General features: G+C 53.5%; 4 protein-coding genes and 1 pseudogene across 11 annotated transcripts in view; 4 read left to right on the forward strand and 1 right to left on the reverse strand.

The window, feature by feature from the left end:
* Positions 1 to 3785, forward strand: part of Mrgbp (MRG domain binding protein) — a 3825-nt gene extending 40 nt beyond the window's left edge. Inside the window, exons 1-5 of the mRNA XM_020173725.2 lie at positions 1 to 155; positions 895 to 1016; positions 1924 to 2005; positions 2333 to 2407; positions 2790 to 3785. The exon at positions 1 to 155 is cut by the window's left edge and continues 40 nt beyond it. Coding sequence (XP_020029314.1) covers positions 8 to 155; positions 895 to 1016; positions 1924 to 2005; positions 2333 to 2407; positions 2790 to 2977 — 615 coding nt within the window. The 5' untranslated portion in view covers positions 1 to 7 and the 3' untranslated portion in view covers positions 2978 to 3785. The remainder of the gene's footprint in view (positions 156 to 894; positions 1017 to 1923; positions 2006 to 2332; positions 2408 to 2789) is intronic.
* A 3041-nt stretch (positions 3786 to 6826) lies between these two features.
* Ogfr (opioid growth factor receptor) lies at positions 6827 to 14983 on the forward strand. 4 transcript variants are annotated; one of them, XM_020173762.2, is made up of 7 exons: positions 6827 to 7031; positions 9450 to 9518; positions 10071 to 10149; positions 11314 to 11392; positions 12235 to 12301; positions 12821 to 12969; positions 13463 to 14983. In XM_020173762.2, the coding sequence occupies exons 1-7, from the start codon at positions 6879 to 6881 to the stop codon at positions 14673 to 14675; spliced, it is 1809 nt and encodes a 602-aa protein (XP_020029351.2). In that variant the 5' UTR covers positions 6827 to 6878; the 3' UTR covers positions 14676 to 14983. The 4 variants fall into 4 exon arrangements, with proteins under 4 accessions (XP_020029351.2, XP_073931189.1, XP_073931190.1 ...); XM_074075088.1 differs by having other exon boundaries at positions 9455 to 9518; XM_074075089.1 differs by lacking the exon at positions 6827 to 7031 and adding an exon at positions 7115 to 8541 and having other exon boundaries at positions 9455 to 9518.
* Positions 14984 to 17886: 2903 nt separating this feature from the next.
* Positions 17887 to 38237, forward strand: Col9a3 (collagen type IX alpha 3 chain). Of its 2 annotated transcripts, none has more exons than XM_074075091.1 (32): positions 17887 to 17996; positions 18547 to 18615; positions 19886 to 19921; positions 20481 to 20552; positions 21162 to 21215; positions 22261 to 22296; positions 22560 to 22583; positions 22819 to 22872; positions 23161 to 23214; positions 23520 to 23597; positions 24719 to 24775; positions 25264 to 25317; positions 25983 to 26036; positions 26292 to 26345; positions 26541 to 26594; positions 27053 to 27106; positions 27797 to 27850; positions 28531 to 28584; positions 28694 to 28747; positions 29071 to 29115; positions 29220 to 29273; positions 29373 to 29426; positions 29998 to 30051; positions 30182 to 30253; positions 31718 to 31753; positions 32435 to 32479; positions 33656 to 33688; positions 33882 to 34028; positions 34175 to 34229; positions 34643 to 34825; positions 36282 to 36359; positions 37346 to 38237. In XM_074075091.1, the coding sequence occupies exons 1-32, from the start codon at positions 17928 to 17930 to the stop codon at positions 37534 to 37536; spliced, it is 2082 nt and encodes a 693-aa protein (XP_073931192.1). In that variant the 5' UTR covers positions 17887 to 17927; the 3' UTR covers positions 37537 to 38237. The 2 variants fall into 2 exon arrangements, with proteins under 2 accessions (XP_073931192.1, XP_073931194.1); XM_074075093.1 differs by having other exon boundaries at positions 23520 to 23561.
* Positions 38168 to 57962, reverse strand: Tcfl5 (transcription factor like 5). 4 transcript variants are annotated; one of them, XM_074075096.1, is made up of 6 exons: positions 57868 to 57962; positions 56053 to 56236; positions 55496 to 55658; positions 53941 to 54187; positions 51558 to 51699; positions 38168 to 38928 (listed from the first exon to the last, which is right to left on the reverse strand). In XM_074075096.1, exons 2-6 carry the CDS (start codon positions 56200 to 56202, stop codon positions 38806 to 38808), a joined length of 825 nt encoding a protein of 274 aa, XP_073931197.1. In that variant the 5' UTR covers positions 56203 to 56236; positions 57868 to 57962; the 3' UTR covers positions 38168 to 38805. The 4 variants fall into 4 exon arrangements, with proteins under 4 accessions (XP_073931197.1, XP_073931195.1, XP_020029318.2 ...); XM_074075094.1 differs by lacking the exon at positions 57868 to 57962 and adding an exon at positions 56868 to 57484 and having other exon boundaries at positions 53941 to 54184; XM_020173729.2 differs by lacking the exon at positions 57868 to 57962 and adding an exon at positions 56868 to 57484.
* A 495-nt stretch (positions 57963 to 58457) lies between these two features.
* On the forward strand, positions 58458 to 58886 carry LOC109692836 (RNA guanine-N7 methyltransferase-activating subunit-like protein; annotated as a pseudogene).
* The last annotated feature ends 2062 nt before the right edge of the window (positions 58887 to 60948 follow it).

Below are 60948 nucleotides of genomic sequence, written 5' to 3' on the forward strand. Positions count from 1 at the left end.
GGCGGCCATGGGGGAGGCCGAGGTGGGCGGCGGGGGCGCCCCGGGCGACAAGGGTCCGGGAGAGGCGGCCACGAGCCCGGCGGAGGAGACGGTGGTGTGGAGCCCCGAGGTGGAGGTGTGCCTCTTCCACGCCATGCTGGGCCACAAGCCCGTCGGTGAGCGCCGGCGGCCGCGGACCCGCGTGGGGGCGGGGCGCACCAACCGTTGGGCGGGGCAGGGCGGGGCCTCCGGGGACACCCCTGTCCTCCCGCCCCGCGACCCCCATCCCTTCCCGGGACACCCCTGTCCTCCCGCCCCGCGACCCCCATCCCTTCCCGGGACACCCCTGTCCTCCCCGCCCCGCGACCCCCACCCCTTCCCGGGACACCCCTGTCCTCCCCGCCCCGCGACCCCCATCCCTTCCCGGGACACCCCTGTCCTCCCCGCCCCGCGACCCCCACCCCTTCCCGGGACACCCCTGTCCTCCCCGCCCCGCGACCCCCACCCCTTCCCGGGACACCCCTGTCCTCCCCGCCCCGCGACCCCCATCCCTTCCCGGGACACCCCTGTCCTCCCCGCCCCGCGACCCCCACCCCTTCCCGGGACACCCCTGTCCTCCCCGCCCCGCGACCCCCACCCCTTCCCGGGACACCCCTGTCCTCCCCGCCCCGCGACCCCCACCCCTTCCGGGACACCCCTGTCCTCGCCACCCCGCGACCCCCACCCCTTCCGGTACACTCCTGTCCTCCCTGCCCTGAGACCCACTCCCAGGACACCCCTGCCCTGCCTGCCCTTTTGGCTCCCTACCCACACACCCTTGCCCCATGCCAATGAGGCACCCCAGCTTCCTTTGACATTCTGCTCCCTGTCACACTCCCAGCCCTAGTTTGAACACACCTGCCCCCCTCCTCACAGGAGTGAATCGACACTTCCATATGATTTGCATCCGGGACAAGTTCAGCCAGAATATTGGACGACAGGTCCCATCCAAGGTCATCTGGGACCATCTGAGCACTATGTATGACATGCAGGCACTGGTGAGCTGGACCCCTGCCCACCCAGTGTTGGGGAGCAGCAGGCAAACAAGCCCCACTCTGTTTTCCCAAGGTCAGACCCAACTGCAGGAGAGGGTTCCTCTCACCACCAGGGTCTGCTGGGCAGAGCAGCAGGTGGGCCTCCTCATCAGGACAAGTCTTTAAACCAGAGAGCTTAAGTAGTATTGCAGAAAGCACAAACTACTGATAGTAGCCGGCCACTTTTTTCAAGGACACTACTTTAGACTGGGCAGTCAGCAGAAGTCTCCAGGGAGACAAGTAGAAGCTGAGGTCCCTAGGAGGAGCATCTGCCACAGGGACAAGTGGAGGGTGCAGAGGCCCAGGCCCCTGGCCATTGTCAGTCTGTCAGGAGCCCCAGAAGTGCTCTAGGTGGAAAGACCTTATCCAAGGCACCCTAAGTGGCGGCCTCTGAGGGAGCCAGGCAGATGGAGTCCCCATCTGCATGGAGCTGAAAGTTCTTGCTGTCTGAGGGTGGGCAGGTAACTAAGTAACCAGGGTGGGTGGGATTTGGAGGTACTTGGAGCCTTGCCTGGGGCTGTCACTGGTGATGCCCCTTGGGGAAGCACCATCTGGGGGAAAACACGGTAATAAGTGGAGCAGGCGGGTGCCAGCAGGGGCCATGTGTCCTCAGGGCCTCTCAGTTGTGCCAGCCTGGCTCTTCCCTCTGGATCCTTGCGGGTCTGGCACTAGCATGGCTCCCCTGGCCTATCTCGAGAACCCAGCCATGACGTTCTCCTGCAAGCAGGAGAAAGGAGGGTCTTCACACCAAGCCCACCCAGTCACAGCTCCAACAGTCTCTGCTGGCTGGCTGCTCCTTTACATCTTTAGTGACTTGCTGACATCACATTTTCTTTGTTTCTTAAAAATACAAAATACTGTTTGCTGTCAGCATGAGTCTGAGATTCTTCCATTCCCAAATCCGGAGAGGAACTTCGTCCTTCCAGAAGAGATCATTCAGGAGGTCCGAGAAGGTGAGACTCGGCTGAGGTCAGCCTTGGGAATAGAAAAGGCCAGACCTGGGCCAGGGTGGGGAGGTCAGGGGCCTCCAGGGAGGTATAAGGGTCCTGCGTAGGCCCTGCTCCACCTGCATGTGGGAAGTCTTGGGAACCTGCAGGATGGGGGAGGATTTTGCTGAAGAGCAGTTTCATGATGGATGCCGTCTTGTGACGGATGCCATCTCGTGATGGACGCCGAGGCCTGTGTGGGCAGCGAGAGTCAGAAGCAGTCCTGGCCCGACCGTCCCCCAGCGCTGGCCACCACCGTGGGTTTCCAGTGAACGTCAGCTGTCTCCTCCACAGGAAAAGTGGTCATTGAAGAGGAAATGAAAGAGGAGATGAAGGAAGATGTGGACCCCCACAACGGGGCTGATGATGGTAAGTGTGGAGCACAGCAATCCATGTCCCCACCCCAGAAGCCTCCCTCACACAGGCAGTGGTCACGGGTCGTAGTGTCGCAGGACCAAGAATTTAGTTAAAAGCACACCTCAGGCAGGTGGAGTCCTGATAGATAGTGTCCCTGTGCAGGAATTCAGTGCTCAGCCTTCCCTCACTTGACATTGGCCAAGCCTGGAGCCTGGGACCCTGAGGCTCTCTCAGTTGGGAGGCCCTCACCAGAACCAGGCCCATGATTAAGGGCTCCTTGTAGAGGAGGAAGCCTATTGGGTTCAGAGGATCATGTTTAGACTCTCATTTTCTGACTGAACAGGGAGATGCAGTGATTGTGTTCTGTTTTCAGCCAAATTATTTTGTTTCTCAGTTTTTTCATCTTCAGGGAGCTTGGGGAAGGCAATAGAAAAATCCAGCAAAGACAAAGAGAAGAACTCCTCAGACTTGGGGTGCAAAGAAGGGGCGGACAAGCGGAAGCGCAGCCGGGTCACAGACAAAGTCCTGACCGCAAACAGCAACCCTTCCAGCCCCAGTGCTGCCAAGCGGCGCCGAACATAGACCTCAGCCCCAGGTGGCAGCATGTTCTGATGCTGCAAGCCCCTGCTGCCTATCCTCAGTCCCAAGTGAATGTGGTTGTCCAGCAGGGATGGCTGGGGGGGCTTCCGCCATGTTGTCAGACATCAGGGGGCCTAATGGGATGGACCCGTGCAGATGGTGAGGCCCTGAGTCCACCTTCTGTCTTCTTCTGGCTGGCTCACCTGTGCCCATGCTGCATGGAGGGGAGCCAGAGGCATGGAGCCAGAACACCAAGAGTCAGCAAGCAATAAAACACCGTCCTCACTGTCAGAAGGAGCCAGTCTCCTAGGCACCCGCTCTTTGCATCTGCTTGTCCCTCTCCAAGGCGGCCTTTTGTGCTGACATCAGGAGAGCGCGGCTTTGGACCTCATGCCACACCCCACAGCTCTGGTGGCCTCCCTCCCGACCTGGGAAGCAGAACTGGATATTTGCCTCATTCACTTGTACTGTAATGATGTATATATTATGGTTGGTATTTCATTATTTAATTTTTAAGAAACATATTTTACTAGTGTTTTATATGAGAAAAAGTACTGCAGAAGTTAACCCTGTGTTGTATTTTTTCTGAGCTGTTTTGTTTTAAGATATCAACCACCGAGATATTTTTTGCTCAGTTTTTATATGCCAGATACAGAGAATTTGTAGTGGTTATTTTTGTAATTCTAGTAACTTGCAAAAAAGACCAAATGAGAAGGTGGAGGGACAGCCCAGCCATCAGGCTGACGAGGCGGTGGCCCAGAGCTGGTTGAAGTTTGCTTTCATTTGCAGAACATTAAAGCACAGAAATCAACCTGGAGTTGTGTGGTTCTCATACCAAGTAAGGAAGCTTTTTTCTGCAGAAGAAAGTTTTGTTTTCCAAGATTCAAAACTGAAGAGCTCACTTAGATGATGTGTTAACATCACTTGATACAGTGTACAAACAAACAGTAACAGGTCCAGATTGGTTACTTTGTTAAAGGTGACAAGCACTTCCCTGCTGCCTGCTGAGCTGCATTCAACCAAGGCGGCTGTCTGTGTCCTTCAGGATGATGAGCAGACATGCTTTGCTCTGTCCTGGCAGACTTCACACCCTCATCTTGACTTCTTGACCCTACCTTGGGACTGAACACCATCCCCCTACCCGCCCGAACCCCGCCCTCTGCAGGGTTCCCCAGCTGTGAGATGGCACCGCGTCAGGGCCCAGGGTGATCTTTGCCAGCCATCATTCCCTGGCAGGGCACAGACCAGATCCAAATTCCCAGCACAGGAAGAGCATCTTGTGTGGACACCAGTGAGCTCACCTGGAAGGCACTTGGTCTCCTGGCCTGCCCAGCCCCAGGGGAGACCAGCTGCATGCGGGACCCTTTGGGCCCTTCTGTAGAGTTGGCAGATCCACACCTTGTCAGTAACACCCTGCCTGGTGGAGTGGGGTAGAAAACAGTCCTGCTCTCTCTGAGATGAGGTCCCACACAACCTTGCTCACGCCACATACTCAGACCGGGAGCAGTGCCGTGAGGAAGAGGCAGAGAGGAAGTGAGTTTGGCATTGCATTGAGTTTGCGGAACCAGCTTGGGTGCCCTCCCCTCACCCTGGCTGAGGGAAGGGTGTGGTCTCTCCACTGCTTTGTGGTCTCTTAAGGCCAGCCCTCGCTTGATGCACTCTGGGCTAGTCCCACTGCTGGAGTCATGATCTGTGACAGAAGCCTGGCCTCGAGTCCAGAGCTAGGAGGGAAAATGGAGAGCAGATGGTGACCCTGAAGGGGCCCACCCTCTTCAGTCAGCCCCACTTCTAAAATCCCATCTGAAACAGCATCTTCAGGGACTCAGCATGCAGGGAAAGCTTGGTCAGTGAGTTGGCACAGCTCCTGTGTTTTCACATTTTACTGCACTTCTAGGAGCCAGTCTACCCCCACAGCCCCAGCGTCCTGCGGTTCTGGCAGCCCTCCCCCACAAGAGGCCCACAGAGCTAAACAGATGAGCAGCCCTCTGGGTTCTTCAGCCCTTACGGCTAACATGAGCTTCTCACTGTCCCTGTGGGAGCTCCAGGTCATACTCTGCTGGCATGTAAGCAAGACCCCAGGGCGACATGACCTGGACTCCTGTGGGGCACATGCCCTTTCCAGGCCTAGGGCAGAACCTGGAACTCTGGGTGAATATGCACCCTACCAGTAATGTCCTGGTGAAGCGACCAAAGTGCCCGGCACAAGGACAAGAATCCCTGCTGACTGCAGAGCAAAGGAACCAGGTTTTGCAACAACACACACTTGAAGTTTTAAAAGTGGCTGTTGATGCTGAGACTGGAGACGCTTTGTGCCAAGGACTCCCAGTTCCATAAGGACACCTGCTCAGCAGATCACAGACAGTTTCTCCACGGGGTGGGAGTCCAGTTAAGGCTCATTCAGGAAGGTGTGGTTGCACCACTCCCAGTCTGGTCTCAGGGCTTCCAAGGAGGGAGAATGGGCTGTGCTGCTCCCCAAGCAGAGAGTAAATGCTGAATGGTAGCAAGTTGCAGAACAAGGGAGGGCACCCTTGGGCCAAATAACATGACTGCAACTGGTTTTGCCTGAAGGAAGTGCTCAGACATTTCTAACCTGAGCCCATTTCAAGCTTCTGCAAGACTCAACCATGAGCAACACCCACCTGCGTGTGCAGGTGACTCCTTTCCTGCATGACTGCAACAAGGGCAGCAAAGCCGCCAGGAACACAGAGCCAGTTGGGTCCACTGAACCCAGAGGACGCTCAGGGAAGGGGCGCCCATCACAAAGCTCCCTAGAAAGGGCTCTGCACATCTGTGCATAAAGCAACTGAAGGGACACAGTATGGCTGCATTTGCAAAACACAGCTTGTGCCATGCCTTGAAGCAACTCTGGCAATGTGGTTCTGTAGCCCTTGTGCTGGCAGCACTAGCAGTGGACGCTGTCCCCTGTGAGCAGTATCATCAGCACACTGCATGCTTGTCCTTCTGTTTTCTGCGGCAGTGGAGAGGAAGCCTGCCCACCCAAGTGCTCCCAGGTCAGCCAAACCCTGAGAGCTGTCCCCAGGACCAAGTTCAGAATGGGTCTCCTCACCTATCCTGGAATTATAACCAGGTCCCAGCTGTAAATCACGTGACAAGGTCAGGACGGTGGTCACAGTCTGCAGTGGTCCACCCCTCCTGAGGCCTGGGACTGTTCCTTCGCATGCTCCTGGAAACCTGCCCCAGCCATGGTGAGAGGACAACTTGCAGAACTGTCTGGAGCTCCATAATAGCTTCAGGGATTCACTACCGTCCTTTAAAAAGTGAGGTGATGTAGACATAGATTCCCGCCAGGAGAGATTGTCCCTGTGAGTTACTAAAGGTTGACAGGCCAACAAGGATTAGAGACCAGCACTCAGAAAGGCCTTAGGGCTAGCAGTGGGGAAGGAGATCCCCCACTACCACGGATGGCATCCTCGGGGGGGGGGGGGAAGGCATATTTTCAGGAGGGGGTTTCTCTGCGGTCAGGTGTACTGCAAGGAAGTGAAACCTGCCGGGGTAGGGCCTGGAGGGTGGTCTCTGGGGGGAATGGACAGACATCCCCCGTGGATAACCTCCACAGGTTGTCCTTTAGGGAGACACCCTCCCTGAGGTCATCCGCGTCGGGGGTGGGGATATTCCGAGGGGCACCGTCCTAGACGGATCCCCTCCTTCTCGGGGGGCGTCCTCGGGGCGTGTGGAAGGCGTCCGAGGTCAGGCGGCAGGGCCGGCCGGGCATCCCGGGCGGCGCGGGGCGGGGCGGGGCGGTCCGTTGTCCCGCGAGGACCCTCGGGCGCGCGGCCGCGGGCGGGGCGCACGGGCGGGGCCTGGAGCCGCCCCCGCCCCGCCCCCGCGCTTCCTCCTCTTTCACTTTCGCTTCCGCCACGAGCGGGTCCCGCCGCCGCCGAGCATGGACGATCCGGACTGCGACTCCACCTGGGAGGACGATGAGGACGCGGAGGACGGCGAGGACGGCCTGGCGGGGGACGCGGGCGACGCGGAGGACGAGGACGGGGGCGCGGACGCGGAGGGGACGCGGGCGGCGCGGCCCGGCGCGCTCCAGGTGCGGCCCGGGCGGAGCGGGAAGGGCCGCGTCGGAAGGGAAGACCCCCGGCCTCGAGCGCCCGGACCCCCGGGACCCCCCGGACCCCCGAGGCCCGGCCTGAGGCCGCCCCCAGCGCCGAGGCCCGGCCGGGGTCCGAGTGGGTGACGTCAGAGCCGCCGCCCGGAACAGGGTCCTGTGTGGGTGACGTCAGAGCCGCGTCCCTGAGGGCGGCGACCGTGCGTGGCTGGCAGTTTCCTCGGGGATGCCTTGGGCACATCCTGACTAACCTCGGTCCCATCCCACCTCCACCCCTTCCGCCTCTGGGCCCCGCCACCTCCGTCAGCCCCTCACCTCTTGGTGGCTCCCCCGCCCCGGGCGCGAGGCTGGACGGAGCCTCTTCACCGGTACCTAGCCCTCCCCCTGGCTCGGGCGCCGGGGCCCCACGGGGTCCCCGTGTTGAGTGCCACACCCGCCGAGCGAGGCAGGGGCTGAGCCTTGCTGGGTGACCTGCTTGAAGCCGGCACCAGCTGTCAGTCAGCGCCCTCGTTGCATTTGCTGACACCTGCTCCTGTCTTTCCAGGGGCTACTTTTGTTGGCAGTGATTGGTTGCCGGCAGTCACGGGCATCCAGTCTGTACAGCGCTGTGATGTCCTGGTTCCACCTATGGTTCCAAGTGTGGTAGAGCGACTGGAACTGGGGACTAAGGTCCCTGGGATGGCTTCTCCCCATTACTAAGAACATTGGTTTCTGGTTGATCGTGGTGATCTGGAGTTGTCAGGGAGCGTGGCTGGAGAATCTGGAGGAACACTTGGACCTGCCTGGAAGTTCAGTGCTGCCCTCTGCCTCTCAGCACACCTGCAGGACTTTGAAATGGGGGAGTCAGTTTGGGCAGGGGCAGGGTCACAGGGAGGGCGCAGGCTCTGCCCTGGTTCCTTGTGCCCACCAGGTGAGCTCTGATGTGAGATGATCCTTGCTCACTGAAGTTCTTGGGCCACACTCCTTAACATGTGCCTGTGACCTTTGATCTTTTCTGCCTCCTGCCTGGAAAGTTTCTGTCCTTCCACAGAACCCCAAGCCCCTCCTCCCCTGCAGATCCCCTGGACTCTCCAAAGCTGCTCTGCATGTGATCCTGAAGAGACTGTTTTGCTTTGTCTGGGTTTGCCTCACAAGGCTGGCCCTGCCCTGAGCTGTGTGTCTAGTCCCTACTGGCCAGGAAAAGTGGAAGCTCAGGGGATAGGGCTGGCCTCGTCTGAGTTTCAGTTTCTGTCCACTAGTCAGGCAGAGGAAAGGCTAGACCCAAGCTGTAGTCAGAGCGCCTTAGGCATAAGGGAAGGAGAGGCTCAGAGTTGGGGGTGTGGGGCTGACCTCCTGCCTCATTTAGTGCTCCTGCAGTCCCAAGACTCAGTTGCTTTCTGGGCAGAACAAGCTATTTCTGTATGCGCTGTTTACCCAGGACTCCATCTTCCAGCAGCCATCCTGCCCAACTGGTCCCAACCGTGCACCCTTCTCTGCTCGTAAATAGAATAAGGTTAGGACTGAGTTCCCTGGCACCCTTGTCAGGGTTTCCTCTGATCCTGCCCTGGAGCCCATGGTACTTGGCCTGCAGAGAAGGAGGATGAAGGGGAAGAGGGCATCAAGGAGCCCCTGGTCTTGCTGAAAAGACAGCCTCAGGCAGGGCTGGAGGGGCAGCCCCCATCACATCTGGCCAATGAGGAGCGCAGGGAAAGGGCCTCATTCATTCATTCATCAGATCTGGCCAGAAGTATCTGGGTCCCCTCCTGGGACTGTAGGTTGCAAAGTGGCTGCCCTTAGGAAAGTGGCCTGGTTACACATTAGTGCACAGTGTAAGAGGAAGTACTGTGGGATTTAGAGACCTGGGGGGAAGTAATGGTCTGAGATCAGAGTGAGAGTAACCAGCTAATCTGGGGCTTGGAACTAAGAGGGTGTCCAAACCTCCTCTTAATGGGAGGACACAGATGGCCTGGCTAGGCTACCCTGAAGTGGAAGCCTGGATTCCTGAGAAGGGCAGGAATATGGTAGGCCTCAACTCTGGCTGCTGGGAATCCCCTCAAAAAACTGAGGGTTTGGAAGCAAGAACCATGAAAAATGTGTGTGTGGGTGTGTGTGTGTGTATACAAGTGTTTGGTACTAGGGTTTGAACTCAGGGCCTACACCTTGAGCAATTCCACCAGCCCTTTTTTGGTGATGGATATTTTCAAGATAGGGTCTGACAAACTATTTCCCTAGGCTGGTTTCAAACCACAATCCTCCTGATCTCTGCCTTCTGAGTATCTAGGATTGCAGGAATGAGCCACCAGCACCCAGCACACTTACCCTTCTTAAAGACAGCTCATTGACCACTGTGGGGTCCTCACCAGAGTGGAGGTTCACCCGAGAGGCTCCACAGGAGTCTTATCCTGTTTCTTCTTTTCCTAGTCCAGGATGACAGGGTCCCGCAACTGGCGAGCCATGCAGGACATGTGCAGGTACCGGCACCACTACCCGGTAAGTACCTGCAGCCCACCTGGAGACCCAGAACCCTCCTGTCAGCCCTCTTCTGAAACAGAATGTCCTTGTTCTACTGGAAACCCATCTTGGACCACAGTGCTGGGGTGTGCCCCTTGTCCTGATGTGGCTCCCGATGTCTGCTCTTCCCCAGTCATGGTGTGATGCAGTTAGTTGTCCTGCTTCTCTGAGCCTCAGTGCCCACCTTCTGACACAGATGTGCAGTTCAGTGCACGCTCCATACCAGGGCTCCCCCGCCTGGTGCTACCGGCCTCCTTGGGGTGGGATCGTCCTCAGCCCTTGTCGTCTACACCCATGAAACTCAGACAGTGCCAGGCTCCCTTGAGGATACAGAGCAAGGCTGAGCCCTGAGCCTGCTCTTGCCAGCAGAGGAGCCACACTAGGCTTCCAGGTCTTGGACCAGCCTCAGTAGGTGCAGAGGCTTGCAGATGCATCCCACCCCCATCCCTCAGAATGTGTGAGTCTGAGGGGCCCTAAGAGGCGGCCTGTTTCCAACGAGACCCTGACTACTCCCTTTCTCTGGCTCTCCAGGATTTGGTAGATGGAGACTGCAATGGTGACATGGCCAACCTAAGTTTCTACAAAAATGAGATCTGCTTCCAGCCAAATGGTACCTACCCTCAAGCTACCAGCAGCTCTGTTCTTGGATAGGCCACCTGTCTGGGGTTTGATCTGTGCCCCACATTCTGACCTTGACTTTCAGATGGCCCCACAGTGCCCCCTAGTGGCGGCCAAGATAATTGGGCCAGAGTAAGCCTTTGAGACCTTTCTAACCACAGGGTCTCTGTCCCAACTGCACAGTTCTGCAGCATTGCAAACTAACGAGCAAAGGATGGTTTGGGTTTTTGTTTGTTTGCTTTGTTTTGTTTTGTTTTTGCAGTACTGGGGCTTGAACTCAGGGCCTTCACCTTGAGCCACTCCACCAGCCCAATTTTTTGTCATAGGGTTTTTCGAGATAGGGTCTCGCAAACTATTTACCTAGGCTGGCTTCAAACTGCAAGTCTCCTGATCTCTGCCTCCTGAGTAGCTAGGGTTACAGGCGTGAGCCACCGGCACTGGCTAAAGGATGGCTTTTATGTTTCTAAGTGGTTGAATAAAAAGTAATGTTTTGTAACCTAAAACTTATATGAAATTAAGTAATATATTATTGGCATTCACTCACACTCATACATTTGCCAGGTTGCTTTCTCACTTGCCACCCCATGTGGGGTTTTTTTTGTTTCGGTTTTTGGTTTTGGGGTTTTTTTGGTAGTACTGGGGTTTTAACTCAGAACCTCACACTTGCTAGGCAGGTACTCTACCACTTGAGCCATGCCCCAGGCCCAGCCTAAGGTATTTGCTGCCTGCCTTTCACAGACACAGGCCTGACCTGCTCTAGACTTTGTACCAGGGTTGGGTTCTGCTGCAGGTTCTATTTGAAAACAGAGTTCCATGATTAAAAGGCTGTTTTCAGGGATACAAGGAGACCCCTCTTTCTGCAGAGGCAGGGCTGAGTCTAGGACTACGAATTCTTTCCTGGGAGGCTTCCTGGGCTCCCCCTTTAGTTTGCCCTTAGTCAGCAGTGAGGGTCTGTTTTCCACACTGTAGACAAGAATCTGGGACACAAAGTGTGGCTTTATATCAGAGGAAGTATGGACAGCTTTGTTGAATCCTAAGAACGCTAGAGGTCCTAAAGGAATTGAAGAGGGGCACTGGGGACACTTTGACAAAAGTCTGTCCCCTGAGCCCTGTCAAGGTGGCCTCCACAGCTGACTTGTCCCCACGGTGCTCCCAGGGTGTTTCATTGAAGACATTCTTCAGCACTGGAAGGATAACTATGACATTCTTGAGGACAATCACTCCTACATCCAGTGGTGAGTGGCTGGAGTAGGGGGGGTCCCGGGGAGGAGAGGAGGAGCAGGGCACCCAGGCAGCAGTCTCGGGCCATATGCTGCCTTCCCCTGCTTCAGGGTGCGCACTGAGCACTCTGTCTCTCTTGGAAGCCAGTGTGCACCCCCATGGGCTCTGCAGAGGCGGTGACCACTGAGGGAAGCCTTGGGCCCATCCCACAGTGTTAGCTCTTTAGCAGCCTCTGCAGTTGGGAGCTGAAACAACCCGGGAAGACAGGAAATATCACCCACCTGCTTGGTGGGGGAGGATGTGTGGGCCTGCCAGCTGGGAGGTACAACTGGGGCTGGGCTATGCCTGACTTGGGCCATGGTGGGGTTCCAAGTCAGGCCTGGGTAAGATGCCACATGGCAACCTCGGATGCAGTGACATTGCCCAGTAAGTGCAGTGTGCCTTGCTAAAGAACAGCCCCCTGGACAGCTCATGTGAGCCTCCTGGCATGGGTGCAGCACAGAAATGATGCTGAGTGCTAATGATGAGAGAGAAGGAAGTTTGAAAGTATGGGAGGGAAAACCCTGCCCTTCTTCTCCCCCCCCCACCCCCAAAGGGTGGCAGGCAAAGGTGAGTGACTTTCTGCCACTTGACCCACTGAGTGTGCAGACTGGGCTCCAGTTAGCCACACTCACCTGTCCTGGGCCTTCCTCTGCCACCCTTGCCCCTTTCCTTTGTGTATTATGGAAGACCAACCAGCTTCTCTTAGAGTTAAGACATAAGCCCCAGAGGCCACCCAGCCAGCATGAGTCTGAGGGCTGGGAGCCAGCCCCTGATCACTACAGGTCTTCCTCCCTCTCCCTCTCCCTCCTCACAGGCTCTTTCCTCTGCGGGAGCCAGGAGTAAACTGGCATGCCAAGCCCCTCACACTCAGGGAGGTGGAGGTGAGCTCCCATTGGGCCAGATTGGGGAAATGGAAAGGCCTAAAGAGAAAGTTGTACCTGACAGCAGGTGTCTGTATGCCTCGGAAGGCACAGGGGCCAAAAGAGCCTCCTCATTAATGCTCTTCCCTGCAAAGTGGTTCTCACCCAGCCATGGTGTACTGCGGCATCTGGAAATTTGACTCTCCAGGGCTGTTGTCACCTGTCCAGGAGTCAGAGGGAGGCCCTGGGAGATGGAGTGGTGGCAATAAGGAACAGGAGGGGCTTGGGCAGCAAGGAATGTGTAAAGCAGGCACACAAAGGGGGCAGCCTTCCCACCACTCTGTGACTTTGGCTCTGGTAAAGCAGAGGCTCAGAGGATAGCAGGAGATGTGTTTGCGTGTCTCTTGTCATTTTACTCTGAGAAGTTGAGTTAGGACCTGAAGGAGGTATCAGTAACCCCATGTCCTGTGGCCACCCTGAGGCTTCCCAGGAACAATGGTCCAAGGAGGGCAGCTTGAGCTCCCTGGGGGTGTTTTCCAGGCGTTCAAAAGCTCCACGGAGGTCAGAGAGCGACTTGTCCGGGCCTATGAGCTCATGCTAGGCTTCTACGGGATCCGACTGGAGGACCAGGACACAGGTGCGGTGAGCCGAGCACAGAACTACCAGCAGCGCTTCAGGAATCTGAACTGGTGAGGACCGGCCTCCTGCCCACATACTAGTATCTAAGGGAGCCCCTCTGCCCCTCCAGATGAAGGTGGGGGAGTGGAGAAGGGGTGGGGTGGGGTTGGTGCTACATACAAAGCAGGTCAAAAGTCTCTGAGTCAGGATGCAGGCTTTGAGCACCCTCTCCTGGCTTGCAGGGCAGGGGTGGCACCACCTGCCAGGGTTGCAAATCTGTTGAGGAAACTGCTTCCTTGCCTGGGTGGAGTCAGTCCTATGGGGAACAGAGCAGGAACAGTCTGCAGACTGCACCCCGTGCTGCCGCTGTGTTCCTACCTCTGATCTCCTCCAGCCAGCGCCTCCCCAAAGGCGGGTCACAGACTGGGGCAGCTCCTCTCGGGACACTCCCACCCACAGGTCCAGGGGTCCGCGACACAGGGGATGGGAGGGTCTTGGAAGTTCTTGGCGGAGCTGGCTGAATGTGCACCCCCAGGCCCAGCTCACCTGACCTCCCTCCCACAGTCACAGCCACAACAACCTGCGCATCACACGTATCCTGAAGTCACTGGGCGAGCTCGGCCTAGACCACTACCAGGCGCCTCTGGCACGCTTCTTCTTGGAGGAGACCCTGGTGCGGGGCGAGCTGCTCGGTGTGCGTCAGAGCGCCCTGGACTACTTCCTGTTTGCAGTGCGCTCCCGGCACCAGCGCCGGGAGCTTGTGCACTTCGCGTGGGAGCACTTCCAGCCCCGCAGCAAGTTCGTCTGGGGGCCCCACGACAAGCTGCGGAGGTTCACGCCCCACGCCATGCCCCGGCCACTGGGGGGCTCTGAGCAGGTAGAAGGGGATGAGGCCCCCAGGGACCCCCTCCAGGACACCCAGGGTCAGATCTGTGGGCCTGAGAAGGACCCACGTGGGGACAGTGTGGTGGCCAAGGGTCCCCAGTTGCTGAGTGCAGAGCACCAGGATGCAGGGTCCCTGGTAGAGCACCAGGAGGATGAGGCTGAGCCCCTGAGCGCCAAAGAAAGCAAGAAGAGGAAGTTGGAGGGAAACAAGCGGGAGCAGGCCCCAGGAGAGCTGGGCACCGAGGGCACCTCAGAGGTGGAGAAGATTGCTCTGAACCTGGAGGGCTGTGCCCTCAGCCCATGCAGCCAGGATTCTGGGGAGGCTGAACAGCCCTGCCCCCCACCCCCAGGGGCTGGAGTGTCAGATGAAGTGAGGAAGAGGAGGAAGGTGGAGGAGGGTACCAGGGACACAGAGGCAGCCAATGACAGCCCCCAGATGTCAGCCCCTGCTCTGTCCTCTGCCCCATCAGCGAGCCCTGAGGCCCAAAAGGGCGGGGATGGGCAAAAGGAGGACCCAGAAAATCCCAATGGAGTAGAGGAGGACACAGAAAGTCCCAATGGAATAGAGGAGGACACAGAAAGTCCCAGTGGAGTAGAGGAGGACACAGAAAGTCCCAATGGAGTAGAGGAGGACACAGAAAGTCCCAATGGAGTAGAGGAGGACACAGAAAGTCCCAATGGAGTAGAGGAGGACGTAGAAAGTCCCAATGGAGTAGAGGAGGACCCGGAAAGTCCCAATGGAGTAGAGGACTCAGAAAGCCAGGTGGGGCCAGAGCAGGTTGCCCCTGATAGCCCATTGGAAGACCATAGCCCTGATGTCACAGAAAGCTCAGTGGATGAGTCTGGGGAGGCAGCAGAGCCAGGGTCTTCTGCCAAACCCAGCAAGCCTTAGTTAGGGTGAGTTTGCTGGCCCTGCCCAGCCTGCTGCATGGGGACCTGGTCCTGGAGCCCTGTGACTGGCTCTCCTCGGTGCCCAGCAGTGTTGGCCTCTCCCTGGTGGTCACTGCAGTGGCCACCAGAAGGACCGAGGCCCTGCCCTCAGGGAAGGCCGAGGCCTTCAGAACCCTCCTTACCTCACTGCATCCCCCGCTGCCCTCTGAGCCCATGTTTGTGAATAGATCCTTAAGGGTCTGGGGGAGGGGGTCTTTTCTTAGTCTGGTGCCAAGTGAGGCCTTTTCTGAATAAACTCATTTGACTTTGTCTTTTTGGTGTGGACCAAGGTCCTGTTTGGTGACCTGTGAGCTGGTTTTATAACTGATACTTCTCTCTAGACTTTCCTCTGTACCTAGGTTCACAGTGGCCTTGCTGGTACCAAGCCATGTGGCTATCCCAGCCAAGTGCTTGTCAGGGCAGAGCAGTGGCACAGCCACTGTGGGAGAAATGGTCCCCAGGTGCAGGCACCTCACCCCCAAGCCTGCTCAGTCCTGAACATGTAGCCTCCCTGAGCTCCTAAGGGGTAGACTGTTGGCCCCTTGACTGCCTTAAGTCACCTTCCCAAAAGTCAGTCTGGCAACTGGTGGTGCACTGCCCCCTTGGGTGGGCTTGGGGCAGTGTTTGGGGTGCTGCACATCTAGGCCAGCATCTTTCCATCTCCCCTGACTTGGGGTGTGGTGACATTCCTCAGGGCAAGCTCAGCAGTGCCCTCCCTACCAACCAACCTCACCAAGGTGCTGCCTTCCCACAACCCCCTTGGTTTCATCCTACCTAGTGGGTCCTGTGCACCTCCCATGGCAGCCCCCTAAGCCAGGTGCCTCCTTTCTGACTCCCCAGCATACCTACATCAGCAGGAGGAGCTATGTGGAGGCTCTGAGAGGAAGATGCCCAAATCATGTCTCCTGTAAGTGGCACACACTTGCCTTTGGGCAGAGGAAATGGTAGGGGTCAGAGCACAGGTCTGGAGGCTTTCGTGAGAGGGAGAGTTAAACCTGTGCGTCTGGGAACCACCTTCCTGAAAAGGTCATGCTTTGTCCTACCCTATAGGGCAGAGGCCTTTCGCAGTTAACCTGCCTCTCCCACCAGAAGCTGTGAGACCTCCTGGCATCTCAACCCTGGTTTGGCTCACTGATGGAGTTTTCACTATGAAGGGAAACTGAGGCACTGAGATGGATGTAGGGCATCAAGCGGTCACCTTGGCAGAGCGATTCCAATCCCTCATGTTCAGGGACCTCAGTCTGAACGGTGGGCTTGAGTGGGATGGGAAGTTAGCACCTGAACTAAGAAGAGGAGGAGGAGCCGATGCCCAGTCCCGCCCTAGGGATGGCTGGTCATCCTGGCTCACTTGACCGTGGAGCTTCAGGGGTGGTGTCCCAAAACAGGCACTTTGGTTCTGCCGAGCTCAAAGAGGGTTGTAAGGCCCTTGTCCTTCCTTCTATTGTGCTAGCCTCCTTTTGTGAGTGGGTTTGTTGGGGGGTGGGGGGGCGGGCTGAAAAGAGGGGTAGAAGAAAGCCAAGCACAATCCTTGGTGTTAGGTTTTGCCCTTGATCAAGGCAAAGGCCAGCTGTGCCTCATCTCAGTCTTGTCCAGCAGATGCTTCTGTCAGCTGCATGCTAGGCATTGGGGGTGGGGCAGAACTGGGCTGTGGGACCAAGTGGAGGTCCAGGATCAGGTGGAAGTAATTGAGGGGATTGCCATACCCTTGTCTTGCTAGGCTGAACTGCTGGGGAGAAACCATCTTGTTCCCAGGCCCTGAGGTTGGGGTGGGATGTAGCTGCTCTGGGTTCCTAACCTAATGGAGCCCCTGCTGCCTGAGCCAATCCTTCTCCTTGTCAGAAGACTCTGCTGGAGGGCAGGACTTTTTGAGTCTCCCCTACCTTCCCAACGTACTTCATAATCTACACACGCCTCTCACTGGAGGGACAGGAGCAGCCAGCTCGTGGAGAATCAACTCCAGACACGAATTCTCACCTGCGCCATTTTGCTTCTGCTCCCCTTTCTCTGTCTCTCAATCTCTTTATTTTTTTTTTTTGCAGTGCTGGGATTTGAACTCAGGGCTTCACACTTGCTAGGCAGGCACTCTAGTGCTTGAGCCACACCTCCAGCTCTTTTTGCTCTGGTTATTTTGGAAATAGGGTCTTGCTTTTTGCCTAGGCAGGCCTGATTCTCCTGTTTATGCTTCCCACCATAGCTGGGATGACAGGTAAGTGCCCTGCGCCCAGCTTTTTCCTTTTGAGATGGGGGTCTTAGGAAATTTCTCTCCTGAGGCTGGCCTGGATCCACAATCCTCCCCGTCGCAGCCTCCCAGGTAGCCTAGAGTGACAGGCGTGAGCCACCAGGGCCTGGCCTACTCCCTTCCTGTGCAGTCCCTCCTTTTATCCCATCAGCTCCCTACCAATCCTCCACCCCCCACCCCCCGCAGCGTTTCACCGGGGCTTCTACTTGCCAGGAGGTAGGCTGCAACCGTGCAGGTTTGAGGTGACTTGTAGGTGACTTGGATGGTCCAGCCCTAGCCCTACGTGCCAGCCCTCACCCTGCAGGGAGGAGGGGCCACAGCAGCTTTCCGAGTCCTGTTTGACACAAACTCCCTCAGCCCCAAGGTCACTGTGCTGTTTCCTCCCTCTCCAGGTCACCGTCTTGCTCCCTCTCGGATGAGAGCGTAACTCTGCATTTGATGGCTGACATGGATGCAGCCTGGCTTTGCCGCCTGAGCCAAGCAGGGTTCGAGCTTCCCTACAGTTCAAGTTAGGGTAAGAGGCTAGGTGGCCCTGGACTTCCCAGTACGAACCAGGCTGTGTTGGGCACAGTGGCCCCATAGAGGCAGCTTGACCCACGGGGGTCTTTCTGAGCCTTGGACAGCCTGGGTGTGCCCCCTGCCCTTCCTAAAAGGCGTCCTTCACTGTGGTGTTCTCGGTCACACTTTGGCTGCAGGAGTGAAAACAGTCTTTCTTGTCCCCTGAAAGGTGCGTGTGTGAGAGGCGCCAGTCTCGGGGTAATTTTAACTCGGAGGCGGCCGCAATGCGCTGCCGGGCTAATTTCTTCCCAGGCCGGCGCGGCGTCTCCGCCCGCCCAGGTGGGCCTGGCTGAATGGGGGGCTTGTGCACGAGCGGGCGGGGCGCAGCCTGCGCACCGCCCCCGCCCCCGCCCCGCAACCCGCCCCGCGCCCTGCTGCCCAGCCGCGGGCGCCGCGCGGCGCAGAGCACCAGCCGCCATGGTCCGAGCGCCCACCCTGGTCCTGCTGCTCCTGCTGGGACAGCTCCTGGCGGCCACCGCAGAGCAGGTGAGCGAGGGACTCTGGCACGATGGGCGGCCGCGCGGGTCGGGGCCGGGGTCCGACGTGGAGTCGCGCAGCCGGGGACGACTCCGGCCGTCACGCAGCCACCGCGGGTCAGCCCGCGCGCCCACGGGGACCCTGGAGCAGCCTCTTGGCCCCACTGGCCGCCTAGCCGCAGACGCGCGGGGTCCCGTCCGCCTGAGCCCCACAGACAACGGGGCGCGTCGCGGATGAACCCGGACGGCCACCCCGTCCTTGCCCGGACGGGGTCTGGCTGCTGCCTGTGCTGCCATCGCGCTGGTAACGCACAATGTGGCCTTTGTTCCCCGCGACTCCCTGCGGGACCGCGGCGCAGCCACTTCTGGCCCGAGCGAGGATAAACGGTGCGCTGGCGCCAGGCTCCCACACCGGAGGCTTTGGGGGGCTCTGAGGCAGGTTGGGGGTGGTGGGCGCCTGGGACAGGTCCCAGAGCCATCTGGGATGGGAAAATGGAGCTGCTTTGTTGGGCAGAGCTCCTGAGGAGTTGGGATTCCCTAATGACTATTCTCTATTTCAGAAAGCGGGACCTCGAGGCCCTCCTGGTCCCCAAGGACCACCTGGGAAGCCCGGCAAGGATGGCATTGATGTGAGTTGGGAGAGGGGAGGGAGGGTTCCCTGAGACCCCATGCCTGTTGGTGACAGAACCAAGTCCTACCTTTGAGAGCTGTAGAGAGACAGGGAGCTAAGCCAGCACCTCCCCACCCTCCAACCCCACGTGAAAACACAAACCTGCTCCTTGTTCCCACTTCAGGTGTGGGGAGAGGGTGGGCCTTGGGCTAGAAATGTGGGCACTGAGGTGGGTGTCCCTGGGTGCCCTGAGGGGCCTGTACTCCTGTGTTCTGGGGATGCGGACCTCATGGTGTCATGGGGTGTGGGGCATGTCCTTCTGGGGGGCTGGGAGGTCTCTTTGGGGATGCCAGGACAGGAGCCAGTCTTGGAGAGGCAGTCTCCATGGTTGTCCCTGACAGGTGTGGCCCAAACAATTTGGGGAGGCAGCTGAAATCTTGCAGCCTGTGTCCCCTAAAGGGACAGTTTGGGGGGAACCTCCCCCATCCAACCATCTCCAGGGCGGCCGGGCTCTCTGGGGTGGGCTTCACCATGCCCTTTCTCCTTCTGGGTCTATGTGGAGGTCTATGGGGAGCTGTGCTGAGAGCCCCCCCAAGCCCCTCCTTAGCCTCCCTGTGAGTCCCCAACACCCTAGGAGGGCCGTGAGCATCCCTCCTCCACCACAGGGCTGTTCCTGGGGCCATGTTAGACCCTGGAACCGGGTCTAGGTCCTCGGCCTCTCTGTGCATCTCCTGCTGGAGTGGGCTCCTGGACCCCAGGGCTCCCACTTAAACCCTGCCCTTAAAGACCTAGTTGAAGGATTTAACCACCCTAGTGGGTGTCCACGGAGAGTGAGGCTACTGGAAAACGTAGTGGGGGGGCTGCCACCTCCCCAGCAGGTGGAGTTGGGAGGCCTCTTGGCAGCTCAAAGCCTGCTGTTTATTTTTTTGGTTTTCCTTTCTTTTCTTTCTGTTTTTGGTCTGCAGCTTACTTTCTAAAGCCCTTAGGCGTGGAGACATTGGGCTGTAGGGTACATTCCCAGTGTTGTGTCCCTGTGCCCAAAAAGTGGTTCCCAAATGCTGTGTGGGTTCAGCCCCTCTGTCTAGCTCACCCCTTTCCCAGATGAGCCCATAGAAGAGAGGGGCCCTAGGGTGAATGAGGGGTGCTGAGGAGCCCATGTTGTCTCCGTGGACTGAACCTCCAGGACTCCAGTTTCCAATGAGACTGGCCCTGCTCTGCTTCTGTTGCGTGGGCTCTCAGGAAACCCCCAGGTTTCAGGGTTCACACATGAGTGTCTCCCTTCTCTGCAGGGAGAAGCTGGTCCTCCAGGTCTGCCCGGGCCCCCGGTGAGTGTCCTGGTTGTGGGGGAGGGGTGCTTTTCCAGTCTGGAGAAGAAGATGAACACAGAGAACAGAAGGTCATTGATGCCCTGTCCTACTGTGCTGGGCCTGTGTCCCTAGGAGAGGCCTCAGAGTAGCCAGGACGGGAGTGGGAGGGGAGCATGTGGGATTCGGTGTCTCTGGGCAGGTCTGGCTGCAAGTTTTCTTTGGGCCAGTGCCCAGGCAGACCAGGGAAAGGGGGCAGTACAGCCCTGCAGGTCCACCCAGCCTGGAGCTGCTCCGGGTCTCTTACCTTGTCTAGCTCTAGGGTCCACTGGCAATCCCACACAGGGACTTGCTAGTCCTTGGTTGGAGAGGCTCAGTGGGCCAGTGGAATGTCCTACAGATATGGCCAGGAAGGGGTGGGCCAGCAGGGCAGCAGTGGGGACAAAGCCTCTAAGGAGAGGAGCCCATCTCCAAGGGTAGGTGGTGCTCAACATGGAAAGCACCTTTCTTCCTGCTTCATACCAGAGTTTAGGAATAGACTCCTCCTTCCCTCATACCTCTGCCCTTTCATCCTGCACAGGGACCAAAAGGAACCCCAGGGAAGCCTGGGAAACCAGGAGAGGCGGGTCTGCCAGGACTGCCTGGTGTGGACGTGAGTGTGCTCCCCCCTCGCCCCTCCCCCCCCACAGCCAAGGGTCAGGTTTTAATTGCTGTTCTCCAGCTGGGCCTGCTCAGGCAGGAAACTCAGTCCTGACAGAAGTCTTCAGTAGTCCCCAACAGGGGTCCCTGGCCTTCATCCCAGATTCTGTCAGTGCCTGGCGGGGAACAGAAGCAGCCCAGAGCAGAGTCAGAAGTCCCACCAGTTCTTCCTGATCCAGGAACAAGTGCCCATTATCAGAACCGTCTGCCCAAGGCTGGCCCGGCTCTGTGACCCTACCAGCACCAGGCTGGTTCAATGGGTCATCGTGGGCTCAAGGCCTGGCTCTAGGACCAGCCAGACTGGGTGCTGAGATGGGAGATGTGGGTCCTGCTGGATCTGTACCCACAGGTCCCAATTGCTGGTTTCCCACCTGCTGCTCCCACCTCTCACCCACCCCCAGCTCCACCTCCCAGCTCTAAGTACGCCAGACCCGAGAGTCTTCTGTCTCTCTATTCATTTTGCTTTAGGAAGGGTCTATGGCTCCTTTTTTTCCCCGGGTGGGGGGCTATATGCTCCCCATGTGGTAGCCCCTTGAGCCCCTCTTTCTACCTTCCTCCCCAGGGTCTGACTGGGAAGGATGGACCCCCTGGACCCAAAGGCGCCCCTGGAGAACGGGTAAGTCCCTACAAACACCAACGCTGCAGTCCAGAGGACCCTGGCCTGGGGGTGACCAGGTGGAGCCTTGTGTTCACAGGCTATCAAGATGGAAGTTCTGAGAGTGGTGGCCCTGACTGTACTGACTGGGCTGCAGCCCCTACAGTGGAACAGAGAGCCAGGCAGGCACAGAATGCAAAGTGGCCAGTCTCACTGGCTGCCCTCCCCTGACCCACACTCACATCTGGTCAGAGTTACCCTGGCATTCAGACCCCCGGGGCCTGGAGGGTGAACCACCACAAGGGGACTCAGAGTAACCCCCTGCACACCCCCTGAATCTGACCATAGTGTGTTTAATCCCACCCTGATAGACTGACACCTCTGACTTAGGCTGGCTTTCTCCTCTAGTGGCTTCTGAGCTCACATGCCCACTCCTTCCCCTTGGGGGAGGTCTCAGAGAGTGAGCAGGCCAGAAGTGGGGCACAAGGACTCAGCCCGCCCCTGGGAGTTGACCAGCTGTGCTGAGCATCTGGTTGAAAACAACAGAGAGCAAGTGGCCTATGGCCAGCTGGGCTTCCAGTGCCCCACCTGAGGGAGGACTGGTCCCAGGCTGTCTGGGGGACTCTCTGGTTCTGGTGCAGGGACCAGTGTGTGCACACTCCTGGGGCTATGTATGAAGCAGTCATTTTGGAGACAGGAGACACCCTCCCTGGGCTGAGGCCTGAGATTCCAGCAACCTCTGTGAGCTGGTACTGGAAGGCTTCCTGGAGGGGACAAGCATTAGGGTCACTGCTGTGTGGCGATTCCTTCTGGTAGCCCTGCCCTCCACCCAGGCTTCCCAGCAGGAAGCTTTCCTGGCCATACCTTTCCCCAGCAGGATGGTGGGCAGAAGGTCCTGCCCCAGGCTTCTGGGGCAGAGGAAGCTCTGCCATGGCCTCAGTCCTCTGTGAAGGGGCCTTCTGTCCCTGTTCCCACCTCGGAGGTGTGGACTTGGCCACCAGAGGGAGGAACAGTTTGCAAATGAAGGCAAGGTCAGCCCACTCCTCACCCCCATTTTCTTCCTCAGGGAAATCTGGGACCCCCAGGACCACCTGGGCTAGGGGTGAGTGCCCTCCTGTCCTCTCTAAAGGTGTTTGAGTAGCAGAAGGATCTGACCATGATGGAGTGGTCTGGAGCAGCCCCGGGGTCATCCCCTTGGTGCCTGTCTTGGAGGCTGGGCCCTGGTCTGGGATCCTGGGATGGGGGGCGGGGAGGAGCACCATCCACCCATCCTCTGAAGCACCCTTCCCCAGGACCCACTGAACCATCTTGAGGGTGTCGGGGAAAACCCCACCCAGTGCTCTGATCCTGTGCTTGGCTTTGCAGGGCAAGGGACTCCCCGGACCCCCTGTGAGTACTGACCACCCTTGTGGCCCCACCCAAGCACGCAAGCTCCAGAGCTGCCTCCCACCCAGAGCCAACCTGGGCTGGGATGTTCCAACCCAATGCAGGGGTGGGCTTCTTGGGCACAACCTGGTCACCCCACACCCTTAGCCCTGGTCCCTTCAGAGAGCAGACTGCCCCAGTGGGTCCCTCCCCCAGGTTTTGCAGGGCTCCCCACCTCTTACTTCTTTACACCCTCCAGGGAGAGGCAGGAGTGAGTGGCCTACCAGGTGAAATTGGCCAGAGAGGCCCCCCGGTGAGTAGCTGTCCCACACCTCCCTTCACCTCCACGGAGCAAGTTCATGTGGCTGCCACCATGCCCCCAAACCCAACCACAGAGCTCCTTGTCCCTCCCCCTCTCTCCTCTCTGTCCTCTGCCCCCTTTCTTGATGGGCATCGACAGAAAGAAGCCCAGGCAATGCCTCCCCAGCACAGGCTTTGTTCTGGGAGGCAGGAAGGAGCTAGGAGTGTCCTCTCCTTTGGGCAAGCTGTTCTGTCACTCAGGAAGTGTGGCCCTGCTCTGAATCATGACCCCTCCCTCCAGGGACCCTCTGGACTCCCAGGCCTGCCTGGACCCCCAGGACCTCCAGGACCTTCTGTAAGTACTGGGTAGGGGTATGGAGATGCCAGGCACAGATTAGAGAGTTGGGATGGACCGCCCCCCCATCCTGCCCCTTACACAGGCTTCATGCCTAGATAGGGCAGTCAGGGGCCCAGTCCAGGATAGAACCACCTGTACTTGGTGCAGGCGGTTTCTGTCACTGTCAAGTGCCCTCCAGATGGGCCAACAGCACCCAGCACTGGCCACCTGGGAATAGTATCAAAGGTCCAAGTCCTCTGTGGTGTGGTCTGAGAATGGGTGGGAGAGCCAGTGAACATCAGCCATCTCTCTGTGTGTTCCAGGGACATCCTGGGGTCCTCCCTGAAGGCGCCACTGACCTGCAGGTGGGCACTTGTGGTCACTGTGATGAGGACCCTGGGGTGGGTATCTGTTTTGGGGAGTCTGTCCTGAGGCCATGGCCTTAAGGACCCTCCAGTGCAGCATTGCTTCCATGGCAGCTCCAGACACAACCTGGGCCTCCCCTTGTCCTCCCCACCCATCCTGCCACCTTCTAGATCTGCTTCTCATGAAGCCTCTAGCAAACCTAGGTGGAGCTAGCAGAGTGGCTCAAGTGGTAGAATGCCTGCCTACCAAGCACGAGGCCCTGAGTTCAAACCTAGGTGGAAACAGGCTCATGCATAGCTTCTCAGCCACTCCTTGTCACAGGTGTCAAGTGGCTGCACTAGGCAGGACATACAAGTATTTCCCTCATCACAGAATGTTCTCGTCTAGAGTCTGGGACTTACTTTTATTTGGTCACTCCTATAAAAATAAACAAAAAAAGCAGCTCAGGCCTCGGACCAGTTGCTCCTTTTTGTGCAGCTGTTCTCAGTGTTGGTCAGCACCTCGTTGTCATGGAGAGCCCTTGTGGTTTGCAGGAAAAAAAAAGGCTGGACCAGTTTGATTTAACACTGAGGGTCATTTGCCTGCTGTTCTCGCCCTGTCTGTGTCCCAAGTGCTTGACCAGGTTGTGTCCTAGAGGGAGGGTGTAGGGTCTTTAGAATAGGAAAATCCTGGGGCCCTAGCATGGGCCAGTGGGCAGAGGCACCAGCTCTGCACTGTGGTCCAGCCTGCCCAGTTCCTTCCTTCCATGTCTTCCCTTGGTTCCCTGTGTCCGGCAGAGGATGTGCCTCTGACAAGAGCACTATAGCTGTTGCCTGGTGTCAGCAGCTTCCGTCCTAAAAACCACCAGGCACTTGGTCACAGTATGAGGTTCCCTTAGTGGCGACAACAGCCACCAAGTCAATAGCTGCTTTGCAACCAAGGGTCATTCTGCAGAGAAGATGGAGTGCTTGTGAAGGAGGGGTATCTAGCTGCTGTCTGGCTCCCTGTAGCCCTTCACCACACCTCATGTCCAGCACTGAATGAAGCCCTGTGTGGCCTCATCCATGGCCCCCATCACCTGTGGAATGGCCTTTCTCAGGGCCCTCTGGGTACTGGCCTCTTTTGTGGTCCTGCCCCATTTGACTGGGGGGCTCTGACCACTCTGTTTTCTGAACAGTGCCCTGCCATCTGCCCACCAGGCCCCCCAGGCCCCCCAGGAATGCCAGGGTTCAAGGTAAGTGGGTGACTTCAGGGTGACTTGTGCCCCAGCATACCCAAGACTACTGGCCCAAGACAGCCAGGTCCCCTCGTGGTGGTGGTATCTGGGGGGGAGATGAGGATCCAGAAAGCCTTATGCTGGCTCCAGGGTTGTCACAGGGAGAAAGTGGTGCTGGTCCCGTGTCCCACTCTTTCCACACCAGTGACACTGGAAGCCACAGGCTGGGCCTGGGCCAAGAGAGTCAGAGGAGACACAGAGAGAGGGCATGGGGGTAATCTGGTACCATTTGCCCACCCTGTCTCAGTGCTGCCCCTCCTGGTCAGCCAAGGGCCCTTGAGTGAGTCACAGTACCTCTTAGGGCTCAGTTTCCCCCATCTGGACCCAGGCCTTGGGTCCTGAATGCTACAGTGCTGCTCTGGGCTGACCAACAGCACAGGCCTCAGTGCTACTCGGGAAGGAAATGACCAGAGGTCTGGAGCTGCAACGTCCATGTTTGCTTTCAGGGACCCACAGGCTACAAAGGGGAGCAGGGCGAAGTTGGTAAAGATGGTGAGAAGGTAAAATGCTGCCCATCTCTGGGGCTGCTGACCCAGGAGGGGCAGGGAGGGGCGGAGGCTGGGGCCTCACGGACTCACTCGGGTGGGTGCCTGTTGAGCGTGCCTCCTCGAGGGCCTGGCTGGTTAGGGCTCAGTGTTCTGGGGCAGGGTCTCTGGATAGACACCCACCCACCCAATTTCACATGGAAGCTCCCTGTCATGGGACTTGAATGGCTACTCCATGCCAGAAGTGGCCCTAAGGAACTTGGCACTGGGCCTGAAGTGACCCTTACACCCTTTCCCTATAGCCACTGCCCATGGAGAGCTTATGTCCACCCTCAACACAGGCTGGGGCTGAGGTCTGGGATGCCCTTTAGTGTCCGGGAGGGCCGGGTGGAGACTGCTGCAGGCACAGCTGGAGGAGGAGGGTCCTGGAAAGGGTGTGGGAGTCTTGCTGGAACAGAGAACCCCCCAACTCAGTCCAGGCAGAGATGAGAACACTGTGACCCATGTGGCCTCTTTGGAGCTGTGGACAATGCATGCCCCCCTCACTTAGCCTCTGCCACTCAGCTGCAAAGTAGGGGCAGCGCTCCTCACTGCTCAGGCCCAGGTTGGGGACCAGTGGGCAATGGAAGGTGGTAGAAGAGCCAGGTTGAACCATCTGACCACCATTTTCTCCTTTGCAGGGGGACCCTGGGCCCCCTGGACCTGCTGGCAACCCAGGCACTGTGGGGCTACAGGTGAGCCTGTTGAGGGGCCCCAGTGACAGAGTGGGAGCTCCTTGGACAGCCATCAGAAGGAGATTTACCTTAGGATGTGGGGAGAGTTGGCTGGTACTCAGGACAGGATCACACCTGGGCTGATCCCAAGACTAGTGCTCTTCTTCCAGGGATCTAGATGAGGTTAGTCACTTCTGGGACAGATGCCAGGGCCCCACAGAGGCTTCCTGGCAGGAGTGCAGTCTGGCCTCTACATCTCCAGCTCTCTCCCCACAGGGCTCCCGAGGATTGCGAGGACTGCCAGGGCCACTCGGGCCCCCTGGGGACCGGGTAAGTACTGCTAGCCCTACACGGGCTGTGGACCAGTAGGTGGTCAGGGGCCTGGGCTTGTTACCACTCTAGACTTCATGTGGTCTGATAGAGAGGAGCCTCAGCAGAGCTGATAACCACCGGCCTCTTTCTGTGGCCTCCCTCTGGGTCTCTATTCCTGTGAGAAAACCCCAAATGCCCTTTCTTCCTCTGCAGGGTCCCATTGGGTTCCGAGGGCCCCCTGGAATCCCAGGAGCACCAGGGAAAGTGGTACGTGTGTGTCCAGAATGGAGGGTGGGCCCCACATCAGCCCAGGCCCTCTGTCCCCCATTCTGATATCTTGAACAGACTTCTCTCTCAGCTCCACTGGGCAGCAGCTGGGTCCTGCCCCAGGCTAAGCCATCCACGGGCACGTGGGGGCTCCTCGCACACATAGGGGATGGCACACCCAGAGGGGGCGCATGCCACAGGGCTCCTAGGGCCTGTAGTGCACCTGGGGGGTGGGGCACATCTGAGAGGCAGGTTTGTAGGAGTTAGTCCTTCATGGGAGAGCTGCCTCCTGTGTTTTGGATGTGAGGTGAAGAGTCATCATTCCTCTGACCCCTGTGACCTTCACATCCAGAAGGCTGACCCCAGCCAGGCCCTAGGGAACCTCGGTCATACCTCCGTTTGGCTCTCCCACCTTCTCTGTATTACTGACGCTGGTTCCTTCCCTTCTTCATTTCCAGGGTGACAGAGGCGAGAGGGGCCCAGAGGGATTCCGTGGTCCCAAGGGTGACCTCGTAAGTGAGAGGGAACTGGATTCTCTGGATCTTCCTACAGAGGACCCTAATCGAATTCTTAACAGGAGTTGGGGGTGGGGAAACACATGGAAGGCCCCTGCCAGGGAACTTGTGGGTGGGGGTCAGCCGCTGAACATATGCAGACCTGGAGGGACACCCTCAGCACTCTCTTTGCCCCACACTTATTCCCAAAGTCCACAAGGGAGTCCTTCAGCCCCTCTAGAGCAGCCAGCAGTGAGCAGTTCTGGGCACAGTCCTGGGCCCCGGGCAGGTACGATGTACTTTTGCTCAGTTTGCTCCCCTGTGAAGGGGGAACAAGGGAGACCACAGCTTTCGGGTCAGGCATGTGACTAGGAGTGAAGTCAGAAGATGGTCTCATGAAAGTGTTCCATGAAATGAACTGACATTTGCCTCTGATGGTCTCTAAGCCTTCCTCATCTTCTTCCCCACGTGGACCCCACTGGCTGGGAGCTCCAGGAAGTGGCCCTGTGGTGCTGCAGTGTCCACAGCTCCCAAAGATGGCTTTGCCCTCTGAGGCCCTGGTGGTGGAGCCTGTTCCCAGGTGGTTGCAATGGACCACACACTGCTGTCTCCTGGAGTACCTCGCCTGTCAGACTCAGTGAGGCAGGCTGGGAAGAGATTCCTCAGAGTTCCAACTGGGGCTGCTTCCATCCCTTATTTGTCCTTTAGGGCAGACCTGGTCCCAAAGGAATCCCTGGGGTAGCTGGGCCAGGTGGAGAGCCGGTGAGTACCTTGGGCCTATAGGACTCAAGTACTGCATGGTGGTCACGCAGGCTGCTCCCCATTGCTGCTCCTCTTGGCCAAGCTTCTGCCGTCTGTAACCACTGCTTGGGCAATGATTCTTCTGCAGTGGTCCTGGCCAGTCACAAAACTAGCTTCGCGGCCGTGTGTCCTTTAGCCAGACCCCCACTCAGAAGGACCTGTGGATGGTCCAGTACTGAGGTGATACCTTCTCGACATTCCAAACAATAGCTGAGCAGCCTCCAGAGGCCCCCGCCTTCCCTTTCTGCACCAGCCTACAGCTCAGCTGCTGAGACCCTGCAGAAGTAGACCGCCTTGGGTCAGGCTTATCTGCATTTTGGGCATTTGAGAGTAAGGGTGGGAGGGTATGGGTGGCAGATACAGATGTAGGACATCCCGAGGGTCCTAGGGGCACCCTGGCCAGTAGCGGTGCCTACCCATCCCCCCTCCTCATGTGGTCTCTGAGTGTGGCACGGGTTGTCATACAGCCACCTTATCGTGAAACCACAGGCATCCCTCAGGGGAATTGGGGGGCAGACCCAGTTCACAGCGGCGTGGGGGAAGGGGCTGCCTCACAGGCAGGGGGGACAGGGATGTAGAGGAAGGGAAGAGGTAGCGTGGGCGCCCTCTCTGAGGGACCTAATGCCGACCCTTGTCCCTAGGGCATGCCAGGCAAGGATGGCCGGGATGGCATAGCTGGACTCGATGGCGAGAAGGTTGGTGCCAAGCAGGCAGCCTGCTGAGAAAGGGGGGGCTAGGGAGACGTTCACCCTCCCAAGGCATCAGCTTCTGTCTTCCATCTCACCCCAATCACTCTCCTCACAGGGAGAGGCTGGTCGCAATGGTGCCCCAGGAGAGAAGGGTCCCAATGGGCTGCCAGTAAGTACCCAGGTGGTGGGGCACAGCTGTGGTGCCCAGTGGCTGCTGTATTCACAACCTGGGACTCGTACGTGTGTGGGACATGAGCCCTGCCTGGGGCTCTCGCAGAGGACTGCATCAGATGCTGGAGAAGCTATCACAACCCCACCCTAGGGACTCAACAGGACTGAAGTCAGCCCTGCCTTTTGGGGGTGCTCTTTCTGCCCCACGCCCACTACTTGAGTGTACACTCTGCAGCTGCCCTGTGCACACTATCTCTGTGGGCTTGCCAGCCCTGGCCCTGGCCCTGACCCTGACCCCGACCCTGACCCCTATCTTGGCAGGGCCTCCCCGGACGAGCAGGGTCCAAAGGCGAGAAGGGAGAATTGGTAGGTGGCTGCTTTCTTGCTTTCTTCCAGGGAGGGGAAGGCAGGCAGTGCCCTGGTCCTGGACAGAGGAGCTTCAGGTTCTCATGATCTCCCCTCTTCTGCAGGGCAAAGCTGGGGAGCTGGGTGAGGCTGGCCCCTCTGGAGAGCCAGGCGTCCCTGTGAGTATCCACAAGCCTCCACTCACATGTGCACATGGACTACCCTACCCCGACATGTGCACAGGAACCCTGCCTTCATGTCCTTTCCCCTTCCTGCAGGGAGACGTTGGTGTGCCTGGGGAACAAGGCGAGGCTGGTCACAGGGGCTCAGTGGTGAGTGGAGCGACGCAGCCCTGGGAGTAGGCATGGAGCCTGTTTCTGAGCAGGCTGGGGTGGCACTTTGGTGCATAGATTGGCCAAGCCTGTGAAAACTAGGGATTCTGGGAGATGGGGAGCCTTGCCTTCTTAGTTCCTTACCCACTAGGACAGTGGGGCCAACCCAAGCCCCGCCCCACCCCCACCCCCGCTGTAGGACCTTCATGCCGCAGCACAGCTCAGACTCTGGCAAGTACAGGTCTTGTACTTGGAAGCTCCCAAGCCTGCTGCCCCCACCCATGGATGAAGCCCACCCTGGGACCCTGAGGAGGCGGTGGGCATGAGTGCCTGGCACTAAATCTGGCCTGACAAATAGGACACCATGTGTGCCGGAGCTTTGAGACCCCTGGACAGGAGACTGCCTGCCTGTTGCCAGCAACTCAGCCAGATGGCTTAGGACTAGCTCCCATGTCCACCCAGTCCTGGGAGAGGCTGGGCTGAGCTTCTCAGGCCACAGAGGCTTTTGGGACATCCCCCCCAACCCACCTCCCCAAACATCAAGTCATCCATTCACACCTCTGTCTTTCAGGGGGCTCTTGGCCCACAAGGCCCTCCTGGGGTCCCTGGCATCCGCGGCTTCCAGGTAAAATTGGGGAAAAGTCTTGGGCCTGATGTGGCCAGCACAGTCAGGGCAGTGAGCCCGGTGGGCTGGGCAGTGGAGGGGTCCTGTTTGGGTTCCTGAGGTTGCTGACTAGCTGGGACTTTGTTCACAGGGTCGGAAGGGCAACATGGGAGATCCTGGCCTTCCAGGTCCCCAAGGCCTCCGAGGTGATGTGGGTGATCGGGTAAGTGGCCTTCCTAGCAAGTGGTCCCCTGTCTTTGCACCCCTCCCTATGCCTTCCCTGCCTTTGTCATAGTCCCATGGACACAGAGAAGAGATGGCCTAGGCCAGCTGGCCGGTCTCACCCAAGCCTGCTTCTGTCCACCTTGACAGTGGGGGTGATGACATGAGCTCTGGACGTGGCCTTTCACTCGGCATTCTTCATGGGCCAGAGGGGCCCTGGACTGCTTGTTGCTCTGCCTCTAGCCCCTTGAGCAGAACTGGCCAAGCCAGCCACATATCGTCAGGGCCCAATAATTAGGATGGGGAGAGGATTCAGCTTGAGGCCTCAGACCTTGTGCTACCTGTTGGGTGTCAGCTGAGGCTTGATTCAGCTGGTCTGGTTGCTATAAGAAAAGTTTGAACACCCAGTGTTCCAAATGATTGTAACTTTGCAATACCCATTTCCTGCCGGTCTTAAAACAGCCTGTGACGTTAGCTGTAGGGAGGGTAAGGGGCCAGGGGACTGCGTGGCTTGCTCAGGGTCCTGGCTAGCTGGTGGATGAGCCCTCACCTGGGAGGAGGGTGGGGCCTGGTCTGGGCCCCAGGCTTTTTCAGCAGGTCCTTGGAGGTCCATGTGCTCGCCTTGGCCTCTTTGGCAGGGCAGGGCAGGGATGAGTGCACACAGCCCTGTGAGGCTCCAGGGCATCGCTGCAGATGAGGGGGGAGGACCCACAGTGGGGACAGTGGGTCCTTTCTTAGCCTCCAGACGGGAAATTCCAGGGTTAGGGAATGTGCCAACAAGCCCAGGGCCTCCAAACCAGTGGAGAGGCAGGCGCAGCGGTGGCAGGAGGGAGTGGGGCTGTTTCTGACTTTCCCACCCTGGGACAGCTCTTGTGCCCTTGCTTTCCTAAATTTGCTCATGCTTTTTTCCCTTTGGGCAGGTTCTCACTGCCATTTGAGCAAATGGACTTATTTGTATTTATGTATTTAGTGGTACTTGGGATCAAACCCAGGGCTTTGTGCATGTTAGGCATTAAACTACCACTACACTACAGCCCCCCGTCCATGGACCTCTTTTAGATCCTAACAATTCCCAGGCGTCCCCAATTTCACAGTAAGATGGGATGATGATTAAGATGAGTGTTTGAATCTTTGAGTAAGAGTGAAATTGTCCTAGGGTTATGTGCGCGATGATACCCACGCAGTCCACAGGCATCAATACCCAACGTAAAAACCTCAGTGTCTACCAGGAACGATCCACAGACTCCCAAGGGATGCACAGGGAGCAGAATGGGCCAAGTGCTGCTGTCATCTGTGGGCCTGAGTTTAGCTTCTGGGCTGCAGGGCTGGAATTCTGGGCCCTCAGCCACAGGAGGTGTGGAAGTGGCAGCAGTGCTGTCCCCGCGGGATCCCTGTGTGCACCATGCGGTGGAACCACCTAGACATTCCTGGGATTCCTCTAACCCAGAGCCTTTTCTCTGCCCAGGGCCCTGGAGGCGCTGCAGGCTCTAAGGGAGACCAGGTAAGAAGGTGCCCGTGGTCAGGTCAGATCTGGGTCCTATCAAAAGTGTAACCACAAAGCTGTCCAGCTTCTGCGGGCCTACTGAGCTGTCTGGCTCTGGGTCTGCTTTTAGAACCTGAGCGGTTTCCTCCTCTCTCGTTTTGCTTCCTCCTCATCTTTGCTCTGTGGGCACCAGCCCCAGAGCAGAGCAGGGATGGAGCCAGCTGCCTTCCTGAGAGCAACAAAAGCTTCCTCTGGTTGGGGGAAACTGGCTTGTGAAAGGGGTGGGGTCAGCACCAAGGTTGCAGAAGCAGGTTACAAATGGGTTTGCTTCTCCTTGATACTGTTTCCTTCCTGCAACAGCTCAGGGTGGCGGGGCTGTGACTGCTGCCCTCTCCACCTACAGAACCTGCTTCTTGTAGCACCACGCCTTTCCATCCAACCTCACCCAACCTCATGCAAGGTTCTGCCTGATAGGAGTCATGATTATGTAAACAAGTGACTTTAGCATCGTGACCCTGCTCAGGCTGTGGTTCTCAGAGGCAGGGTCTTCATGCTGCCTTGGGAGCCTGTTCAAAGGCACGTGCCTGGGCTCGGCTCTGGCCTCAGTCTCGGGGATGAATGTTAAACACACCAAGGTCTGAGAGCAGGCAGCTTAAGGTAGGAAGGAGTCACTATTAACGTCGAGCATGTTGTTTTCAGGGTATCGCGGGTGCCGACGGCCTTCCCGGGGACAAAGGAGAGCTGGTGAGTATGGCTGAGTATCCTTACTGCCACACGAGAGCCAGCTAGCCGGTTTGGATGGGTGCTGTCCTGGGGTCAGTATCTGATGCCCCAGCGGGAGAACCAGCAGCTCTGCAGGCAGTGTGTGGACACTGCCCATTGGGTGCCATCCCCTTAGCAAGTAGGGTGCCCAGCTGGAAAGCGGTGCGGGTCAGGACTGCTCCCGGCTGAGGCATGGGGTTCTCCAGATGCCTCATGTCATGCTCTGCACGTGAAAGTCACCGTCTATGGCCTCTCGGGTTAATCGGTGGTGGCTGAGTTCTGAGTGGAGGAAACTCCACCTTCACAGGGCTGAAACTCTAAGTAGAAAGTACGATCTGTGACTCAGTTCACAGACTTGCATCTCTCCTTCTGGAGGGCACGAAAATCAAAGGGTCCTGAGGTTTGAAAAAAAAAAGAGACCTTTCTGGCTTTCAGGTGGCCAGAGATTTTAATTCTGCAGTGAACACTTCCCTTTGTGTCTGAGTAAAACAGAACCAGCCTAGCCCCAGGAATCCTGGTCTCTGGCAATGCCCTTTGTCCCAGTGTAAACTTCTTATGCACTGGCCAAGATAATCTCAGTTGTGTGTGCTTTATTTATTTTGGCAAGTTTTCAGCCCCTTGTGGTCACCTTTAAACTGAGGGGGAGCTGGGCAGTGACTGAGAGGGACAGAGCCCTTGTCAGCTGGGAGACCTACTTGCTTGGTTCCAGCCATGGTAACAGCAAGACGGGCAGGGGGCTCGCTGCTGCCCTTCCTGGCCAGGGCCCAGTCTTTCCACCTGCTGTCCGGCTAAGATTGTGTTTTGCATACCTGGGGCTGATCATTCCTGAGGACCCAGCTGGAGAAGGGGCCAGAGTTTTAGGACCGAGACATTCAGCTCAGCATCATTTACAATACTGTGGGAAAAAGAAGGGAAAGAAACTAAACAGGTGTAAGAGGAAATACTACGCAGCTACCGAAAGTAAGTTTTTTAAAAAGCATCAACAGATTATACTCAGCATTGTCGAGAGTACATGGAGAGATAAAAGAGAAGAACTCTGAATGGTTTGATTTTTATTTCATCCTCGGTAATAAGGTGCCTGATTGGTGTAGGAGCCACTCCCCCGCCAGCTCGCAATGAGGCACGAGTCATTAAAGCACATGCCTTCTCTCCTCACAGGGTCCCAGTGGCCCCGTTGGACAAAAAGGCGAGGTGAGTGCTTTGCAGATGATCCCACAACAAATCCAAGGAGCCTGTAGGCTTCCTGCCCACCTCTGGTGGCCAGCCAGCAGGTCAGTCTGTGGTGTGCTGCCCAGATCTGAGCTCTCCAGGGAAGAACACCTCGATGGCAGCTCCTGGCCCCTGAGCGAGGCCCAGTCCGAACTGCTTCCTGTTTCTCTTGCAGTCTGGCAGTCGAGGGGAACCAGGCCCCAAAGGCATCCAGGGACCCAATGGCACCAGTGGTGTCCAGGGTGTCCCTGGCCCCCCAGGGCCCCTGGGCCTCCAGGGCGTGCAGGGCGTCCCCGGCATCACTGGGAAACCAGGAGTTCCGGTGTGTGGCTCTTCCTTTCTCCATCAGTGCTGGGGGTGTCGGGCTTGTGCTGGCTGTAGATGACATTTTCTAAATGATCAGAGTTGCTTTGGGAGTGGGGTACTGGGGATACACTGCCTTTCACTGAGGAGTTTGGGTGATTCCAGGGCAAGGAAGCCAGTGAGCAGCGCGTCAGGGAGCTGTGTGGGGGAATGATAAGTGGTGAGTTGCGGTGGCCCTCCCCTGCCCCCGGGGCCTCAGTGCCTGGGCGCACACTTCTGCCTGCCCTGTCTGTCAGCCCTCAGGTCCACTTCTGGACTCCCATGGCCACCTGCCTATCCTCCATGCTAGATGAGGTCCCCTCAGCCCAGGGCCTGACACGATGCCTGGCACACAGGGGTGCACTAAAGCCTGTTGAACGGAGCTGTTACAAGGAACAAATTGCTGTGCCCCTTTGACTTGAGGGCAGTTCCCCAAGTGCTCCCCACACAGATGTCCTTTGCCCCTCTGACTCACAGGGTTTAAGGCACTCTAAGAGAAAGCAGGGGGGTGTCTCTCGGCCAGCTCCTCACACTTGCAGTCAATTCTGTGATTGTCTTCTCTGAAGCAAATGTTTGCATCCTGTTTTCCCAAAGAGCAAATTGCACAGTTAGCCACGCACCTGAGAAAGCCATTAGCACCGGGCTCCATCGGTCGGCCTGGTCCAGCTGGCCCCCCAGGGCCCCCAGGCCCCCCAGGCTCCATCGGCCACCCTGGCGCTCGAGGGCCCCCCGGATATCGTGGTCCCACTGGGGAGCTTGGAGACCCTGGACCCAGAGGTGAGTAGTCGAACTAAGACGGTCACCTTGCTGTGGGCAGCAGTGGCTCAGTCACATGAGGAAACCCAGACACATCCCACACGAACCAGCACAACGCTGAGATGTCCTCCTCCCAAGGTACATGGAGGAGATGACACGAGGGGCAGCCAGGCCCAAAGTCGCCTCAATGTGAGCTTGCCAGCCTCATGCCGTAAGACCTGAGTCTGACAATGCACCTAGTCTTCTGTGCACATGTTCATCTAGACACGCTGTAAAAATGGGCAGAAGACCCGGCTATTGCCAAGTGCTGCTCCAGAACGTGCCAGGGCAAATCCGGGGAGACTCCTGGAAGGCTAGAGCTTCATGCTCTTGGGGTCCAGCACATTAATTCCTTATTAATCCTGCAGGAACTCCAGCATTCTTTTAATGTGATATTTTCTCAGATACTACCAGAATGAAATTTGGTGGGGAGGGAGGGTGGATAAAAGGAACCCGGCTGATACTCAGTCACAAATACCTTAACCGATGGCAGCTCTGCTCCATCATTAGAGCAGATACCGGATGCCAGAGATGACTGTGCAGTTGAATGAGAATATACACACAACTGGCTTCCCAGGCCTCAGATACAAGCCACTATCACTGCCAGGTCTCCATCTCCCCCCTCTGAAAACACTGCACCAAGTAGGACCCCCTCCATACACACGCACACACACACACACACACAGGTGAGGCCCATCGCTCCAGGGTCAATCACTGGATGTCAGAGTCTTCACTGCCCTGCGGGGAGGTCAATTCCTAACTCCAGGCCATGGATGCCACCCCGCCAGCAGCAGTGGTGGCCTCATGACCTTGTTCTGTAATCATGCCTGCATGTCTCATCAACTTCAGAAGACATGCTGTTGAGAAAGATAAACTGACAACCACCGCCGAAACAAAGGCGGCATTGCTACTGTCAACACCAGGCAAAGCAGACAAGTGCCAATAACGCCCCAGGGGGTCGCTGTAGTCATCAGAAGTTCAGGGCTTTAGTGCCCACAAAGCCAGCCTTACAAAGCGGTGTCACTTGAAGAGATTTTAACAACCTCTCTGTAACTACGGCTCTTGCAGGCCAAAACACAGAGATATATTTGAATAACACAATTAGGGGACATTTTAAACACCCTTCAGTAACTCACAGGTCAAAAAAGTCACACTGAAAACATGAGCACCAGATAAGACACGTACAAACTGGTTAACAGGTATAAATACTTTGAACAAAAGACTAAAATCCATCCAGAATGGCTGCTGCGGGTCTGTGATGTTGGCCAGGGGCACTGGTGGGTCCATCAAGCCCTGCTGGGTGACATCTGCACCCTCCTAGTGGTAAGAGGTGTGTAAAAGCAGCGTGCAAGTTGTTGCAAGCTGGACTCCAGGTGCTCACTGTGTGGTTACAGCCGCTTAGCTGCTCTAACGATGGTCTATGTCCATCCCACTGTAGGAAGCCAAGGTGACAGAGGAGACAAGGGTGCAGCAGGCGTGGGGCAGGATGGGCCTGCTGGGGACCAGGGGCTCCAAGGTAGGAGGTCACTGTCACCTGCAATGTTGATAGTGACATGCACACATCTCCTTTTCTCATGAGGAAATGTTTTCCTCTTGGCAAAACATTCTTAGAGGCCGGATTAGAACTGCCTTTATAACTTTCAATACACCTTGAGCCACCCCACCAGCCCTGTGTGTGTGTGTGTGTGTGTTGGGTTTTTTCAAGATAGGGTCTCTCTCGCTATTTCCTCCTAATCTCTGCCTCCTGAGTAGCTGGGATTACGGCGTGAGCACAGCTTTCCCATACCTCCTTGAAGACCCATTTTGGGTCTTTTCACCTGCACGCATGCACGCCTCCTTGGGTCCAAGGCATCTTGGTGTTGATAAAACCCCTGTGAGCTGCTCTGTCCAGGCTCCTCCACCCTGCAGCAGGCAGAGCAGTCTTGGGCCCCAGACCTCCCCATTTCCTCCATGAGGCACACCCCATGCCCTCTTTTGCTGCTCTGCCCCCATCTTCCTGGTGCCCAGTTTGCATCTCACCACCTGAGGGGCCTTAAGCATCACCTTCATCACTGTTCCCATAAACAGCAGCCTCCCACACACCTCCTAGACTGGCTGTCACCCATCGCTAGGGTGGCTGACTGCCCTTTGCTCACCCCAGGCCATTCCCACGGTTGCCAGAAACATCATGGCTCACTAGAGCTACCCGCCTCTCTCCCTCCTGGGGCCAGCCTACCTCCTTTTTTACCCACCCAAATTCACTCTTCACATGCACCCCATAAGCCTTCTGAACTGGGGTGCACCATGTCCTCAGGACCACCACGCCCTCCCTGTGGCCTGGGCCTTGCCTGCACCTGCCTAGTGCCTGCCTTTGCCCCTGCTGGGCTTTCTTCCCCAGGCCTCTTCCCGAGTTCAGAAATAGGGGTTGGTTTGCCAGGCAGCTGAGAACTGCTGCTATGTTCAGTTCCTATAACCTCTGACCTCATCCTGCTGTGACCTCTAACCTCATCCTCCTGGTTACAGGGCCTCAAGGCGTGCCCGGCATCAGCAAAGATGGCCGAGATGGTGCTCATGGCGAGCCTGGGCTTCCCGGCGACCCTGGCCTTCCCGGTGCCGTAGGGGCTCAGGGGACTCCAGGGATTTGTGACACCTCAGCCTGCCAAGGAGCCATGTTAGGAGGAGGTGGAGAAAAGTCAGGTCCTCGGAGCTCATGAAAGAAAGAGAACATACGGAAGTAACAATGACGATTTAAGCAGTGCCTCCAATGGGGCAGCCCGGGATCAGCGCTGTGGTTACCAGCAGTGGGCACACAACCAGCTGCTTAGTCCAGAAGGCCTTCCTGGCCTGCCTTGGGCTCCCTCGACGGTGGCTGCTGGTGCGTGGGTCCTGCAAGCATTTCCCAGGGCCGTTATCATCTGTGTCCCATCTGCAGTGTTTACGGTGCCTGCTCATCTGTGACAGCGTGCCTCAGGCGCGGGCCCTGTGGAAGGACACTGTAAACCCAGCATCTGGAGGGTGGAGGGGTATCTAGGCAGTTTTGTACAATTCCGTGTGATAAGAACACTCAGCGACTTGTTTACATAACGTTTGTATAAAGACTATGATACGCTCCCGATAAAATGATACATTAAGTCCAGATTAGTAAGTGCCTACGGTGTAACACAAAATTAAAAATTTGATGTTTGGTGTCCCTTCTGTGCAAAGCTCTAGTCTGCTTTACCTACTGTCTGTGCACAAACGTAAGGTCTCTGACAGTCTTTACCGGCGGACGGGGTGGGAGGACAGTAACCGCACACGGCACCAAAGTCTGCTGGAGGGTCTGCTGTAACAAACAAAGCCACTCGCTGGGAAACTTCCAAACACACAGTTTATTACACACGACTCACATGCGGAAATGTGAGCATGAAGCACCTACCGAGAAAACATTTATGGAGAAAGTATTTTAAAGGAAGTCTCTGGAAAATTTTTGGCAAAAAATTTTAAAATAGTACTGTGTTTTGCAAGACAGAGTACCTAAGAGTGGAAATAATTATGGGGAGTGATATAACAAATGAAATAAAATCTCCAAACTACTAGTGAAGAACAATTTACCTTTTCCAATTGCTAAAGGGGCATATTTAAAATGTAAATAAAATAAGTAAAAAGAAATGCTTGCTTTGGTCTTCCCAAGACTAAAGAAATTACAAGGATGGTAATTTTCAAGTTATCATGTTAAGAACACATGATGGAGTCAGATCATTGAAAACTACTTACTAATTACCGAGATGTCTTCATTCCCAAATGGCCACTAGGACATTAATCGGTAAGCGTTTGGCTCTAGATAAATACTCTCACAAAATGTGCTCTCAAAGTCCCTACTGGAGTCCCATCAACCTGAGCCACGCCCCTTTTGAGGTGGACTGTCCGAGCCGGGGCTCCAGAATCGCAGAACACGTGCAGTCCCGCAGGGACGCCATTCACCCCCAGGTCCCGGTTCAGTCCAGTCACTTGAGCTCCATCGCGGGGCTGCTCTGCAGACTGCCCTGTGCAGGGCAGGTCACCAAGGAGTCTGGTCTGGTCAGCTTTAGCCTTCTGCCAGTTTTACCGCAAAACACGCTCTCAAATTCCTAAAGTCAAGAAGTGATTGTTAATGTACTGAACTCATAGATATGGAATGCTGATATCTTCAAAAGCAAAAAGGTTGAGGACTGGGCATGGTGGTACATGCCTGTAATCCCAGCTACTCAGGAGATGGAGACTGGAAGGATCCCAGTTTGAGGCCAACCCAGGCCAAAAAGTTAGTAAGACCACATCTCGATCAACAAGCTGGGCATAGTAGTGAATGCCTATGGCCCCAAAAACACAGGCGGCATAGGCAGGTGTCTAAGACTGGCCCTGGGCAAAAATGAGATACTCTATTCAAAAAATAACTACAGCAAAAGAGGGCTGGGGCGTAACTCAGGTGGTACTGAGCCGTCCTAGCAAGCGCAGGGCCCCGAACTCCAACCCCTGTACTACAAAAACAAAACAAAACAAAACAAAAACACACAAAAGGTTGAGATTTGGAGCTATGCAATTATTTCAAAATATATGCTTCTAAGGTATCGCAAACTTACATCACACTGTATAAGAAGGTACGTGTGATAAAAATAGGGATTTGAACATTCTCCCTAATAGCAGTTACACTCTGTATTTTTTTCTTCGCTTTTTCAATACATTCTCAAACGGCTGAGGGCATTGTTAAAGCAGCCATAACGTTTTTATCGTAGTAAAAATTACATAGCAAAAAATGCACCATTTGTGCCATTTTGAAGTGTCCAGGTCCATGGCTGCCCTCCCCACTCACAAACTGGTGTTGTGGCCAGGCCAGCACCAGGCACCATCACTAAATTGCTCCCAGTGGTGCCCTGCCAGCCTCGGGTCCCTTCGCTCACGTTGCTCCTTCCCTCACTTCCTTTTAAAGGGCTTCAGTTCCCCTGGCTGAGTCAGGCCAACCGCCCTGAGGACAAGGGTCAGTCTGAACCTCACAGGACGGAGCCTTGGAGATGGATGCCAATTTTTAAATTTTGTTTAAAGCCAAGTAAATCTAGGTTTGTATTATTTTATTGTGATAAAATGCACATAAATATTTTGCCAAAACCCAGGCACTGGTGGCTCATGCCTGTAATCCTAGCTACTTGGGAGGCTGAGATCAGAAGGATCACAGTTCAAGGCCAGCCCAAGCAAATAGTTCACAGGACCCCATCTCTAAAATGAGCAGGACAAAATGGACTGGAGGTGTGGCTCAAGCAGTAAGGCACTTACTTTGTAAGCACCAAGCCCTGAGTTCAAACCCCAGTCCCACCAAAAATAAAAAAAATTGCCAATGGTTAAATAACATCTGTCAGTAGGGTGCGATCCACGGCATTAAGTATGGTCACAGAATTGTACAGTCACACCCTGTCTTTTCCCATCATGCTGAACAGGAGCTGCCTCCATTCCCCAGCCCTGGCACCACGCTCTACTTGAAGTCTGACTTCTCCCGGGGCCTCGCACAGGGACCCACGCACTTTGTCTTTCATCCCTGGCCGACCTCACTCAGCATGATGTCCTGAAGGCCACCCGGGCTGTGGCAGGTGTCAGAACTTCGTCCCTCCCACTGGCGCACAGTGCCGTCTTGGGGGTATAAATGTGCTGCTCCGTTACCTATTACAGACACTTAGGCTGTCTGCACTCTTGGTCACTGAGAATGGTGCTGCTGTGAGTACTCACAGCCATGTATGCATTTGGGTCCCTCTTTTCCATTCTTCTGGGTTTATAGCCAGAAACAGAACTGCTGGATCACGTGGCCATTCTGTCCAACTTTTTGAGAATCTTTTTCACACCGGGGCTGCACCATTGCACACTCCCACCAACAGTGCACGGGGCTCCAGTTTCTCCTCACCTCTGCCAACACTTGCCGTCTTCTGTTTTCTTGGTCAGTCATCCTCCCGGGCGTGCAGTGGTATCTCACTGTGGTTAGGGTGTGTGGGCCCGATGACCAGTAACACTGAGCCTCTTTTCACTACTTGGAGAAACATCCATCCAAGTCTTTTGCCCATTTTTAAATTTTGTTGACTTTTGTTGCCCAGTTTTATATAGTAAGTTTATGTTTAATTCAAGGCCTGGAGAAGCACAGGTGCTGTCACCATTGATTTAACTTCTGAATAATCTGCAGTGATTGTAACCTTCCACCTATCCACATTTTAAGTGACATTCAACCAAAGCAATCTGTCATCTCCAACACTCAGAAGTTGTATCTGTTATAAATATACAGCCATAAAGGGCTTTAGGATACAAGATGAGCATGCTGGTACAGACTTGTAATCCCAGCTACTTGGGAGGCAAAGGTAGGAGGACTGAGGTCTGAGGCCTGCCCAGGCAAAAGCATGAGACCCTACTGAAAAACAAACTAAAAGAACTGGGGGAGTGACTCAAGTGTTAGAGCACTTGCATGAGGTCCTCCAGTACCATTAAAAAAAACCCAAAAAGCTTTAGGATGCAATTTAAGATGAAACTCACTTAAAAAATTTTTATTGACATGTGTTAATTGTACATATTAACGTAGTTCAGTGTGTTAGTTTAATTCGTGCAACACACACTGATCAAATCCAACCACCTTTGTCCCCGCACCGCCCCGTCCAGCCCCTCCAGCCTCTATCACTATTCAACTTCCACATATGGGAACAAGCTGAACCTGTCTATGTCTGCTTATTTCACTGAACATAACGTCCTCCAGTTCCATCCATTTTGCTGCAAATGACAGGATTTTCTTCTTTATGACTAATACTTCATTGTGCACTCATACATGCCCTCATCTACTCATGGGCACCTGCACTGATTCCGTACCTTGGCTGTTGTTTAAACATGAGTGTGCAGGTATCTCTTTCGTATGCTGACTTCATTTCCCATACAGCTCAATCACTGAATCACACGGCACACCAATTTTTGAGGAGCCTCCATACTGTCCTCTGGAGGCTGTACTAATTTACACTCCCAACAACTGTGTGTAAGGGGTTTTTCCTCCATATCCTGCCCTTTTTTACGTGTACTTTTTTCCTTTTGTTTTGGTGGTATTAGGGTTTGAAGCTGGGGCCTTGCACTTGCTAGCCAGGTGCTCTACCATCTGAGCCACAACCCAGCCCTTTTTTTTTGTGGGGCAGGAGGGTGGACTGGGGTTTTGAGGTAGAATCTCACTGTACAGCCCAGGCTTGCCTGGAACTCATGGTCTTCCTACCTCAGCCTCCTGAGTGCTGGGATTACAGGTGTATAACATCACATCTTGCTGTATTCGTTATTCTTATTGGCCATTTGGATCTCTCCTTTTTTTTTTTTTTTTGGCAGAACTAGGGTTTGAACCCAAGGCCTCGTACTTGTTAAACCAACTGTACCACGTCATCCACATCTCCAGCCCTAAATTCTACTTTTTAATTAGTAGACATTCATAGTATAAGGAGGCCCATTGTGATATGTCCATAGATGAGCAACTCCAGCCTGTTGTCTTCCCCTTTTCAAAGTGTGTGGTGGTTTCTATCATGCTGTCTTCACCCTGCAGTATCCACTCCTTCCTCCTCTCCCTCCTGTTGATCCCCCCAGACAGTTCTCTTTTACATCCATATCCACCAGCATTTTAGGTTTAGATCCCACAAATGAGAAAAATATGAAGTATTTGGCTTTTTGAGTTTGACTTATCTCACTCAACATGATGATTTACAGTTCCATCCATTTTCCTGCCAATGACCTAGTTTCATTTTTCTTTATGGCCAAGTAATATTCCATGATTATATACATACGTATAAAATTTTCTTTATTCATTGGTTTTTGGGCACCTTGGCTGTTTCCAGTTTGGCTATTGTTGAAGAGTTTAATAAACATGGTGTGCAGGTCTCTCTTATAAATTTACAATCCTTGGGATATACGCACAAGAGCTGCATGGCAGGGTTAATAAGGCAGGTCTATTTTTAGTTTTTTTGAGGCAATTCCATACCAATTTCTACAGTGGTTGCACTAATTTACATTCCCACCAACAGTGTATACGGCTCCCTTTTTCCCTGCATCCTCGCCAGGGTTTTTTTGTTGTTGTTGTGTTTGTTTGTTGGTACTGGGGTTTGAAATCAGCTTCAAGCATTCTACCACCTGAGCCACCCCACCAGTCCTTTTTTTGTGTTGGGTTATTTTCAGGATAAGGTCTCACAAACTATTTACCCAGGCTGGTCTCAAACCATGATCCTCCTGATCTCTGCCTCTCAAGTAGCTGGGATTACAGGTGTGAGCCACCGGTGCCTGGCTTTTTTTTTTTTTAAATGACAGCCCATTGGGTGAGGTGAGATGGAATCTCAATGTCATTTTGATTTGCATTTCCTTTATGCCTAAGGACACTGAACATTTCTTCATGTATTAGCCATCTGTATGTCTTCTGAGAACTGTTCATTTGCCCAATTATTGTTCTTTTGCTCTTTAATATTTTGAGCTTTTTGTAATCTAGATACTAATCCTTTATCCACTGAATAGGCGTGTCTCTTGATTTTGCCAACTGTTTCCTTTCATTGCACAAACTTATTTATATACTTTTTTTTTTAAGCAGTACCGCGGCTTAAACTCAGAGCCTTGCACTTGTGAGGCAGGCACCCCACCAGCCTGATGTGCAGAAGCTTTTTGATGCAGGTCTATTTATCTATTCTTGCTCATTTCCTGGGTAACTGGAGTCCTAGTCAGAAAATAACTTCTTACACCTCTACCTTCCAGTGTTTCCCATTTTCCTGAAGTAGTTTTAGACTCAGAATTAATGTTAAGATTTGATCCATTCGGAGCTGATTTTTGCACAGGATGAGAGATAGGGCTCTAGTTTCGATGTTTTGCGTGTAGATAGCCAGCTCTCGCAGCACCACCTGTTGAAGAGGCCGTCTTTCCTCCAGTGTGTAATGGCCTTTCTACCTGGACCCACTGTACTACTGATCTGCATCCCCGTGATGGTGAATACTGAGCATTTTTTCATTCATTTGTTGGACATTTGTATATATTTGACAAGTATATTTAGATCATTTTCCCATTTTTTTAAATGGCTTGCTTTTTGTTAAATTTTTGAGCTCTTCATATATTCTGGATATTAACCCTCTGGTAAGTATTTTCGTCCATTCTGTACGCTGTCTCTTTACTCTGTTCATTGTTTTCTTTGTTGTACAGAAGCTTTTTAGTTTGAAGTAATCCCATTTATCAAATTTGCTTTTTGCTTTTGTTTCCTGTGCTTTTGGGGATTATCCAGAAAATCATTACTGTAGCAACATCTTGACATGTCTGCCCTGTTTTCTTCTAGCAGTTTCAGGTCTTCCATTTTCACTTGATTTTTTGTACACAGGATGGGAGATAGGGGCCAAGTTGCGTGTGGATATCCACTTTTCCCAGCAGCATTTCTTGAAGCAGCTGTCCTTTCTCCAATGCACATTTTTGGAATGCTTGTCAAGAATCAGTTGGCTGTAGCTGTGTGGGCTTACTTTTGAGATCTCTAATCTGTTCCATTGGTCTAGGTGTCTGTTTTATGCCAGCACCATGCTGTTTTGGTTACCAAGACTCAGTAGTGTGTACTGAAACCAGGTATTGTGATACCTCCCATGAACCACATCTTGTTAACCTTCTAGATCCTGAGACCTACAGCATAAATATAAAATATTTGCCTGTATTTGGGAAGGTAAAATAAATAAACAGAAGTCAGGAAGAACCATTTCTCAGATGTAAGAAAGAGCCCTGAGAGATTTCCTTAACGATTTTCACACAACGATGAGGCTAGTCCAGGCACCTGTGTCCACTCTGAAGCGAGGGGAAGAAGTGGTTTATGCTCCAGTTCCAATCTAGACTCCAGCAGCCCTGGGACCAGTTTACGGGGACCTGGGGTGGCAGCAAAAGAGTGATACACTCCTACCTCTCTGATCTGTACATTATACTCTCAGTTAGCATCTGTTTTCAGCAAAACATGAGAAACAGGTTTTGTTTTAAATAGTTGTGGTGGTGGTATGCACCTATTATCCCAGTGATGGTGAGAAGCATAAAATAGGAGGCACACAGTCCAGGCCAGTCTGGGAAAAAGCAAAAATATATCCAAGATAACCAGAGCAAAAAGGGCTGGAAGCACGGCTGAAGTGGTCGAGCACCTGCCTCACAAACTCAAAGTGCTGAGTTCAAACCCCAGTACTGGAAAAAAAAATTTTAGCGATTTATTCAAACATCTCAAGATAGCATCTGACCAAAGTAAGTAGTCTATTAGATTTTAATTATGACAATAATTTCAATAATAAAAACTATTCCTGAGGGGAAAAAGAGAAATAAAGTTCTAATTATATGACTAAAAATATGCAAGAAGAGACGAAAGCTGTGTAATTTTTTAGAAGAAAGGGAGATAGCCCAGGGCAGGCGGGAACAAAGGCATGACTAAGAGCACTTGTGCTGCCCACACTGGTCTCAGAGCAGGCGACAAATCAGAGATGGGGTGGTTTAATCCCAATAACCTCAGCCGCATAAACATGCACAATTCTCTAAATAGGGAATGCACTTTATTTTCAAATATTGGGCTGAGTGGCTCAAGTAGTAGAGTGCCTGACTAGCAAGAGTGAGCCTGAGTTCAAACCTCTACCACCAAAAAAAAAAAAAATTCCTAATAGACTGCGTAAGTCAGGACAGAAGATGGAAGTCCACATACTTTTAAAATTGCCTTTTTATATAGAACATCTTCACTGATCACAATGTAATAAATAAATGTGAGAAATGGTAAGAAGCTGTTTTTAAGAAGAGACACACTCAGAGCTGAGTGGTACAGCACTGGCCCAGGGACTGATGCTCAGCACTGGAGGGGAGAAAAAAAGACAGAAAGACAGAAATCCCTACACATGTGCAAAATTAAAAACGTATTCCCAGAAAATCCATATGCTGAACAGGTAAACAAATAAACATTGCTCAGAGCAAGTGAAAACATTGTATCCCAACCTCTGAGAAATTTCCAAGTAGCACTCAGACAGAAATTAGCTTAATTAAGCTATTAGCCTTAAATGCACTGATTAGGAAGCAAGACTGAAAATAAACTTCAACTCAACACCCCACAATAAAAAAGGCCCTCAAAGGAAATTTTGTATTTATAATATAAACATATATGCATATACACACATAAATATAATTTGGGGGTTTTGTTTTGTTCTCAGCAGTACTGGGTTTTGAACTCAGGTGCTCTACCACTTGAGCCACTCACCCGGTCCGTTTTGCTTTTAGGTACTTTTCAGTTAGGGACTTCCATTGCCAAGGGCTGGCCTCATACTGTGATTCTCCTATCTATGTCTCTCCAATAGCTGGGATTACAGACACAAACCACCATGCCCGGCTTGTTAGTTGAGATGAACTCCCACAAACTTTCTTCCCCAGGCTGGCGTCGAACTGTAATCCTCCCACTCTACCTCACTCCCTGTCTCTGCCTCCTGGGTAACTGGGATTACAAACATGAGTCACCATACCTAGCCTAGACATAACTTTTTCTAAGTAATAAAGATAAAAGATAAAAGCAAATCATGACAGAAAAAAACAAAACAAAACAAAACAAAACCCAGTACCACTGATTACACACACTCACTCACACACAAAGCCAATACATAAATCAGTAAGACCAGAGATGGCTCTTCAGGAAGCCCACAGCATGGCTCCCAGCAAACAAGCAGAACAGTGCATGGTGGCTCAGGATGGCCAGAGGGCAAGGCAGGGACAGACTCAGACTCAGGACAAAGACAGCACAGCACAGTCACAGTTTTTCCAAGGTACTTTATTTTTAGAACAGGTCACACAGCACAGCTTCGGCCCGTTCTGCCACACACAAGCTACAGGGGCTTGCTGGGTAGCTGAGGGGCACTCCTGCAGAGCATGCTGCAAAGTGAATAAACCCATGTGAAGCAAGCATTCCAGCAGCTTCCACGGGAGCCACCTCCTGGCTTCCACACTCCTGCATCTATGTCCAACCTACTTCTACAAAGACATTTCAAAACCTGTAGTTATTAAACCAAATGGCCCCCAACCCCTGAACGCTGGCAGCCAACAGCCACAGGAAGGCCCGGAATCAGTAGCTGAAGCACGCTGCTGGCCACTGCACCCCGAGCAGCGCAGATGCAGTGCCAGTGCAGGCCTGCTCCTCCACTTGGGGGGAGCTGCAATTCTGATTTGCCACACGGGCTCCACATCGGCAGCAGCAGTGGCAACAGCAGGAGCAGCAGCAACGTAGGCACCACAAGTGCAGCGCATCCAGCTGCCCAATGCACAGGTGCATGTCACAGTGCTCCACGGCCCCATCGTGTCTTAAACCCCATCTGCTGGATGAGTAATACTTACCTAGTTGGGTCTCTTGCAGAAGGAGCTTTACTTGTGCAAGATCATAAAGAATGCAATTAAATGAGCTAGATACTCCATCGTCCATATTATATGTGAAGGTTTGTCCATGGAGGCAGATGACACCTTGGAGGACGCAAAGTGCCAATGAACTCAGCTGACAGTGCTGGCCAGCAGTGAGGTCAATGGCAGCCTGCTGTCAGTGGCAGATGCAAACCCACACAGGCTTGGATGAGAGCCCTAGGAGTCTGCAGGGGAAGATGGTATTCAACAGGAGTGGGTACAGGTCTCTGTAAGGATGGTCTCCCCATCCCATGTCCATCCCCCAAGCCAGCAACCCATCCTTCCTACCCTGGGAGTGAAAGGCTGGGGTCCTGACTGGAGGGAGGAGGGCTCTGGACCTGGGAGGCACGTTGTGTGCAGTGAGGGAGCCGATGCATGCTGCACACGGATGGGGAGACTCCAGCTCCCTTGGCCACTCAGCCCCAGGACCACGGACGGAGCCAGGGGCACCTCATTACTGAAAAGGTGGGAAGAAGAAAAGGCAGGCAGAGAGAGGGAGCAGACACCCAGGGGTGCTTTGCAGAAAGCAAAGGGGGTATTCTGGACCCACCTCTGGTTGAACAGTGTGTTTGTGGGGGCACTGAAGGGGGCAGCAGCCAAAGGCTGCTGGAAGCAGATCTGAGATGAGGGAGAGAGAGGGGTACAGACAGCCTTTTTGAGCTGGCAGCTAAGGTGGGCAAAGAATTAGATGGGTGCCTATAAGGGACCCACAGGGTTCCCACAGAACAGCAAGAAGGATAGCAGCATGCTTGCAGGAAAAGTACAGAGAAGGAATGGGCAGTTCCTGGCTCAGGACAGGGGCTGGAAGTAAGCAGGCAAGGGCAGAGCAGGAGGACCTGCCACGAGGGTCGAAAGCAGGTGGCCACAGGGATGGTGGGGGCGGAAAGCAGAGTTCCCAGGTTGGTGCAGGGGAATGAGGGCGAGAGAAGGCTGCAGAGAAAAGGGAGGCAGAGGATGGCCCAGCAACCTCAATGATGTTCACTGTCACAAACCCACAACAGCCCTTCACCACAATTCAGTGTCACTACTGCTCCTGGACTGGATCCTGACTGGGAAAAAGGCCATGAAGACAGCTATCACTGGGACAAGAAATAAACTCTGAATGTTCATCACCGATCAGGTAACCACATTACAGCAGTGTTACAGTCCTGCCCTTGACCACTGTGTTCTGGTTATTTAAGATAATGTACTTATTTCAAAAGGCACACACTGAATGAAGTATTTAGGTATGATAAGCATGGTATCTGTGAACCACTACAAAATCCTTCAGGAAGCCTGGAAAGACAGAAAAATGCACGACACAGAGTAGCTAGAGACTCTGAGCAAACTGGGAGGGTACACCTGGAGCTGTTTGTACTAGTCACATGATGTCTAAGTCTGAAATTACACCATAAATTAAAAATTTTCACAAGGAATCCAGGTCTAGAAGCTGGAGCGAGCTATAGACAACTGTCCTAATTGCTTCAAAACCTCAAGGCCACGATGCACTCGGTCAGTGGGATGGATAGCTGTGGCTTAAGGAATGAACACCTGGATCAAATGCAGTGTGCAATACATGACTAGATGCCGAATCAAGGAGTAAAAACAGCTACAAAGGTTATTTAAGACCATTTTGGGAAAATGTGAATAGGAACTAGGAATTAGAGCCAGTAAGACTGCTGCCACCAGCTTTGTGGGGCTGCTGATGGCACCGGGGTCACACAGGTGAAGTCTGTCTCTTGGAGGTACATGCAGAAACATTTTGAGATAAAAGTTCATGTTTGTAATTGTCTCTGAAATGTGTGTTTGCAATAAATATGTACTAACTGCAGAGACATTTGGGCATTCAAGAATTCCCTGTACCACATATGCTCATCAGAACACCAAGTGAAGCTGGGTGTGGAGGCACACATCTATAATCCCAGCTACTCAGAAGGCAGAGGCAGGAGGATCTCAAGTTTGAGGTCAGTTTGAGCAAAGTTAGTGTGGCTCAAGTGGTGGAGGGCTTGCCTAGCTAGTAGGGTGCAAGGCCTGGGTTCAATCCCCAGTCACTCACACACACACTCACACCACATACACTCACACATTCACCACACACACTCACACACCACACATACACGTACTCACAACGCTTGCACACCTCTCACACACTCACACTCACGCTCTCACACACATGCACTCACACACACGACACTAAGTGAATCATTCATTTGCACTCTGCACTCTTCTGGAACCTCCACCCAAAGTCCTGTGGACCCTGAAAACCTAGTATATCCAGCCCAGAATGCTGAGTACCCCTAGCTGAAGCCAAGTCCTGGCTGAAGCCCTGATGCTTTTTCCCCCTGCCATCCTAGGCTGAGCCTGTCTCTCCCCAGAGCTACTGCTGCAACCTCCTACCAGTCTCTCATTCCCACCCAAGCCAGGAATGATGACTTCCAGCCTTTGGGCTCAGCCCAAACACCTTCTGTGTCCACCCAATCCAAAGAAGCCCTTTTCAGTGTTTCCACCCTGGGGTAGGACACAAATGGTGTGTTTCACTGTCCACTTGTTGACTGTTCCCTTCTGAGCAAGTAGGGTGCTTAAAACTGTCACTGCATCTCTGAGAACAAAACTGACCACATGTGGTAGCCTGTAATCCCATCTACATGGGAGGCAGAAATTAGGAGTATAATGGTTTGAGGCCAGAACAAGCAAAAAAAGTTAATGAGATCTCATCTCCACAAATAAGCCAGGTGTGGTAGTGTGCACCTGTCTTCCCAGCTACACAGGAAGTATAAACAGGACGATCGCAGTGCAGCCCCAGGCATGAATGTGAGACTCTATCCAAAATTAGCTGAAGCAAAAATGGTAGAGTATTGGCTGGCCTAGCAAGCACAGGCTGTGAATTCAAAGCCCAGTGCAGACAAAGGGAGAAAAAATGTGCACACCAAATAAGAGGGGGAAATTACTATGCAGACAATCGGGTACACGTGTTCAAACCAGAGACGTTCCAGTTCCCCAGATTTCTAACAGTTTTACTTCCACCTCTTTTGATGGTCTGATAACCTGACCCAGAAACAAGTCCAATGTCATGAAGTATCAGAAACATATGAAATGTAATATCCATGAGTTTTAAATCTATTTAATCTTTGAATATATAGTTGACAAACATTTTATTTCCAAAATTAACACCTTCATTGTATTTAACTGAATTATGTCAATAATTTACTACAAATGTATATACAAAACCAAACATTGTCTTTTTAACAAATAGCAAAGCTTTATTTTATTAAAACACAGAAGCCTATCACTAACAAGAACGTTCAAGAGCCCTACATGATAATAAGCATAAATTATGCAATTAAATTCAACACAGCACTGCTTTAAAATGCAGTTAACTGTATAACGAAAGCAAAGGCATGAAATTATATCTTCCCTCACAAGATATAAAGGGAAAAGGACACAAACACTGTGACCGCAAGGTCACTGAGGAGGCAGCCCAGCACAGTGCACCTGGCCTCGGGAGGGCGTCTCACAGGCACCCTTCAAAAGGTCCCAGTTTGCTATACCCACCTGAGCCCACTCTCCAGAAGACTCCTCTGGGCTCTACAGCCACAACTGCCCAACAGCTTGGGCAAGACATAAAAGTAGGACCCAGTAGGTGGCTTACTTACTTCACTAGGGCCTAATCACTCCTGGAGGAACAAAGAGTCACAGACCACCACAACTGAGGCCAGTACGTGGCCCTGAGGTCCCCCAGGCACAGCACAGAAGCAACCTGCAATTGCCACCCTTCTTCCTTTGCACCCCAGGGCCCAGTAAATTCCCATTCAAACCAGGCACAGGTTCTGGCAGAACCAGGTGGACTATCTGGTTATCAAGACCCATATCTGGACAGACAAGAACAGGTCAGCCAGAAGGAAACAGAAGTGTGTGGGACATCAAAGGCCCTGCAACCCACAGAAATGTAACCTGCTTGCCTTCTGAACACACCTGAAGCCCACACTACTTATTTATCTTTCTCCCTATTCTTGCTTTCATCTCATTCACAAAAATCATGTCCAACACATCCTTCAGATTCCAATACAATAGACTGTACACAGCAGGTGCTCAGTTTGTTATCTGACAATTGAAACTTGATAGTCATTTGTACTGCAGTTTCATAAGCAAGTCTGGGCTGTGACTATGACTTTAATAAAAGACAGTGACATCATTAATGAGCACAGCTTCCTTCATATTGGACCTAGTATTTGATGTTAGAAATAAAGGGTGGTTTGAGTTATACTTGGGAAAAAAGAATAAAAGGGAGCACTGATGAGTAAAACATATACAATTCTAAGACTACCTGACCTACTTAAGCACTAACCTTTTTAAGAGAGTCCCCATGTCTTTCCTGAATATACTTCAGGAACGCCGTGGTCCACTGAAGGGTTGTTGCCTTATCTGTCTCCGCGTTGCAGAACGGAACTAAAAGATTCAGCTCATCACAGCAAATGCGAATTCTGCGCCTGCGGTCAAAACCCAGAGTAATCACACAGGGCAGCTGGTGAAGAAAAGAGCAAGGGGAAGTTCACTCTCACTCAAAGAAAACAAGCGTTCATGGAGCTGACCCCTAGTGCTTGGGAAGTGTGCCCCACCCCAGAAACATTGGTTGAGCCAGTGGTCTCTAGACCAGGAATGGCTACAAACCCCTGAAACTGGAATCAAAATTCTGTATGCGCTTTTTCTGGGCAAATCATTCTCTCTTCCTTTTTTTAATGTGTATGTGATGCTGGAATGGAACCCAAGGCCTTGCACATGCTAGGCAAGTGCTCCACCACTGAGCTGCCCCCAGTACCGGCAGCAGACTCAAAAAGGATCCAACCAGCTGGGTGCCAGTGGCTCACACCTGTAATCCTAACTACTTAGGAGGCAGAGATGAGGAGGACTGACATTCAAAGTCAGCCCAGGCAAACAGTTCAAGAGACCCTATCTCGGAAAAAAACAGTCACAAAGAAGGGCTGGTGGAGTGGCTCAAGGTGTAGGCCCTGAGTTCAAATCCCAGTACTAAAAAAAAAAAAAAAAGGCCCAACCACCACTCTACTTATATTCTGAACCTCACCTTCTTAGAGAATTAGGGCTGGGCTATAGCTCAGTGGTAGAGGGTTGCATGAGCCCTGGGCTTTCCTCACCAGCACATTAAAACATCCTCCAGAGAGAATTAAAATCACAGCTTGAGTCTAATTGTTAGACCCTGCTTTTAACCTTTATGCAAAGTCCTAAATGTGCTGACGCAGAGCTCTTGCACACACAATATGGCCATCTGCATATCTGTATTCCAAGAACTGGGATCAGAGACTTTGCAAAGAAGAAACACCAGCTGGCATTTACTACATGCTCCTGAGTCCCAGGCTCAGGGCCAAAACCTCTACAAGTCACTCACTTGGTTCTGACCTCAAATCTGTGCATTAGACAACAGTCCTGCTTTACAGATGACAAACTACACAAGAGTCAGTCAAACCAGGCAGGTGGAGCGAGAATTCATACTTTCAAGGTGTCAGGGGCAGTGGGAGGCCATTCATGAGTAGGTATCTGACAGATGCTTTTAAGTGAAATGTCAGAGTAGGTAGGACACCCTTTACGATTCACAGTGAGTTCAGGGAAGTCTACACATATTATAAGAAAGGTATCTTGTGCTCACTTCAGCAACACATACATATACTTTAAAAAAGAGAGAGAGAAAGGTTATCTTGCCAGGTATGGTACCACACACCTATAATCCAGCACTCAGGAGGCTGAGGCAGGAGGACTGAGAATCCCAGGCCAGCCTGGGCTATATAGGGAGACCTTGTCTCCAAAAACAACAAAAACAGAAAGAAAAGAAAGTTATCTAGCTTTAAGAAAGTCTCTTGGCATAACAGTCAATATTGGAACTTCAAAACTGAGTATTTGTCTCACTCAGTACTATTTATTCCCTGAGTAGAAAACAAACTGACAAAATTGATTACTATTAGAGAAACACTGTGTAGAAAGCAAGTAAAACAGAAAAATTAGTCACCTTTGATTCTACACAGACAAGCACAAATAAAATCAGCAGATAAGACCATTTAAAGGACAGTTTTAACCTCCTCTTTCCCCAACTTTTTTTTTTTGCTGTATTGGAGTTAAAACTCAGGGCCTCTCACTTGCAAGGCAGACACTCTACCACTTGAGCATGCCACCAGCCCTCCCCAGCATTCTTAAAAAGAGCCAAACACAATGCAAAGCTACACTGCCCCCTGTGCAGAGTAACTTGATGGCCTGAGGCCCTGCTGCCAAGGCTGGCCCTCTGAGACTAGTGACTGGTGGTCACCAAGGGCATGGTAACACTGAGCACCTGCTGTCTTTCGGGAGCACCGACTATGACTGCACATGGGGTAGGGAGTGCTCACGTGTTTCCAAAATCACCAGTTTCAGGAGCACTCCTACACTGCAGCATTCACAAGCCGTCAGAGCACAGCACTGGGGGCTCAGGGCAGCCTATGCTCCCGCTGGGAGGGACCCTCTGAGGCATGTGCCTGGTGTTCCCACACTTCTTCCCAGGGGCCTCTGGTGATTTTGCCTTATAGCCTTTCAGTGATCACGGAACTGCTGACCCACCCAGCAAAACAAAGTGAATGCTACTCTTGCCACCTCTTTCTAGATAATGTGGCTAAGTGCCGCATATCACAATTAACCTGTCATCTAAAGTAACTGTACGAGTCAACCTGCCAGTAAGTCACATGCATTACCTTCTATCCCTTTCCATTCGGTTATGCCTCTCCCTCCGCTGAGACCTTCCTCCCTGGGACCCGCTCTGTGTCTGCTCCCCCAAGTTTGACTGTGAGGACTCCGAGGACTGCCAGGTGCCCTGCGTGGCTGTGGAGCCTTCGCCCACATTCTGAATCTCTCCAAGGGCTCTTCGTTCCACACTTGTGTCCAACTGACGGATTCTACTCCGATTCCTCTTATTTATTGCTTGTTTACATAGCGCTTCTTCTTTGCAAAAGAAGGAAAAATTGGTAATTTACTTTTTTATTTTATTAACTTATCCCCGTTAATGGTGAATATAGTTTTTTGCATTTTCAATCTAAGATACAAACATTACTGGGTATGCAGGAGAGAAATGGACCGCAGGGAGCTGTGATGGCAGGCACTCTAGGCACAGATGGCACTGAGTTCCAAGCCTGCTTCACGCTGTAAAACTGAGCATGAATCTATGATCAAATTAAAATACTCCTCCCAATGGCATGCAACTGATAAAACTTCCTCAAATGCACCATCTCTAGTCAACAAGTGTTATTATCCATGAATACAGAAATCAAGAAAATGTTCTTTTTCTGAAATGCAAAATGGAATTATTTTCTCCAAATGGCTTTAGATTAAGTATGTCTGCACCTCAAAGTGATTCTCTCCACAAAAAGAGCAGTAAGAGTATCACAGCTTTTCTACTATATGTGCACACACGCTACAGAAATATTAGTCAAATTCCCATCAAAGAACTGTACACAGCAGGTGTGGTCCTGCACAATTCCCATGTGCCACACAAAGCCAGGGATCCTTAACACCAGTTCCAGAATGGCGGTAGCATTTTAAAGGCGTCATGGAGAGGAATTCAAAAATTCTGGTATTTTACTCCTTAACCTGAATACATAGCACAATGCTCATCTTTATCCCTCACAAATATTAGCAGGTACTTTTACATAAAATGTCCTAACAAGGAAAAAGGCTGACTGGAGACAGCAGCGCTCTATCCCCATCCTGTCTCATCAGCTCTGAAAAGCTTAGTGTAGCAGTGTTACTGTGTCACTTGAAAAATAATCTTTTTTCAGAGAGGAAGGGGTGAGAGTTAACTTTCAAGGTTGGCAAAGTTTGTCTGCAGCAGCTTCTTTACTTCCCAAACTTTCTGATCACCTCATGGCCTCTGGCTCCACCCCAATCCCTGCCCACCTGCAATACCTTCCATTACTCTGCACCTCCCCTAAAGCTTTCAGCAGATTTCACACTCCTGCTTCAACCAGAGTATGAAACAAAAATAAGTTATAAAGTGATTTCAGTACTAAGATCACTGAAAATAGATAGATGTCTGTCATTTTGCTGTTAAAAAAAAAAAAAAGCCCTCAAACTCAATGCTGCCATACTAAGCTGAATTATGAAGTCTGAAACTCAGAAGAATGTTTAAATAACGAGGGGAGGGGTGGAATCTCATATGTGTACAAACCACCTCCCACTTCTCTTCAAAAGGACCAAATTGCCTGCGGCAAGGCAGTGAGAGGTGTGCCCAGTGCTGCTGCCTTCATCACTTACCTCCCACTTTAATCCAAACCTGCTCGGGCAAAGCTTTGTTTCTGCTACCTAAGGTCTGTTTGGTGGACTCAATCTCTTGCTGATAACAGAAAGAGAATGCCCTGGGCAGTCCAATATCCTGGTGCTTGGCGGCTTCCAGTATAGAACATGAATTACCAGAACTCTGGGAAAAAATGAAGCAACAGGAGTTTTATCACTATGTGGTTCAATTTTTTTTTTTTTTTTTTTTTTTGAGACAGGGTCTCACTGCGTAGCCCAGGCTGGCCTTGAATTCATGATCCTCCTGCCTCAGCTTGAGTACTGGGATTACAGGCTACAGGGATTACAGGCATGTACCACCCAGCTCCTTAATCTGCTCTTTACTGAACAAATACAATGCACTTAACTGATTAATCATCAAAGCTATTTGAGGAACTTTCAACGAGTTTTTAAATAGACCAAACATAAATATTCCCAATTTTTAAAACTTACCAAGCTCCATGAAAGGAAAAAAGTCCTTGGAAGCTACCTCCAGTAAATTAAAATCTGTCCATTTGCTACAGAAGAGCAAGACTCACCTGCGTCTGTGAAAGGCTGGAGTTCCCCCCGGTGGAGCAAGCGCTTGTGAACAGCGGGTAGGTGAACTGCAAAGCAGTCGTGGCAGCAGCACTTTTATTTTTCACTAACGTCGTACATTTGTTTTGTTGCTGATGAAGAGGAACATTCATTAATTCAGATGGATGTCGAATCAGAGTTACCAAACTGCCAAGACAAAAAAAAAAACCCACCTGAGGAACAGGTGGCAGATGGATTCCCAAAACACTGTACCCACCCTCTGACGGGTGACATTAGACTGGCACACAAGCCCCACCCTGTCCACAGCAGCCCTAAAGCGGGCTCCCAACCAAGGCTGCGGGGAGAGAAAAGTTCCTGGTGGAGGAAGTGAGGAGTGCCTCCCTGTCAGCAATCACTTGTGTCATCCTCCAGACTCTGGTGACAGCTACAGTCTGGGGATGAATGGAAACCCCAGGCATCAGCGCCCTCCACCGCCACCGTGGCGGTCAGCAAGCGCCCACTCAGAGGCCACTGCAGGTGCAGCTTCGGTTTGGGGCTCCGAGACCCGGGCCTTCCCTTCGCAGGTCTGCACCTGAGCATGCCCCAGCCTGCGTCCGCCCGGGGCGCTCAGCAGGGCGTCAGGGACGCAGCGAGAGCCGGGGCCCCGCATGCACGTGGTCCAGCTCCTCCTCTCACTGGCGCTGGGGCCCAGCTAGTGGACAGGGCGCACCTGTCCGGGGCCCAAGCCCTGGCGTGTGCACGGCGGGCAAGGGGCCTTCGCCCCGCGCCTCCCTCCCCTGCCGGCCACCCACCCGGGCCCGGGCCCCCGCGCACGCACTTGTTGAGCGCCACGCCGGGCTCGGGGGGCTCGGGGCCGCGCGGCGCCGGCGGCGGCTCGGCGGGAATGCTGTTGAAGCGGTCCTCCAGGCGGACGCGCACCGCAGGCTTGGCCCGGGCCTCGGGCGCGCCCTCGGTCCCCGCGGCGCCCGCGCCCTCCTTGGCCGCGCCGTCGGCCCGCGCCCGCACCCCGTCCGCGCCGCCCGGGGTCTTCTCGGCCGCGCCCGCCTCGCCCAGCAGCATCATGCGCAGCTCCTGGAAGTCGACGTGGCCCAGGCAGGGCGCGTCGGCCGCCAGCGGCGGGCACAGCACCGGGTACACCGGCGGCGCCGGGGCCAGCGCGCCCGCCGCGCCCGCGCCCGCGCCCGGGCCGGCCAGCAGCGCAGAGCCGAGGCGCGCCTCGAGCTCGCCGTCCGCCGCCTCCATGTGCGAGTAGAGGATGTGCTGCAGCTGCGTGTACTCCACCTCCGTCATCTCCACCAGGCTCAGGTCTGTGGTCGTGAAGCTCAGCCCCGGCTCGCCCAGCGCCGCGTCCCCGCCGCCCGCGCCCTCGGGGCCCGCCTCGCCGCCCGCCGCGCCCGCCTCAGGAGGCGGCTCCCGCGGCCCGGGGCCCGACATGCCGGCGCGGCGCGGCCCAACGGCGGGGCGCGGGCGCGGGGGCGGCGACGCGGACGCGGACGGGCGGCGAGGCGGGGTCGCGGCCCGAGCGGGACACAGAGCCAGCCACCGCGGACACACCGTTGGGGGAGGGAAACCGCTGAGCGCCGCCGGCGCAACGCGCCTGCGCCGCCCCGCCCCGCAACGGTAACCCCACCCCTTTCGGCCACGCCCCTCCGTTACCTGCCGCCGTGGCCCCGCCCCCAGCCAACCGCCCGCCCCCCCCACCCCACCCCACCCCACCCCCCCCCCCCCCCCGCGGCCCACCCGCGGCGCGCGCACCGCCCGCGGGAGGCGGGGACGACGTCCTCGTGCGCTCAAGGGAGGCCACGCCCCCGACCCACCTGGCCACGCCCCGATGCCCGAAGCGGGTCCCCAGTCTCCGCAGCCTGCTCTCTTCCAGGTCAGCCCTCTACCCACTTCCGGGCCTGCCTCATGCCTGGCCACGCCCCCCGTCCTCTACCAGGCCCCACCCCTGCCCTCTTCCTGGCCACGCCCCCTGCCTGTCAGGTACCCTGATGACAGGCCACGCCCCTTCCCGGCCCCGCCCGGCCAGCCCCCTGCCTGGCCATGCGCCTTGTCCAGACACACCACGAATGACAGACGGTGGTGCTCCTTGCTGGCTGTGACCCCACGTCTAGCCATGCCCTGACCAACCCAAGTCACGCCTTTGACACCCTGCCACAGCCCGTGCCCGTGCCAGGTCTGCCCCTGTGAGTCACCCACTCTGGGCACTTCATGTACGGGGCATCATGCAATGTGCGCCCCTAAAAGATGATTACTGTGCCCTTCACTCCTGCATCCCCATCTCAGGCAGAGGTGTCTGATTTCCGTATGGAAATGAGGACATTTAAAGGCCTGGGACCTTTCCCGAGTGCTGGGGCCAGAGGCCGCTTCTCCTGAGTCTGGCCGGCGGGGTTCGGCCCGAGCTTGGATGACTGACACTTCTAAAGCGGTTCCCAATTTTGAAGAGGTGTTCGCAAGGAAGTTCACAGAAGATGACAGCACCAGGAATACCTGAAACACCCTCTTGAATCCCCTTCAGTTACGGAGGAATAGAAGGCAGAGCTGGGAGGAAGATTACAGTTTAGAGCTAGGGAGAGCCAAGTGACAATCAATCAAACCAGTGACACAGACGACCCTGGGGTGACAGTTACCCACAGCAGAGATAAGAACCTTATTATCCACAAGAATACGGACAATATGGTTACAACAGCCAGCCTCCCTATGGCTATTACTGACAGAAATGTCGGCAGCTTTTAGCAAAACCATTTACTTAGTTAACATGACAAATCTGTGTATCTTCTGTTGGTCGTAGTGTTCCATCCCATTCTAGAGACTGGATTATTATATTTTTGGAATTTGAGACTTTAAAAAAAATCTTATTAGAGAGGTATGATAGCTGCTGGAAATAAACACCCCTCCCCCCAAAAAAAGTTGTGGATTATAGTGCTTGGTTTCTAAGTCATGGCTCAGTTGTGATCTGAGTTTGGTATATTTTCCTTGTTTGACCTCCAAGAGTTCTCTCTTTAACACAGAAATGAAAACTTAAACTTGAAAAAAAAAATAAAAATAAGGGCCTGGGGAGCTAGGCAGTTTTTTCCAATGAGGCTCTGATTCCAGTACAGTTTAGACACTGTTTATCTTTGGAGATGTAATTATTTCTTTTGCAGTCTCTCTTTTTTTTCAATAAATAATAACATTATACCCTGCACAGAGTTTTATAGGATACTTTTCTTTTTACCCTAATATATCTTTAGTGGGGAAATGGTAGACTTTTGATAAAGACTATCAGACCAGTTGGCTACTCATTCTGAAAAAAAAAAAATCAGGGCACTTATTTCATGCCTGAGATGAAAGTTAGGTTCAGATGGTTGCAATATCAAAACTTAAAAGTTAAAATTATAAAAGCGAGAGCACACAAGGGAGGAGTGAGGATAGGTAAGACACCTAAAAAACTAGCTAGCATTTGTTGCCCTCAACGCAGAGAAACTAAAGCAGATACCTTAAAGCAACTGAGGCCAATAGGAAAAGGGGACCAGGAACTAGAGAAAAGGTGAGATCAAAAAGAATTAACCTAGAAGGTAACACCCACGCACAGGAAATCAATGTGAGTCAATGCCCTGTATAGCTATCCTTATCTCAACCAGCAAAACCCCTTGTTCCTTCCTATTATTGCTTATACTCTCTCTACAACAAAATTAGAAATAAGGGCAAAATAGTTTCTGCGGGGTATTGGGGGGGGAGAGGGAGGGGGCGGAGTGGGTGGTAAGGGAGGGGGTGGGGGCAGGGGGGAGAAATGAACCAAGCCTTGTATACACATATGAATAATAAAAGAAAAAGGAAAAAAAGTTAAAATTATAAAACCAGTAACAATGGTATAGATTATGTAGATCTGATATGTATGACATGATATAGATATGATACAGATATAGAGATTATACAGGTGATATAGATCTGATATAATATGGATATGATACAGACGATACACGTGGTATCATCTCAGATACTGTGCACAGGCTCACCTGGGGATCTTGTTACAAAGCAGATTCTGATTCTGGGTGGGATCCAGAATCCTGGGTGTTTCTAGCTGATGCTAGTGCTGCTTAGAAGAGAAAATAAAATCAAGGTCAGATCCGATTTGACTCTTTGTGTATTAGAAATAAATGAATTGTGTTCAGTTTTTGTCTTGAGTGGAGTTCTTGCAGGTGGCAGTTTTGAATGCTCTTTTATATATAAAACATGACAGTGGCCTGGCTTTTCTGAGGCTTGCATCAAAAATAAAATATGAAGAGAATTCTGAATGTGCTTTTCCAAACTCTAGCGTAGCTCTGCCCTGGGGAGGCAGTCCTCTATAGATGAGATCCAGCAGAGCCCAGTGAGCAGGGAGGGACATGAAAAAAAAAATCCAGCAATGGCTCCTTCTGGCAAAGAGTAGACTCCTGACCCCAAACATGCAAGAAAAAAGAAAAAAAGGTGGCAGTCATGGACCATTGCAAAAATTTGACGGGGACGATGAAGGAAGGAACCAGCTTTCAAAGGACAGGAAGAGCACTGATTGGGACCGAGTCTTTCTCCAGGCCTGTAGTAGTTCAGATTGGTGGCTCTGGATCAACTTTAAAATCAAAAGCAAAACATCGGTGTGAATTGTATGAAATAGGATAAGAGCTGAGTGTGAAACAATAGTACAAATATGTGTGTGCACATGCTTGGTCACTGTGTAACTCGTGTTTCTTGTGTTTTGCAGCTCAGCCACTGGTTTGGAGGTTAGCACAGTAGACAGTGCTGGTCATTGGTGAAACCTGAGATTATAGAAAATTAGTTAGAACAATGTGGTGTGCTGACTTGGAAAGTGACCTCTGACCCTGAAAAGACACGCTTCTCTTCTGTCGGGATGCACTTCTTCCCACGCACACCGGGAAGCT

The sequence above is a fragment of the Castor canadensis genome, chromosome 5 (assembly GCF_047511655.1).
Source record: "Castor canadensis chromosome 5, mCasCan1.hap1v2, whole genome shotgun sequence".
In the NCBI taxonomy this organism is placed as follows: domain Eukaryota; kingdom Metazoa; phylum Chordata; class Mammalia; order Rodentia; family Castoridae; genus Castor; species Castor canadensis.

What these genes read in the sequence shown, in the direction of transcription:
- Ogfr (XM_020173762.2), top strand. Translation starts at nt 6,879, where the DNA reads ATGGACGATCCGGACTGCGACTCCACCTGGGAGGACGATGAGGACGCG. An exon ending in CGCGGCCCGGCGCGCTCCAG is followed by an intron (nt 7,032 to 9,449) that starts GTGCGGCCCGGG and finishes TTCTTTTCCTAG; the next exon opens with TCCAGGATGACAGGGTCCCG. An exon ending in CGCTTCAGGAATCTGAACTG is followed by an intron (nt 12,970 to 13,462) that starts GTGAGGACCGGC and finishes TCCCTCCCACAG; the next exon opens with TCACAGCCACAACAACCTGC.
- Col9a3 (XM_074075091.1), top strand. Translation starts at nt 17,928, where the DNA reads ATGGTCCGAGCGCCCACCCTGGTCCTGCTGCTCCTGCTGGGACAGCTC. An exon ending in AGGGTCCCAATGGGCTGCCA is followed by an intron (nt 28,748 to 29,070) that starts GTAAGTACCCAG and finishes CTATCTTGGCAG; the next exon opens with GGCCTCCCCGGACGAGCAGG. An exon ending in GAGGTGATGTGGGTGATCGG is followed by an intron (nt 30,254 to 31,717) that starts GTAAGTGGCCTT and finishes TTCTCTGCCCAG; the next exon opens with GGCCCTGGAGGCGCTGCAGG.
- Tcfl5 (XM_020173729.2), bottom strand. Translation starts at nt 57,484, where the DNA reads ATGTCGGGCCCCGGGCCGCGGGAGCCGCCTCCTGAGGCGGGCGCGGCG. An exon ending in CCCGGCGTGGCGCTCAACAA is followed by an intron (nt 56,237 to 56,867) that starts GTGCGTGCGCGG and finishes TTGTCTTGGCAG; the next exon opens with TTTGGTAACTCTGATTCGAC. An exon ending in CCAGCCTTTCACAGACGCAG is followed by an intron (nt 55,659 to 56,052) that starts GTGAGTCTTGCT and finishes ATTTTTTCCCAG; the next exon opens with AGTTCTGGTAATTCATGTTC.